The sequence below is a fragment of the Anomaloglossus baeobatrachus genome, chromosome 3 (genome assembly GCF_048569485.1).
Source record: "Anomaloglossus baeobatrachus isolate aAnoBae1 chromosome 3, aAnoBae1.hap1, whole genome shotgun sequence".
In the NCBI taxonomy this organism is placed as follows: domain Eukaryota; kingdom Metazoa; phylum Chordata; class Amphibia; order Anura; family Aromobatidae; genus Anomaloglossus; species Anomaloglossus baeobatrachus.
Genome location: NC_134355.1, coordinates 291,563,744 through 291,635,832, shown reverse-complemented (window position 1 = coordinate 291,635,832; position 72,089 = coordinate 291,563,744). Strand labels below are relative to the sequence as shown.

The 72,089-nt window shown below is 45.8% G+C and overlaps 1 protein-coding gene across 2 annotated transcripts; it reads left to right on the top strand.

Moving 5' to 3' along the window:
- The first annotated feature begins 21,624 nt into the window (after nt 1-21,624).
- On the top strand, nt 21,625-49,121 carry RNF146 (ring finger protein 146). 2 transcript variants are annotated; one of them, XM_075339933.1, is made up of 2 exons: nt 21,625-21,722; nt 45,408-49,121. In XM_075339933.1, the coding sequence occupies exons 1-2, from the start codon at nt 21,637-21,639 to the stop codon at nt 46,453-46,455; spliced, it is 1,134 nt and encodes a 377-aa protein (XP_075196048.1). In that variant the 5' UTR covers nt 21,625-21,636; the 3' UTR covers nt 46,456-49,121. The 2 variants fall into 2 exon arrangements, with proteins under 2 accessions (XP_075196048.1, XP_075196049.1); XM_075339934.1 differs by having other exon boundaries at nt 21,677-21,765.
- The last annotated feature ends 22,968 nt before the right edge of the window (nt 49,122-72,089 follow it).

The window sequence follows — 72,089 nt, the reverse complement described above, 5'->3', positions numbered from 1 at the left end:
GTTTGACAATTCCGTGGTCTACAATGAAGCTACATAATCAGTATATGTTGTACAAAGAAAATGCAAACAATATGAATTTCTTCAACTGACGAGATTATTATTCACAAGACTATATATGCAAAATGAATCCCAAGGAAGGGGAGGCAGATAGGAATAAAAAAAGAAGTATTTTTTTCCAGTTTATGAGCCATCCTAGAGCCGCTAGAGAGGAATACACCTTTTGCAGAAGTTTGTTCGCAGTGGTGGGCAGACCTGCCCGACAATCAGGAAGTCGTTCAGATATGGGATGAGACGAACTTCCTGCTACCTTAGATGAGCTGAAACCTCTGCTATTATCTTTGTGAATATTCTCGGTGCCACAGCGAGACTGAACGGGAGGGCTGCATACTGGAAATGTTCAATCTTTCCACCCACATATAGGGCTACTCTGAGGAATTTCTCAAAATTGGTGTTTATCGAGACATGGTAATACGCGTCTTTCAGATCCACCACTACCATGTGACAGTCTGAAAATAGATGTTTTACTGCGGATCTCATTGACTCCATTTTGAAGCTCTCTATCGCTAAATAGGTGCTGAGGGCTTTCAAGTTGATTATTGTGCAATATGTACGGTCTGGTTTTTTTTTCCAAAAAAGTGTTGAATAGAAACCTACTCCTTCCTTCTAAGTGGGTACTTTTAATAGCACCTTCTTCTGTACCAGACTCTGAACCTCCAACTCTAATGCAAGCTGTTCCCTTGGTGAAGAAGATCTTAGAGGTGTTATCACAAATTTTTGAGGAGGCAATTTTTGAAACGTAAGTCTGAGGGCTGGATCTTATAAGGCCTAGGATCCATTTGTTGGAGGATATCCTCTCCCAGGACGGAAGGAAACAAGAAAGCCTCCCCCTGACTTGGGGGGACGAGCCACTTAGGGGATCTTTTGCCATCCTTAGTGGAACCTTTAAACATGAATCCCTTCCCTTGTTTTCGTCTGTCAGACCAATTACTCTGATCTCTAGTGGAAGTTCTTCTGTCAAACCTACTCTTCCGTAACAATCTCTTAATGGACTGAAAGGGCTGCTTGGAATCCTTTTTTCTTATCTTTTGCTTTTTTCTAAAATCTCATCAAGGACTGGTCCGAACAGGTACTCCACCTGGCACGGGATAGTACAAAGTTTTCATCTGGTATGGTCAACACTTAAGCCAGAGTGCTTTTCTGGCAGCATTAGATAAGGCTGATGACTTAAGGCCCAGTCACACTAAACAACTTACCAGCGATCCCAACAACGATCCAACCTGATAGGGATCGCTGGTAAGTTGCTAGGAGGTTGCTGGTGAGATGTCACACTGCGACGCTCCAGTGATCCCACCAGCAACCTGACCTGGCAGGGATCGCTGGAGTGTGGCTGCACGAGTTGCTGGTGAGCAAAACATTCCCAGACGGTTACACCATTTCAAGATGGCGTAGCCCTGTATATGTTGGAACACCGCGACACCCAGACTTACCGGTTAAGCGTACGTGCCATATGGCTGCCCCAGGACTATAGTGCGGGCAGCATTCTGACCCACAGATCTAGCCTCTGTGGGTCGATGTGGTTTACTTGATCCAATACAGGATCACATTTAGGCACACAGTCACAACCCCCATGGGTCTGCTGTTGTGTATCCCTCAGATCCTTAGCTGGCCGAGACAGAGCCTGTGCAGCTGCCAGAATTGACCAAACTGGACTGGGATACTTGTAGGCTTCAGCCCCTAAGGACCCTTTGAACCTCCATTCCTGGAGGTTCCCTGTTTTCAAGGACAGGAAACCAACTTATGCGGGATGAGGTGCCGCCCCTTTTATCCTGTAGGTTTCCTGTCCTTGATGGGCAGATCCCCGCTCTTGTGGTACTGTCATGTGTGTTGGAAAAAAATTGCTCATCTGCATAAGCCCTATGTGTGGATCTCTCAATCTGAAAGAATACACACACACACACACACACACACAAACAGCCCCAGATTATAATAGTTAGGCGTTTTATCTGTGAAAAATGCAAATAGAAATAGTAAGTGAAAAACTGATGTAAAACAACAAGGTATAATTGCTGAATACAAGTCATAAAACGACCAGAAGCACTCTCATCCCTCACGTGTACACATAACGGTTTATTCTGAACAGTCATCTGAAATGACAGGTATGATTTACAGTGACTCTGTTGAAGATAAGCATTTCACCCGATATCTCCTATTTTTTTGTAATTTACCACATTTTAGATTATGGACTTATGAACATGGCATATATCACTTACACAGAAGTCTGTGAGTTATGGGGCAGGATTTCAGGTATGACTTCATTATTAGTGACGAGTGAATATGTTCAGCACTATTCGTTACTCGCACAAATATTAAGGTATTTGTCATATACGTTACTCTCAGAGTATTTTGGTATTCGCCTCATGAGATTCGAGACCCCTCCCCAGCATGTTTGGTGCCCGATGGTGCCATCTTTGGCTACTGGCATTACTGTGATTGGGAGATGTAGTGGGAAAAAAAGAAATTACTTGCTAATATTCCCAGTGACTGTTACGCTACTTCCCGGCTCACTTATGAGATCTCATACATATGGACTGCTTCCCCTGCCCACCGTCTCTGATTAGCTGCCCTTACAGAGGCTGTCTGGGTCCCCTAATTGAGTGTAAAAATAGAATTATTCTTACCGTTAAGTCAGTTTCTAAGAACCCTCCACAACAGCAGAACAGGAGGATGACTCCCCGCCCTAAAAGGGACAGGAAACGCAAAGAGGTTAAAAGGCCCCTCCTCCCCCTCATCTCCAAGTACTTTTTCAAGTACGACACCGGTATAAATGCTCAAGTGTTGTTTATTTACAAATTTTAGGACAACAAGCATAATAACGTAAAGCAAGGAGGGAAAATCTGTGTTATCATGGAGGGTTCTTAGAATTCTATTTTCTCCAATCACCCTCCACGACAGCACAACAGAAGGAATACCAACAAAATCCTCAGGGGGGACAATAGCTTGGAGTACTTTCCAACCGAATGCGAAGTCTTTGTTAGCGTTCAGATCCAGTCTATAATGTTTAAGAAACGTATAGACAGACAACTAGGTCCAGATCTGCTCAATGGATGCATTAGCCCTCCCACCTCAGGAGACCGATACTGATCGGGTTGAGTGGGCTTTTAGATTCTCAGGTGGTAGCAGATCTTGGTTGGTATTGGTGGCACAGATAGATCTAGATGGCGATGGAACTTTTTGAAGAAAGGACTTGGTAACTTGAAGGTTCTTTAGCATTAGATGGATACTGGCAAAGTGAAGGTAGAATGATATCCTGGGACATATGGAAGTCCAAGACTACCTTAGGCAGAAATGCAGGGTTTAGGCGAAGAATCATTCTGTCATCCAGGATCTTCAGGTATGGTTCCCTAATGGAGAGAGCTTGGATTTCGCCTACTCTTTTGGCAGTGGTAAAGGCCACTAGAAAGGCTGTCTTCAATGCCAGGTTCTCCAGGCTTGCAGAAGCGATGGGTTCAAATGGAAGTAAAGTGAGTCCTTTGAGGACAATATTCAAATCCCAGGGGGGAATCAAAATGGATCTCCTGGATTGAAGTCTGGTGGCTGCTGTCATGAAACATTTGATCCAACAATGACCTGCGAGATCTAGATCTAAGAATTACCCTAGTGCGGAGAACTGAACCTTAAGGGTGTTAGATTTCAGGCCCTTCTCTAGTCCACTCTGGAGGAAATCAAGAATCTGGGTCACATTTGGGTGGAAAGGATCCGGGGGTTTGGACCCACACCAAGTATTGAAGACCTTCCAAATCTTTTTGTATATGGCGTTAGTGACCGGCTTTCTGCTTTTCTGAAGCGTTGTAATTACCGAATCCGAAAGTCCTCTAGTTTTCAGGATACGGCTTCAGCAGCCAGGCAGCCAGATTCAGCCTCTGTATGTTGGAATGATGAACCGGTCCTTGATGTAGAACGTTGGTGGTCTGAGGTAACAGCAGGGGACCTTCTTGGATTAGGCTTGTTAGAGCGCCATACCAACTTCTCTTGGGCCACAGCGGAGCTATTAGAATGGTAGTGACTTTGTCCATTCTGATTTTCTGAAGAGTTCTGGCTAACAACGGAAGCGGCAGGAATGCATAGGCGAGACTGAAGGCCCGGGGTTGAGCGAAGGCGTCCACTGCCAGGCACTGGTCTTTGGGATTAAGGGAAAAGTATGAATGTACCCTTGCATTGTATCAATTTGCAAATAGATCTACCTCTGAAAGACCCCATTGTGTGACTAGGTCCTGAAAGATTCCTTCATTCAGGCTTCACTCGCCTGGCTGTATATCTGTCCGACTCAGAAAGTCTACTTGAACATTGTCCGAACCTTTCAGATGGGATGCTGACAGGGAGAGGTGTTGTTCTGCCCATGAAAATATTCTGGACGACACCATCTTTAAGGACATGTATCTTGTACCTCCTTGATGACGCAGGTAATCCAGTTGTCATATTGTCCAAATAGATCCTCACGTGTTTGCCCTGGATGAGAGAGACTGCCGCTTTTAGAGCCTCCTCTACTGCCCTCAGTTCTCTGAAATTGGAAGATCTGATGCTGGTTTGCCAAGTCCAGGTGTGGAGACACGGGGCTCAGTGGGTGCTCTTGTCCGCTGGCCCGGCCGCCTTTAGAAAGTCAGCATGGCTCAGGGCTCATCCCAACTGAACGCACGACCTCCTTAACCGTGGGCGGAACACTACTCAGACAACACAGGGTGAGGGAATCACAATATTAAGACTTTATTGGATCCCCAAACAATTAACGGCACATAACACATAACCAGCAAAACACACAAATGTAACAGGAACAGAGTCTCACCCTTCCGCTGGCTCACCAGGGATTAGAAGGTCCGTGCCTCAGAGCTTCCAGGGCTACTTACTCCAATCCAGCAGCACCCCGCTTTTGGCAGGCACCCACCGAGACTGGAATAATGCCAGATTTAGGAACCTGGCTGAGGTCCGCAAAGTCTGTAGTCAGATGACTGGGTTGTCCCAGGCTGTGTTTCCTCCTTAAGTAGTCTCTGGTATGATGATATAATCCTGGCAGCCGGAATCGAAATCCCTAGACTGTGGATATGGTCTCCAATCGGAACCGGAGTCCCTAGGTTGAAGCCATGCAGCCAAGTGATCCTCTAGTCGGAGCCAAAGTCCCTAGACTGAGTCCACAAGGTATCCTGGTTATGATCCCCTAGCCAGCTCCTAAGAGCTTAGACTGGATCAATCAGCATCCATCAACAACTGGTGACTTAAAGAAGTCCCTTTTATAGCCATAGTCTTCCCTTCGGATATACTTTGCCCTTAACGGATGGTTGTACAAGGTTGCTTCTCTTATTGGATGAATTTCAAGCTGTATGGATAATGTTCACTTAAATGATGTGGATAGAAAGACTGAGAATATCTACATGTAGTCTGGAATGCACATACTAGACAATGGCCACTGAGGTAATTTACATTAGATTAGCAATACACAACTACATTACAATGATTGCTTGGAAGGGTCTGGAGAAACAATAGTTTAGCAAACATGAGTTAACACACAGAAGAACAATACGTCTGGCTAATGTAAGAAATTTAACCCACGACACACATTGAAAAAGTCTGTGTCATCCCACCAGGTACCTTGGAAGGCCACCACTGCTCCCAAATCCCTCTTTCTGGCATCCATTGTTACCGTGACCAGAGAAGTTTGGTTCCAGAACACTCCCTTCTTCAGATGCTTCAGGATTACCCACCAGGTGAGCAAAGCCTTCCCATGGCTGGATATCGAAATTCTTCTGTTTAGTGTTCTCAGAGACCCGTTCCAGGAGGAGAGGATGTGTTTGTAGGATCCTGGTGTGGGATTGTGCCCACACTACTGATGGAATGCATGATGTCATCAGGCCGAGTACAGACATTGCTGATCTGATAGAAGTCGTTCTCAGGTCCCATAACGCTGCCACTTTGGCTCTTACTTCCAGTTGTCTGTCCTCTGGTAAGAAGGATGTTTGTCTCCCAGAGTCTAAGAGAACCCCTAAAAATGTTTTTGTTATGGAAGGAATTAGGTTCGATTTCTGGAGATTTATGATCCATCCTAAAGAGTCCAGGACTTGAAGGGTTGTCCTGACATGGTCCTCTAGGATTGGTGTGGATGGTGCAAGAATCAGGAGCTCATCCAAATATTGGACGATGCAGATGTTTAGCTTCCTCAGGTGAGCTATTGGTTCTACCATGATTTTAGTGAATACTCTGGGAGCTGAGGAGATGCCAAAAGGAAGGACATCGTACTGGAAGTGCAGGACCTGGTTGTCGTGTTGGACTGCAAACCATAGAATTTTTTTGGTATGACGGATAGATGGGCACATGATAGTATGCATCCTGAAGATCGATCGTGGCTATCATGCAGTTTTGTCCGATTAAAGGAATTGTGGATTTTATTAATTCCATTTTGAACTTCCTGTAGACCACATAGTTGTTCAGTGGCTTCATATTTAGTTTCACCCTGTTGGAACCATCGTTTTTTTTTTACCATAAATAGGTAAGAGTAATGACTCTCGCCCTGTTCCTTTGCCGGCACAGGAGATATTGCTCCCAAGGTCTGAAGTTTCTGAAGGCTGGACAGAAGATGGCCCCGTAATTTCGGAGATGGGAGAGAGGTAATTCTTAGCCGTTGAGGGGAGTAGGAGGAAAACTTTATTTTTAACCCTTCCTTGATAATGTTCAGAACCCAAGGGCTGGATGAGATCGTCTGCCATTGTGAGAGGAACTGCGAGATTTGGCCCCCCAACTGGCCTGGCGTCACTTCTTATGGTGGGGTTGGCAACAGGAGAGAAAAATATTCCTGCCCCTGCCACTTTTGGGGTAACTCTAGCGCCCTGTTTTACCTTTCCCCTTGTATTGGGGGGGTTAGGTTTTGAAAGGAGCAAAAGGGTTTCTTCCTCTGGTCTTTTTGTTCAGGCAAGGATATTTTCATGTCCGCTGCCTTCTCAACCAATTCATATAGTACTGGGGCAAACACACGTTCTTCCTGGAAGGGGATGGAGCAGAGTTTGGTTTTTGAGGCGATATCTCCATTCCACAATTTAAGCCATTGTACCTTCCTGGCCGAGTTGGATAATACCGAATTTTTTGCCGCTACTCTAACTGACTCAACTGAGGAGTCCGCCAGGAAACCAGTGTCTTTCTGGAGAAGAAGGATAGAAGCCAATATGTCCTCTCTTGGAGTGCCTCCCTCTAGGTACTCAGTGAGTTTGTCTAACCAGTGGGCCATGGATCTGGTTACATAGGTGGAGGTTATATTAGTGTTGAGCAGTAAGGACGAAGTCTCCCAAGATTTTTTGAGGAGACTTTCCATTTTATGGTCCATGGGGTCTCTGAGCTGGAATGAATCATCGAACGGTAGCGTGTTGTTTTTCGCTATCTTCGTGATCTGTACATCTAGCTTGGGGAACTCAGTCCATTGTTTGGAGGCCTTCTCTTCAAAGGGGAATCTACCTTTAAGTTCTGAAGGAACCGACAGGCATTTTTCTGGTAATTCCCACTCCTGAAGGATCAGGTTCTGAATGGTCTCATTAATGGTAAAAACCCTAGATTTTTTTAGCTCTGAGACCCCCAAACATCTAATCTTGGATAGATTTCACAGTCTCTTCCTCCTCTACCCCCATCGTGTTCCTCACTGTCTCCAGTAATTTATCCATATCCTCGGAAGAAAAATAGTGGGACTCTAGGGCTGAGACTGACTCGTCCTCTTCCACCTGCCTTTCTGATATTTAGTAAGAATGGCTGTTCCTCCATGATAATTTTATCTGTGCACGGTTGGCAAAGTTTCTTGTTATGTGAAGAAGGAAGCTTTTTTGCACATATGGAACATTTTCTGCTCATGGGCTTCTCCTTTTTTGGTGCGCGCAATTTGTCATCCTAACAGGGAGAAAATAAGGTACTCAGATACCTGCCCCAAAAGAGGAGAGTCCCCACTGCTCAGACATACGGAATGGGAGAATGAGGAGCAGACATACTGACCCTCCCCCACCCGTTACAAGACTCACTGTGCAGGAAATGATGCTGGGCTCCACAGATGCAGAGCGGGAAGACGGTTCACTCTCCATAATGCAGGGTAATTGTGTCCTATCTGCAGGTGTCTTCTGGCCGGGCACTTATACAGAAGTGACGGGCCTGAGAGGGGAGCCAGCACGATCTGAAAATGCCATGCGTAGAAGTGACGGGCCTCCAGCGTAGCACCACCTGGATGCTGGCTCCTCCCCCGGGGGTCATCATGGGTAGGCCCAAGGTGCGCACCCAGATAGCCGTGGGTGCGCACTCCAAGATGGAACGCACCCGGAGAGGCGAATACTGCCACACTAGAGCGTGCATACAGGGAATCCCTGTGCGTTCCGGCCTGGAACACACAGGGAATCCATGTGCGTTCCGACCTGGAACATATCACCGCACATGCGCACAGGCCAGGAACTGAAATCGGAAGTGACGACTGCAGTCAACTCTGGTGAGCGCCGATGCATGGAGACGCTGGCTGAGAAGGAGAACCAGGAGCTCAGAGAGGCCCCCAGTTTGTACACCACTCTTCTTTACCCAAAGGCGCAGGAAGAGTGGGGGGTCCCGAATCATGATGAGACGGGAGCAGCTACAGAGGAGGAGACAGAGCCATGACCTCAGCTGCCCGGTTCCAGCTTCAGGTAACTCCGAGCACCACAGGATAACCTCTTCATGCCCGATAGGGACAGGAAAAACACTGGAGATGAGGCCGGGGATGGGCCTTTTAACCTCTTTGTGTTTCTTGTCCCTATTAGTGCGGGGATTCATCCTCCTGTTGTGCTGTTGTGGAGGGTGATTGGAGAAAATAAATTTTAAAAAGTCACAGAGTCCCCTGTATATTTATACCCAGCCAAGATAAAGCAGACAGCTACAGGATGCAGCCCCCAGTGTGCATTATCTTGGCTGTGTATCAAAATAATAATAAAAAAAGAAAAATATGCAGTCCTCCTAACCACCAATTTTGCTACCCAGCCAAGAAAAAGCAGATAGCTGGAGGCTGTTATTCTCAGGCTGGAGAGGCCCAAGGTTTTTGGATCCCCCGACTACAAATAGCAGCCCACAGTCACAGAGAATTGTCACATTCATTATGTGCATCAATCCCGATGATTTACCCAGCTCATCACGGTTGCTCTGGTGCAGTGACAATTGGGGTAATATTACGGGTTAGTGACGACCGTGATTGGGCAAAAATCACTGCTACCACTAAACCTTAGATTAGTAATGGGGAGAGAGCTGAGACCCCCCCATTACTAACCCTGTAAGAAAAACAAAGACACACACACCATATTTTGCCTCTTTCACACGTCCGTGCCTCTGATACGTGTATGGTCAGCTTTCTCACGTACCGGAGACACGGGCACACGTGGACCTATGTATTCCTAATGTTTTGGACACACGTAAGTATTTTTGACGTTCCATACTTACGTGTGTTTCTCACGCCGACATGTCCATTTTTCTCCGGCATCACGGTGTCACACGGAACGCAAACTTGTCACACGTAACACACACGGACCACACAGAGTGTTCCGTGTGACATGCGCCGGAGAAAAGACATGTGTCTGCGAGAAAAAAAAAAAACATTACTCCCCTTCTCCAGCCCTCCTGTCTCTGCCGCTGCTGTCACTTGCTGCCGACCGCCGCTCATTATGCTCATTGAATATTCACTTCACTGTGGCTGGAAGCAGCAGCAGCGGGGAGTCGGCAGGACCGGAGACCGAAGTTCAGCACCACGGATGGTGACGCCAGGGACAGGTGAGTAGAAAGTTCCCGTTCTCTGTGTGTTATTATTATTATTTATTTATAGAGCACCATTAATTCCATGGTGCTGTACATGAGAAGGGGTTACATATAGAATACATACACAAGTTACAGTAGACAGACTAGTACAGAGGGAAGAGGGCCCTACCCTTGCGGGCTTACATTCTATAGGATTTTGGGGAGGAGACAATAGGTGGGGTGTAGATTGGTCGGCAGCTCCGCACGATGGTCAGGCGGCAGCTCCGCCCGGTGGTCGGGCGGCAGCTTCGCACGGTGGTCGGGCGGCAGCTCCGCACGGTAGTGAAGCAGTGAGGTCATTGTAGATTATAGGCATTTCTGAATAGATGGGTTTTCAGGTTCCGTTTGAAGCTTGCATGGGTAGCAGATAGTCTGACGTGTTGAGGCAGCGAGATCCAGAAGACTGGGGATGCTCGGGAGAAGTCTTGGAGGCGGTTGCGTGAGGAGCGAATGAGAGAGGAGAGAAGGAGATCTTGGGAGGACAGGAGGTGACGTGTTGGAGTGTAGTGGGAGATTAGTTCAGAGATGTACGGAGGAGACAGATTATGCACAGCTTTGTAGGTCAGTGTTAGTAGTTTGAATTGGATACGGTGGAAGATTGGGAGCCAGTGGAGGGACTTGCAGAGAGAAGCGGGGTGGTATTGAGGAGAGAGGTGGATCAGTCGGGCAGCAGAATTAAGGATGGACTGGAGAGGGGCGAGCGTGTTAGCAGGGAGGCCACAGAGGAGGATGTTACAGTAATTGAGGCGGGAGATTATGAGGGCATGCACTAGCATTTTTGTAGATTGCGAGTTGAGGAAAGGACGGATTCTGGAAATATTTTTGAGTTGAAGACGGCAGGAGGTGGTGAGGGATTGGATGTGTGGTATGAAGGACAAGGCAGAGTCAAAGGTCACTCCGAGGCAGCAAACTTTGGGTACTGGCGAGAGCCTGGTGTTATTTATTGTAATAGATAGATCAGGTGGAGAGTGTAGGTGAGATGGAGGAAACACACGGAGAACACACGTAGGTCATACACACAGCACACCGAGGGCAATCCGCACCTCTGACACGTCCGTGAAAAACGTGCATGTTTTTCAGGGACGTGTGAAAGAGGCCTTTCACAAATTATTAACCCCCAAATCACCCCCGCAGGTCCGACGTAATTCATGCGAGGCCCCACGACGATCACGGCTCTGCTACACCCAAAGTCTGGTTATTTTATCGTTCATTACAATCACTGCAGACTCCGGGGAAACACTGACATCAGTAGGGCGATCCGGCAGTGACAAGCGGTGCCGTCAGTCAGGTCAGCAGAGGTCACACTTGAGGCTTCCCGCTGCTCTCCGTGAAAGTGGAACCCTCTGCCAGATTGCCGTGTGGCCAGGTCCCACAATCTGGCAGTTTGTTTCACTTTCACTGAGAGCAACTGGGAACCCCAGTGCCAACTCCGCTGACCTTATTGTCCCGCAGTAGAAAAGTTGTGAGGCCCAGAAATCATAAAAGAAGCCTTTTAAGTTTTTTTTGGAGTTCCCAGCAGTTATGATTCATGGAGGCTGGGAAGTAAAAAACAAGGCTCCTATGAGGTTTTTGGGCCTCACAGCTAACGGACTGTCGACTGCTGTGCCCTGCAATCTGACAGGTCACCGGAGTTAACACTCGGGGGCATCCCTGCTGCTCTCAGTGAACGAAGTGCACACATTGAGTATTTGGTTGCAGGCATTTCTGCACCAAATCTGCATCTCTATGCAAAAAAACTCACAAAAACAGTTTTGATCCTGTTTCAGTGCAGTTTTCTGCCAGGAGATGCAAATTTGGTTCAGAAATCTAGTGTAGACATTTCAGCACCAAATTTGCATCTCCTAGCAAAAACTGCACCAAAATAGCATCGAAACTGTTTTTGTGCTGTTTTCTGCCAGGATAGGAAGATTTGATGCTGGAATTTCTGCCCCAAGTCTGCATCTCCTGGCAAAAAAACAATACCGCATCATGTTTTGATGCATTTAATTTGCCAGAAAAATGCAGATTTGGTCCAGGAATTTGTTGTATAAATTTCAGCCCCAAACATGCATCTTTTTGCAAAAAAACCCACAGTTTTCTGCCAGGAGTTGCAGGTCTGATTGAACTGTGTTCACATGAGGAGAGGTTACTGAGTTCAATCAATTCACCTGAGGTGAGTTTACCTGCAGTTACAGATGGGGTACCGTGGGAACCTCCTGCTGTGATGGCACATAAACTCAATGACGTCACCGATCAGAGCTGCGGCTCAGTCAGTCTCTGCCTGAGGCTGCAGCGGGCAGTCATGTTTGCTAAAGTGCCCATGCAGTGCGACTTCAATATGAAGGAGTACTAGGATGGTTGTGGTGTGGATTACGTCGTACCTGAGTGTCTTGGGGTTAATAAATTGGAGAAAAGGGTGTTTTTATGTAATACAGGATTCTCTGTGTTTTGTGTTTATTTCCTTTTATTATCATGATTTCATAGATCCCCACTGTGAAGACACGGGGCTCAGTGGGTGCTCTCGTCCACTAAAACCCACTGCCTTTAGAAAGACAGCGTGGCTCAGGGCTCATCCCAACTGAACGCCGGCCTCCTTAACCGTGGGCGTAACACTACTCAGACATCACAGGGTGAGGGAACCACAATAATTAGACTTTATTGGATCCCCAAACAATTAACGGCACATAACACATAACTAGCAAAACACAAAAATGTAACAGGCAACAGAGTCTCACCCTTCCGCTGGCTCACCAGGGATTCAGAATGTCCATGCCTCAGAGCTTCCAGGGCCGCTTACTCCAATCCAGCAGCACCCCGCTTTCGGCGGGCACCCACCGAGAATGGAATAGCGCCAGATTTAGGAAGCTGTGTGAGGTCTGTAAAGTCTGTAGCCAGGTGACCGGATTGTCCCAACCTGGGTTTCTTCCTTAAGTAGTCTCTGGTTTGATGATATAATCCTGGCAACCGGAGTCGAAATCCCTAGGCTGTGGATATGGTCTCCAACCGGAACCGGAGTCCCTAGATTGAAGCCATAAAATATCCTGATCCTCTAGTCAGCTCCGAAGAGCTTAGACTGGATCCATCAGCATCCATCAACCACCTGGTGGCTTAAAGAAATCCCTTTTATAGCCACAGCCTTCCACTTAGATACACTGCGTCTTCATCGATTGGTTGGACAAGAGCGCCTCTCACATTGGATGAATCTCAAGCTGCATGGACAATGTTCATCCAAATGATGTCTACAGAAAGACTGAGGGTATACATGTAGTCTGGGAGTCACCGACTAGACAATGGCTACTAAGGTAATCACATTAGCAATACACAACTACAATACAATGATTACTGGAAAAGTCTGGCAAAACAATACATCTGGCTTTCAGTGGCCAACACAATTACATGAGTCCAAAAGAGTCTTGTAAAAACAATGAGGGACTTATCCCCCATCTATAAACAATCTATCATCCTGTCTGGCTGAATGTTAAGAAACTTTAACCCATGAGAGTCCATGTCGTCACATTCCTCCCCCTTCTTAATATTAGCCAGACATTAGCTTCCGATCATCCTTCTCCTCTTGACGGCATTGTCCTTTTTAATGGTGAGGTCAGCAACAGAGGCTCGCATCTATACACCTCCCCCTGATTACCTCCCCCAAGTTGAGCAGCCATATTGTGGACAAGCACTAAGGTGGGGTCCATGAGTTGGGCCTGCACAAATCTCCCACTATCAATCCTCCCCCAGTCAATAGCCACAGTGTGGTTAGGCTTACTCACGGTTCTTGGCTCAGAAGTGGATGATGGAGACCGGGAATGCAAACCATCCCTCGAAAAGATGTTAGAAAGATCCACATCAGGGTCCTGCTTGGCTTGGAGGTGGGTGATGGCTGCTTCAAACTGACTGGATAGTCCTTGTCCTAGGTCATTCTCCAAAATGACTGGTGTGAGCAGGTAATTCACAAGCCCCACTTTCACTTCCCTTTGAGTGGTATCCGAAACAACAGGCTTGGTGGGGCCATCTATGAACCCCACTTCAACTTCCTCCTGGCTAGTCCCCGAAACAACAGGTGTGGAGAGGCTGTCCATAAACTCCATATGGACCTCTTCCTGGTCAGACCCCAAAGTAACTCGTGTGGGGACGGTGTCCATAAGCTCCACATCAGCCTTGCTCTGATTAGTCTCCACAATGACACGTGTGGGGAGGCTGTTCACAAGTCTCACATCAACCTCTCCCTGGTCCTTTCCCGAAATAACTGATGTGGGGACGGTGTCCATAAGCTTCACATCAGCCTTGCTCTGGTCAGTCTCAACAATGACAGGTATGGGGAGGCTGTTCACAATCCCCACATCGATCACCTCCTGGTTGGTCCCCAAAATACCAGGTGTGGGGAGGCTGTCCACAAGCTCCACCTCGACCTCTCCCTGGTCGGTCCTTAGGTCCAACTGCACACATGCCAGAGGAATGTCTAAGCGCTGACCCTCAGCCAGGGAGATGGATAATTGGGAATCTGGTACAGGGTCTTCTGGGGAAACAATAACTGGGCTTACCAGGGTAATGGAGGAACCAGTGTCTCGTAGTCCCTGGCTCTTGACCGGCTGAGCTGGTAGATGGGCTCCAAGCATGCAGCCTCGGTTTTGGAGACAATCTTTATCTATATGTCCATGGCGCCCACATGTATAACAGCGCCATAGATTGGGCGAGTCACAGGCCCTGTTTGTAGTCCTTTGTTTTGGCGCAGCTTCTGCTGGGTAGCAGGACCATCCTTCTCAACCGGCTGGTGTTAGCAGTACTGCAGCTGGAATCCCATAAACATATTCCAGAACATAAGCCCTCTCTTCTCTTGAGGATCTAGGCCCCAATGCATCCAACAACGCTGTGGCTTGGGCCATTTTGGACAAAGTTGATTCCCGATTGTCACTAGATCCATGATGTGGCACATAGCTTAAATCCTCTGGGTCAATATCGGCGGGATCCTCATCGTCCTCTGCATCATTCTGGGCATCCCAACGGACTAATTTCTGGATCAAGTCTGACCGAGTCTCAGCGTTCCAGTAGATAATCTTTCGCCTTTGGCACAGATCCTGTAGCATCCATTTACTGCAGCGGTCGTAACTCCTCTCTTGTCCTTGTCCCATGGCTGAGCTGGTGGGGTTGGACATGGCAGCATCCGAAACCTGAATGCCTCCTCTATGGCCTGCTGGGTATGCTTATTTGCCTCCCTGGTTGTTGAGCCCTGGACGGTGTCCGAAAACACCAGTCTGCTGCAGCTCCCCTGGGTAAACCAGGCTGAGTAGTATCCCACTGCTGCCACCAATTGTGGAGACACGGGGCTCAGTGGGTGCTCTCGTCCACTAAAACCCACCGCCTTTAGAAAGACAGCGTGGCTCAGGGCTCATCCCAACTGAACGCCGGCCTCCTTCACCGTGGGCGTAACACTACTCAGACAACACAGGGTGAGGGAACCACAATAATTAGACTTTATTGGATCCCCAAACAATTAACGGCACATAACACATAACCAGCAAAACACAAAAATGTAACAGGCAACAGAGTCTCACCCTTCCGCTGGCTCACCAGGGATTCAGAATGTCCATGCCTCAGAGCTTCCAGGGCCGCTTACTCCAATCCAGCAGCACCCCGCTTTCGGCGGGCACCCACCGAGAATGGAATAGCGCCAGATTTAGGAAGCTGTGTGAGGTCTGTAAAGTCTGTAGCCAGGTGACCGGATTGTCCCAACCTGGGTTTCTTCCTTAAGTAGTCTCTGATGATATAATCCTGGCAGCCGGAGTCGAAATCCCTAGGCTGTGGATATGGTCTCCAACCGGAACCGGAGTCCCTAGATTGAAGCCATAAAATATCCTGATCCTCTAGTCAGCTACGAAGAGCTTAGACTGGATCCATCAGCATCCATCAACCACCTGGTGGCTTAAAGAAATCCCTTTTATAGCCACAGCCTTCCACTTAGATACACTGCGTCCTGATCGATTGGTTGGACAAGAGCGCCTCTCCCATTGGATGAATCTCAAGCTGCATGGACAATGTTCATCCAAATGATGTCTACAGAAAGACTGAGGGTATACATGTAGTCTGGGAGTCACCGACTAGACAATGGCTACTAAGGTAATCACATTAGCAATACACAACTACATTACAATGATTACTGGAAAAGTCTGGAAAAACAATACGTCTGGCTTTCAGTGGCCAACACAATTACATGAGTCCAAAAGAGTCTTGTAAAAACAATGAGGGACTTATCCCCATCTATAAACAATCTATCATCCTGTCTGGCTGAATGTTAAGAAACTTTAACCCATGAGAGTCCATGTCGTCACACCCACCATTACTAATCTAAGGCTTAGTGGCTGCTGTGAGCTGTCATTAACCCCTTATACAGTCATATGAAAAAAGTTTGGGCACCCCTATTAATGTTAACCTTTTTTCTTTATAACAATTTGATTTTTTGCAACAGCTATTTCAGTTTCATATACCTAATAACTGATGGACTGAGTAATATTTCTGGATTGAAATGAGGTTTATTGTACTAACAGAAAATGTGCAATCCGAATTTAAACAAAATTTGACTGGTGCAAAAGTATGGGCGCCCTTATCAATTTCTTGATTTGAACACTCCTACCTTTTACTGACTTACTAATGCACTAAATTGGTTTTGTAACCTCATTGAGCTTTGAACTTCATAGGCAGGTGTATCCAATCATGAGAAAAGGTATTTAAGGTGGCCACTTGCAAGTTGTTCTCCTATTTGAATCTCCTATGAAGAGTGGCATCATGGGCTCCTCAAAACAACTCTCAAATGATCTGAAAACAAAGATTATTCAACATAGTTGTTCAGGGGAAGGATACAAAAAGTTGTCTCAGAGATTTAAACTGTCAGTTTCCACTATGAGGAACATAGTAAGGAAATGGAAGAACACAGGTACAGTTCTTGTTAAGCCCAGAAGTGGCAGGCCAAGAAAAATATCAGAAAGGCAGAGAAGAAAAATGGTGAGAACAGTCCAGGACAATCCACAGACCACCTCCAAAGACCTGCAGCATCATCTTGCTGCAGATGGTGTCAATGTGCATTGGTCAACAATACAGTGCACGTTGCACAAGGAGAAGCTGTATGGGAGAGTGATGCGAAAGAAGCCGTTTCTGCAAGCACGCCACAAACAGAGTCGCCTGAGGTATGCAAAAGTACATTTGGACAAGCCAGTTACATTTTGGAAGAAGGTCCTGTGGACTGATGAAACAAAGATTGAGTTGTTTGGTCATACAAAAAGGCGTTATGCATGGAGGCAAAAAAACACGGCACTCCAAGAAAAGCACTTGCTACCCACAGTAAAATTTGGTAGAGGTTCCATCATGCTTTGGGGTGTGTGGCCAATGCCAGCACCGGGAATCTTGTTAAAGTTGAGGGTCGCATGGATTCAACTCAGTATCAGCAGATTCTTGACAATAATGTGCAAGAATCAGCGATGAAGTTGAAGTTACTCAGGGGATGGATATTTCAGCAAGACAATGATCCAAAACACAGCTCCAAATCTACTCAGGCATTCATGCAGAGGAACAATTACAATGTTCTGGAATGGCCATCCCAGTCCCCAGACCTGAATATCATTGAACATCTGTGGGATGATTTGAAGCGTGCTGTCCATGCTCGGCGACCATCAAACGTAACTGAACTGGAATTGTTTTGTAAACAGGAATGGTCAAATATACCTTCATCCAGGATCCAGGAGCTCATTAAAAGCTACAGGAAGTGACTAGAGGCTGTTATTTTTGCAAAAGGAGGATCTACAAAATATTAATGTCACTTTTATGTTGAGGTGCCCATACTTTTGCCCTGGTCAAATTTTGTTTAAATGCGGATTGCACATTTTCTGTTAGTACAATAAACCTCATTGTAATCCAGAAATATTACTCAGTCCATCAGTTATTAGATATATGAAACTGAAATAGCTGGTGCAAAAACCCAAATTGTTATAAAGAAAAAAGGTTAACATTAATAGGGGTGCCCAAACTTTTTCATATGACTGTAATACCCCGACTGCCACCGCACCAGGAGAATCAGGATGAGCAGGGTAAAGTGCCGGGATTGTCGCATCTAATGGACATGACAATTCTGAAGACTGTGGGCTGCTTTTAGGCTTGGGAGGGCCCTATAATCATAGGCCTCCCCAGCCTGAAAACAGCAGGTCCCAGTTGTTGGCTTTATCATGGCTGAGTATCAAAATGGGGGAGTGTCAAGGGGACCACCCACTTTTTTTAATTATTTAAATAACTGAAAGAAAAAAAAACCCAGCATGATGGGGCCACTCTTATTTTCATACACAGCCATGATAACGCACATGGCTGGGGGCTGCAGCCTATAGCTGTATGCTTTATCTGTGCTGGGTTTCTATGTACAAGGGACCCTGCACCACAAAATTCTTTATTGAATTATTTTTACACTCCATTAGGGGACCCATACAGCTACTGTGAGGGCAGCCAATCAGACGCTGGCAGTCTGACTGGAGCCAATCACAGACACCGCCAGAGATGTTGGGTGGGGGAAGCAGTGCATACGTTTGAGAGCGAAGGATTGCTCCAGGAAGTACGGTAGTGTGACAGCCTTGGGGACTGTCAGTAAGTCTGTCTTGCTTTAATCCCCTGAATACTTTTACAATATTATTCCCAGTAAACAAATGTGAGTCAGAAATGCATCCAGGCACCTTTGCCCCTGCTGTTTCCATTCAGTTTCAACACTTTTCATCCATTGGAGCATGTTCACAGTCCTCTCAGACCGACTTCAAAGTTCCTCCTTAAAATTATTGGAGTTTCCCGTTGACTTGCAGTTAGCTCATAATTCGTAACAAATACATGAATAATACAAATTATTCAGCTCAAATAATTTAATATTTCACTACTCAGCCATCTCTATTCATTATCAATCTGGACAACCCCTTTATTTATGATGCTTGCTAATATATCACAATTATATTCTCCAGCGCTGTACAGACATCATTATCACTATCCCCACTGGGGCTCAAATTCCCTATCATGTCTTTGGAAAGTGGGAGAAAACCGAGAACTGGGTGGAAACCCACACACACACAGGGAGAACATACAAACCGGAGTACTCGGAGGAAATCGACGCACTCAAAGGGGTACATACGAGTACACACCTGAGAACTGGGAAGAAACCCACGCAAACGTTGAGAGAACAAACTGAAGAACTGCGTGAATACCCACGCAAAACACAGGGAGAACACACAAACCAGACTACTTGGAAGAAACCTATGTAAACACGGGGGAACATAGAAATCTGAGAATTAGGAAGAAACCCATGCTAACATAGAGAGAACATACATACCGGAGCACCAAGATGAAACCCATGCAAGCCCAGAACATATAAACCTGAGAACCAGGAGGAAACGCATGCAAACACAAGGAGAACATATAAACCAAAGAACCAAGGGGAAATCCATGCAAACACAGGGAAAACATACAAACTAAATTACATGGATGAAACATGCATATCAGAGAATCAGGAGGAAACCCACGCTAACACAGGGAGGACATACAAACTTGAGAACAGGGAGCAAACCCAAGCAAACACAGGGTGAACATAAAAACCGGAGTAGTCAGAGGAAACCCACACAAACATGGGGAGAGCATACAAACCTGAAAACCGGGAGAAAACACACGCAAACACGGAGAGAATATACAAACCAGGAGCACCCAGACGAAACCCACAATCCAAAGTACTCAGACGGGATGAACATATGAACCGGAGCACAGGGAAGAAACCCACAAACTGAGTACTTCAAGGAAAGCCACGCAAACAAGGAGAAAACATACAAACTGGAAGACTTCGAGGAAAACCACTAAAAAACAAAGAGGCCATACAAATTGGGAGAAAACCCAAGCAAACATGGTGTCAACATACAGACTAGAGTACTCAAAGGAAACCCAAGCAAACTAGGGAGCACATACAACCCGGAGGAAAAACAGAACATACAACCCAGGGAACCAGGAGGACACTCGAACACTGAAAGAACATATAAACCAAAGAACCAGGAGGAAAGATATGCCGACACAGGGAGAACATATAAACTGGAGGACCGGGAGGAAACCCACGCAAACACAGGGAGCACATACAAACCGGAGAATGGGGAGGAAACCCACAAAAAACTGGGAGAACATACAAACCAGAGAACTGAGAGGAAGCTCAAGCAAACAAAGGAAGAACATACAAACCAGAGAACTGAGAGGAAGCTTAAGCAAACAAAGGAAGAACATACAAACCAGAGAACTGAGAGGAAGCTCAAGCAAACAAAAGAAGAACATACAAACCAGAGAACTGAGAGGAAGCTTAAGCAAACAAAAGGAAGAACATACAAAGCAGAGAACTGAGAGGAAACTCAAGCAAAGGGAGAACATACAAACCAGAGAATTGAGAGGAAGCTCAAGCAAACAAAAGGAAGAACATACAAAGCAGAGAACTGAGAGGAAGCTCAAGCAAACAAAAGGAAGAACATACAAAGCAGAGAACTGAGAGGAAGCTCAAGCAAAGGGAGAACATACAAACCAGAGAATTGAGAGGAAGCTCAAGCAAACAAAGGAAGAACATACAAAGCAGAGAACTGAGAGGAAGCTCAAGCAAAGGGAGAACATACAAACCAGAGAATTGAGAGGAAGCTCAAGCAAACAAAGGAAGAACATACAAAGCAGAGAACTGAGAGGAAGCTCAAGCAAAGGAACAACATACAAACCAGAGAATTGAGAGGAAGCTCAAGCAAAGGGAGAACATACAAACCAGAGAATTGAGAGGAAGCTCAAGCAAACAAAGGAAGAACATACAAAGCAGAGAACTGAGAGGAAGCTCAAGCAAACAAAGGAACAACATACAAACCAGAGAATTGAGAGGAAGCTCAAGCAAACAAAGGAAGAACATACAAAGCAGAGAACTGAGAGGAAGCTCAAGCAAAAAAAGGAACAACATACAAACCAGAGAATTGAGAGGAAGCTCAAGCAAAGGGAGAACATACAAACCAGAGAACTGAGAGGAAGCTCAAGCAAACAAAGGAACAACATACAAACCAGAGAACTGAGAGGAAGCTCAAGCAAACAAAGGAAGAACATACAAAGCAGAGAATTGAGAAAAAGCTCAAGCAAGCACAGGAGGAACATACAAAGCAGAGAACCCGGGGTAAACCCACAAAAACCTGGAAAAAACACACAAATCAGAGAAACTGGAGGAAAGCCACACAAACAAGGGGAGAACATACAAACTCCTTGCACATGCAGTCTTTGGGGTCAGGGGTGGGGGGCCCAGGACCACAGCGCTGCCCTACATGCTGCGTTCAGGTATAAGCCGTACATTGCACTCTGAAGCAATGCCCAGACCACAACCTGTTTAATTAGATGGTATTGTTTGGTGTGAACAGTGGCAATGTGTTAGACTCATTATCCCCTCCCCACAGAAGCACGGCACTGCAGGTGGCTCACTCCTGTGGGTGCCAGCCATTAGTTGGACAGTCATTGATAGGATTATAGCTGTCTGAATAAAATGCAGTTTGACCCTGAAACGTGAGAAAAATAGAAAGTAAAAGAGGGCGGCATGAGGACTGCGTCACCGGCGAACGTCTGCCTGGTAACGGCCGCTCAGCAGCACGGGCCTCACTGAGCAGAGCCTACTTCCTCCTAGTGCAGCCGCTCAGCACGCCCTATCCCAGCCACTGTCGGATGCTGCGCATTGAAAAGTCGTGGCTCCTATTGGCTGCGCACCGCCGACGCTACTGATTGGCTGGGAGTGGCAGCAGGGCGGCGACAGGCGGGGAAGGGAAATGACGTCAATAGATGAGTTCACCAATCCACTTCCGGGGCTCTGGTCCGTCGCAACGATTCACAACGGGTAGTACCGGGTCACACGGTACACCGGGAAGGTATGTGACGTCAGTTACACCGACGTGGTGTTTCCTGCCTGTGGTATGTTGTCTTTACGTCAGCATTATATTGTTTGCGTCACTATGGCGGACAGCCAGTGCTGAGTGCCCCATGACAGCCATTCTGGCCCTCCCTGTATATAGGCCTCCGTGCTTTCCTCAGCCTTGCTGTGGCGTGTACGTGTGTATGTGCCTCCAGTGTTGTCCCCAGCGCTTAGGATTGCCTGCAGTATTGTAGTGTGTGCTGTCACGTCCTGGCAGGGAATGCTGCCTAGCCTTCACTCCTGTGCAGCCACACTCACCCTACAGGGAAAGCCAGGGAGAATGACTTATAATGGACGCTTGTGCTCGCATTGTGGTGTCCTATATAGAAGGCTGGATGAAACCCTCGCTATATGGGGGCTTTCCAGCCACCGAGGAATGGAACTACAAGAATGCTATCACATAAATTACACCTCATGCAAATTCTGCTTAGTCCAAATGTAGCAGCCAGTCAGTGGCCACTGCTGTAACCTGGGTGGCTTTGACATTCCACAGTATGTGATTGACTGCAGCGGTCATGTGCAGACACCCCACATAATTTTTAGAGCCAGTTAATCAGAGACTGGCATTGGCACAGGAGTGATGGTGTATTGGTAAGTTGAGGTGACTGTTGCATCTAGCTATAAGATTACGAAGATGTTTTGGTGCCGATTAGTGACGAGCGAGCACTACCATGCTCAGTGCTTGGATGTGCGCGACCCGAATACCCAAGTATAATGGAAGTCAATGGGGAACTTGAGCATTAATCCTGGAAAAATGCTCAGGTCCCTCAATGACTTCCATTCTACTCGGGTACTCGAGTCATGCCTAGCCGAGAGTCCAACAGCTCGTTTCGAGTACTGAGCACCCGAGCATGGTAGTGCTCACTCATCACTAGCTACAAACACTAACATACCAAAACATAAGGGTGCAGCCACCAGTCAGGAGCATGTAAAAAGGGACCGACTTAGGCCGGCATGGTGAATCCCAGGGTTGCCCAGTGGACTTTTTCTCTGCTTCACTATGTTTAATGCCACCAATACGTCTTTTTACTCTCCTGACATATAAAAGAATAGCATTCCCGACAGGTGAAAATGCAACAGCTGTCAGCATCAGTCGTGGTTGCTGTTGGCACTGAATATGGCTGTTTAACCTAGAGCATTATCAAAGCGTGGGGGTTACTTCTTTTTCCCCTCATCGACTTATTGAGATCATGATTGTGTGGTCCTGATGGTTTTCCTGCCACCGCACAGCCAAGTAATGGCCAGCTATAGTGGCCTGTTCAGACATTAGCAACGTATTAGTGGGGAAAATAAGCTTGTTCTTTCCACTTTGTGTTAATTCCTGAAAAGCGCCTAAAGGATTAATAAACTGTGTGTTTGAATGTGTTGAAAGCTACAATTTCTAAAATGGTGCCACTTTTGGGGGTCTTCCAATATATAGTTCCCTGCTCCCCCCCCCCCCCCAAAGTCATTGAAAAAAATAAATTCTTAAAAAATATATAGAAATGGACAATAAGCCAGTTCCCGTAGGCCCAGACAGGAGTGTGCCACGTAGTCCGCACAAAAATCCCAGGTCCGGGGTAAATAGAATCCAAAAGGAAAAACAAATCCAGCGGAATGCAGGCAGGGATGAATAAAAGAAGCCATTTATTTCTTACTGTAAAAATCCAGACATGCGGTAATGGCATCCACAGAATACAACAAGAAGTATGATCCAACGCGTTTCGACAGGAAAATACTGCTAAGTCTTATTCGTGGATCCATGAATAAGTCTTAGGCCCCTTTCACACGTCAGTGATTCTGGTACGTTTGTGCTTTTTTTTTAAACGTACCAGAATCACTGACATACGCAGACCCATTATAATGAATGGGTCTGCTCACACATCAGTGATTTTTCACTGCACGTGTCTCCGTGCAGCGTACCCGTGTGTGCGTGATTGCCGCACGGAGACATGTCCATTTTTTTCTGGCATCACTGATATCCCACGGACCACGCAGTGGTGTGGTCTGTGAAACACGTGCCAAAAAAAAAACGTGCTTTTAAAATAAAAAACATTTTAACTCACCCGGCGTCCAGCGATGTCCTCTGCAGCCCGTTCTCCCTGCTGCTTCTGAGCCGGCTCATTACTGTCGCGCATATTCATTATGCGCGACACAGCCGACCCGGAAGCAGCTGCTGCGGGGGTCAGCACCGGCCGGATACTGCACCGCGGGAGCGATCAGCACCATGGACAGCGGGAGCGCGCACAGGTGAGTTGTTTTCTAAGTGCAATCACGGGCCACGGAGAACGGAGCCCGGATTGCACTTAGACAACCCACGTGTGCCGTGAATCACGGCACACGCAAGGACATGTGCGTGTTTTACACGCCAGTGAAAAACGTCACTGTTTTTCACTGACGTGTGAAACTGGCCTTAGTGATATCTTCCTGTCGAAACGCGTATAAAGTGTATTCTGTGGATGCCATTACCGCATGTCTGGATTTTTAAAGTAAAAAAATACACAACTTCTTTTATTCATCCCTGCCTGCATTCCGCTGGATTTGTTTTTCCTTTTAAAAAAATATATATAGGTTTTGTAAAATTTTACATTAAAAAAAAATTAAAATTCCTTTTACTAATGGCAAATTTTTAGATTTTTTTTTTTTTTTTTTTTGCCAAATACAGTCATGGCTGAAAGTGTTGACACTTTTGAAATTGTTCCAGAAAATTAAGTATTTCCACTTAGGGTATGTGCGCACTAGGCGTTTTTTTCACGCTGCGTTTTTATGTGCGTTTTTGTCTCAAAAAACGCACCCGCGGCTAAAAGACGCGACAAACGCATGCGTTTTTGCCGCGATTTGGTGCGTTTTTAATCAATGCACAATGCCATTAAAGATTGTTGATGGAAAAAAAAGTCTGTCATTTCCTTCTTCAAAATGTTCATTGTATGCAGGAGAGCAGACAGACAGCTGCAGAACTTGTGTATGCAGGAGAGTAGACAGCAGCTGGAGAACTACAAGGCTCAGCATCCTCCATTCACTAGTGTATGCAGGAGAGCAGACAGCAGCTGCAGAACTACAAGGCTCAGCATCCTCCATCCAGGACTGTATGCAGTTTTTTGCCCAAAAAGAAAAAAAAAATGACATGGGCTTCGCCATATTTTTGTATGCTAGCCGGGTACAGCAGGCAGGTACGGGCTGCCCCCAACCCCCAGCTGCCTATTTGTACCCGGCTGGGAACCAAAAATATAGAGAAGCCCTTTTTTTTAATTATTTCATGAAATAATTAAAAAAAAAATGACGTGAGCTTCGCCTAATTTGTGAGTCCAGCCGGGTACAGCTAGGCAGCTGGGGATTGGAATCCACAGTGCAGGGTGCCCAAGCTTTCTGGGCACCCCCACTGCGAATTGCAGTCCGCAGCCACCCCAGAAAATGGCGCTTTCATAGAAGCGCCATCTTCTGGCGCTGTATCCAACTCTTCCAGCTGCCCTGATGCCGGATGGCTAGCTGGGTAATAATGGAGTTAGGGCTAGCTGTATATTATCAGCTAGCCCTAAGCCCGAAATTCATGGTGTCACGCCAATATTAGACATGGCCACCATGAATTTCTAGTAATGATAAAAAAAAAAAAAAACACAGCACACAGAAAAATATTTTTATTAGAAATAAAAACACAACACAATTAGTGACTCCATCTTTATTGAAATAAAGACCCCCCCCCCCCTCCGCAGTAATCCTGGGTTAGGGTCCCGCGCCGTCCAATCCGGATCCAATATCATCTGATCGGTTTGCTGGAAGGCAAAGCGATCAGATGATGTGTCAGGTTAAAGGATGTGAAGCACATCACACATCAGCTGATTGTATAAAAGCCGATTATACAATCAGCTGATGCATCAGTGCAAAAAAAAAAATAATACTCACTTATGTGCTGTGCTGATTACCGGCAGCTCCTGCAGCGATCGATTGGACAGGAGTCTGATCCCGTCCGATCGCTGCAGGAGCTGCCGGTAATCAGCTGATGAAGTCCCCTGACGGCAGGATCAGCTGATAGCCGGCCGGGCGCGAAAAAGCCGGCAAGACTACGATCAGCTGATGCGTCAGGTGACTGCATCAGGTGATCCACCGCCAGGTCCTGCAAGCAAGGTCCTGCCCCGGGGAGACTGCACACAGCCAGAGCGGCGGTACCGGGACAGGAGCTGGGAGCGGGCATGGCACCGGGACCCTGCAGACAGGTGAGTATATATGACATTTTTTTTCTACTGTTCACTTTTGTTTTCGCCGCTGCCTCCACCTCCCGCCCAGACATGGCGCCGCACGGAGCTGACATGCACAGGACGGGAGGTGGAAGCAGCGGTGACGGTACCGGGAGGATTCATGCTTCTGTGTTTACCAACAGAAGGAATCCTCTTCCTGTACACGTCACTGTAGTGCCCACCCCTTGCGTTTATAGCTGCGTTTTTAGTCATAGAAACGCTGCTATATGCGTTTTTCATTGCGTTGTTCAACATCTCATTGAACTCAATGGGTGAAAAACGCAGTGAAAAACGCAGAAATAATTGACATGCTGCATTTTTGTGGTCACCACAAAAACACAGCTACAAAAAAACGCTGTGTGCGGACAGCACTTATGAAAACCCCATAGACATTGCTGGGGAAGCAATGTCACTGCGTTTTCAGCACAAAAACGCGGTTAAAAACGCGGCAAAAACGCCCTAGTGCGCACAAGGCCTTAAACATATTTTGTCATACACATGTTTATTTCCTTTGTGCGTTTTGGAACAAATAAAACAAAAGAAAAGTGGATATAATTTTACACAAAATCCGCAAAATGGGCAGGACAAAATTATTGGCACCCTCAACTTAGAGGTTATCCACTACTTAGGCAATGATGACTTAATCTTAGGATAGGCCATCAATATCTGACAAGCCGAGGTCTGACACCTTCGCTAACCAGCTGTTCAGTGGCCAGAAATGCTCAATCCCGGGACAGCTCTGTTTTCTGATAGTTGCCGTGGCCAGGTACTGCACATCCTCCACTTTTTTCAGATCAATAAAAGGATGTGCAGTACCCGAACACAACCACTATTAGGGCTCATGCGCACGTAACTACTGAATATTCTGCAGCGATTTGACAGCACATGGGCGCATCAAATCGCTGCAGAAACACTGCATAATGGATGCAGTTTTTCTGTACAAAAAAGCCGATTTCATGCGCTATGGCTGCTGCCCCCACCATAGACAGAGTGGGAGCTGCATCCAGAACGCACGGAATAATTGACATGATAATTTTATGAACGCACGGATTTGGGTCAAAATTTTAGCACCCAAATCACTGCGTTCATAAAAGCATTGTGCGCACGTCTCATGCACAGTCTACATAGATTTTGCAGGGGACGCAGGACACATGCATTTACGCTGCAGTGCAATACACAGCGTAAATGCATGAAATTACGCAACGTGCGCACAAGCCCTTAGGCTCCTTTCACATTGCGTTTTGCTTTATGTTCACAGGTCCAGTCTTGGCATCCGTCCGAACCGCCCCACCCCGCAAAACGTGTTTTGGACGCATGCGCCGACAGGGCCATTCACTGTAATGGAGCAAATTGCATTAGCTTGTGCTCTGTTTTGTGCCATTTTTGCACATATACGTTTTCTGCAGACGGACACCTGAATGTAGTCGACTACGTTCGGGTGTCCGTCTGCAGAAAATGTGTATGTGCAAAAATGGCACAAAACAGCTAACGCAATGTGCACCATTACAGTGAATGGCCCTGCCGGCGTATGCGTCTGAAACTCGCTTTGCGGTGTGGGGGAGCGGCGGTCCGGACGGATGCCCCGTCGGAACCTGTGAACGTAAGGCAAAACGCAATGTGAAAGGTGCCTTAGAAGATGGGGCAGCTTCGGAACTAAGCATTTCTGGCCGCCTGCTGCCGCTGCCAACAGTTGATCGGCGGGGGATCATGGGTGTTGGACCCTGGTTGATCAGATGTTGATGACGTATCCTAAGAATAATTCCTCATTGTTTAAGTAGTGGACAACCTCTTTAACCCCTTCAGCCCCCGGGCACTTTCTGTTTTTGCGTTTTTGTTTTTTGCTCCCCTTCTTCCGAGAGCCGTAACTTTTTTATTTTTCCGTCAATCTTGCCATATGAGGGCTTGTTTTTTGCGGGACAAGTTGTACTTTTAAATAAAACCATAGGTTTTACCATATAGTGTACTGGAAAATAGCAAAAAAAATTCCAAGTGTGGAAAAACTGCAAAAAAAAGTGTGATGGCACAATAGTTTTTGGGATGTTTTATTCACACTGTTCACTATATGATAAAACTGATGTGTGTGTATGATGCCTCAGGTCGGTGCGAGTTTGTAGACACCAAACATGTATAGGTTTACTTGTATCTAAGGGGTTAAAAAAAATTCACAAGTTTGTCCAATAAAAGTGGCGTACGTTTTGCGCCATTTTCCGAAACCCGTAGCGTTTTCATTTTTCGGGATCTGAGGCTCAGTGACGGCTTATTTTTTGCATCTCGAGCTGACATTTTTAATGGTACCATTTTTGCGCAGATGCTACGTTTTGATCGCCTGTTATTGCATTTTGCGTAAAACTTGCGGCGACCAAAAAACGTAATTTTGGCGTTTGGAATTTTTTTGCCACTACGCCGTTTACCAATCAGATTAATTGATTTTATATTTTGATAGGGCATTTGTGAACGCGGCGATACCAAATCTGTGTATATTTATTTATTTTTTAACCCTTTAATTTTCAATGGGGGTGAAAAGGGGGTGATTTGAACTTTTAGGTTTTGTTGGGTTTTTTTTAAACTTTTTTTTTATTTTTTTTTTTTTTAAATTTTATTTTATTAGTCCCCCTAGGGGGCTATAGCGATCAGCAATCCGATCGCTCTGATCTATCTGCTGATCACAGCTACACAGCTGTAAACAGCAGATACGGTCACCTGTTTCATTCGGCGCCGGGTGAAAATGAAAGTGAAACGTCATAGCTGCAGGCGTCATCACATGACCCTGTGCTACCATGGCAACCACCGAAAGTCACGTGATCATGCACGTGACTTCCGGTGGGGGCGGCGGTAAGTAAAAATCATGGCTGAGCGCATATAGATCTCGCTGCCAGACTTTGGCAGCGAGATTTAAGGGGTTAAATGTTGCGAGTGGAAGCAATTCCACTCGCAACATGGAGGCACACATGTCAGCTGTTGAAAACAGCTGATATGTGTGCCGACTGTCGCCACCTGCCTGCGGCAGGGGGCGGGGCTTAACGTGATACGCTCCATGAAGGATAGATCCGTCAAAGGTCGTGAAGGGGTTAATATTTGGTTGCACACCCTTTGGAATAAATAACTGCAATCAGTCGCTTCCAATAACCATCAGCGAGTTTCTTGCATTTTTCAACTGGAATTTTGGATCATTCTTCTTTTGCAAACTGCTGCAGGTCTCTCATGCTGGAAGGGTGTCTTCTGCCATCAGCAATTATAAGATCTATCCAAAGGTGTTCAATGGGATTTCATCCAGACTCATTGCTGCCACTTCAGAAATCTGCAGTGCTTTGTTTCCATCCATTTCTAGGTGCTTCTTGAAGTATGTTTGGGGTTATTGTCCTGTTGGAAGACCCATGACCTCAGACTAGAGATGAGCGAACCGGAGTTTTGGTGTTTGGATTTTTATAAAAACAAACCAGAGATTGGGTGCCTTGCATATGAACGAACACCACATGTGCGAGCATCTCTATGGTCAGTAACAATAGATGCTCAGCATGAGCCGCTTGCAGTGTTTGAGCGACTCCCTCTGGGGGTAACAGTGTGATCGGATGTAGTGTGAACCAAAAAAAAAATTCTAATAATAATGAAAAATCCGCCCCTGGGTGTGATCTGTTTATGGCTGGCTGCGTATTGGCAGAGACCCGAACTGCTCAATTAGTGACTTCCATTGGAGTTCGAGTCCCAAACCAAACTTATTTTACAGTTCAGCTGACTCCACCAAATAGCGTTTCATTTAATTCAAATGTCGTTGGATAGTTTGCACTGACATGGATGCACCCTGATCCTGCAGGACAGCTTGACGTTTTGAGGATTTTGATTGGGGCTGCTTATACATCTTTCCGGACTATCCTGCGTTGTAACTAGAAATGAGGGAACCCAAGGTTCAGTGTTCGCGCCGAACAAAAAATTAACAAAAATAAAACAAACAAAAGAGTTTGGATTTGGAGTTTGGGTGCTTTACCTATGAAAACCACTCGCACGAGCATTGCTGTGCTCACGTATGCTCCGTCATCAACCCAGTGCGAGCCACTTGCAGTGTTTGGACGGCTCACACTGGGGATCACAACAGCGTGATCGGATGTAGTGCATCCGCAAGTGATCTATTTATGGCTGGCTGTATGTGGACGGAGACCCGAACTGCCCAATTAGTAACAGTCAGAGTCCCAAACCAAACTTTATCTTAAATCCGGCTGAACACTCCGAACCAAACTTCTCTGGATTCACTCATCTCTAGGTGCAACCTTTTAATGAATTTTTCTCTGTTGCCACATCCAGGGAGATTATCTACAGTGCCATGGGTTGTAAATTTCTTGATTTATGTTACGCACTGTAGACAAAGAAACCTCAAGATCTCTGGAGATGGACTTGTAATCTTGAGATTGTTGATATTTTTAAACAATTTTGGTTTCTAAAGGCCCTGTCACACACAGAGATAAATCTGTGGCAGATCTGTGGTTGCAGTGAAATTGTAGTAGACAATCAGTCCCAGGTTTGTGGCTGTGTACAAATGGAACAATAGTCATATGAAAAAGTTTGGGCACCCCTATTAATGTTAACCTTTTTTCTTTATAACAATTTGGGTTTTTGCAACAGCTATTTCAGTTTCATATATCTAATAACTGATGGACTGAGTAATATTTCTGGATTGAAATGAGGTTTATTGTACTAACAGAAAATGTGCAATCCGCATTTAAAGGGAACCTGTCAGCAGAAATTTCGCCCAAAACCTAAAAGATTCCCCCCTCTGCAGCTCCTGGGCTGCATTCTAGAAAGGTCTCTGTTATTATTGTGCCCCATGTGAGACCAAAATAAAGAGTTTATAAAGTGGTACCTTTTTGTATTCAGATACTGTAAATGTGACACGGGGGCGGGCTCTCTGGCGTCCGTTATTCTGCCCCCTGGTCCTGTATGCCTTCCCCCATCGCTCCACTCCATAGCTGATGCATCGCCCACTGCTCCAGCCATCCCCGCGCATGCCCAGTGCCAGTCTCACGGGACTGAGCAGTGTGACCGCTGGTGACGTGTGCGCAGGCAAGTGATTATGGGCGGGGCTGTGATTGTTATCAACAAGTACTTGCCCATAATCTCGTAGCGCGCAAACCTCACCAGCGGTCACACTGTGCTCAGGGTAGATGCTAGACTGTATGGGCTGCTTCCAGGGATGACGTCCCTTTTGTCACGTGATAGTATTTTGAACACGCCCCTATCACGTGACAAAATGGACGTCATCCCTGGAAGCAGCCCATACAGTCTAGCTGCCCTGAGCACAGTGTGACCGCTGGTGAGGTTTGCGCGCTCATGAGATTATGGGCGGGTACTTGCTGATAACAATCACAGCCCCGCCCATAATCACTTGCCTGCGCACACGTCACCAGCGGTCACGCTGCTCAGTCCCGTGAGACTGGCACTGGGCATGCGCAGGGATGGCTGGAGCAGTGGGCGGTGCATCAGCTATGGAAAGGAGCGATGGGGGAAGGCATACAGGACCAGGGGGCAGAATAACGGACGCCAGAGAGCCCGCCACCGTGTCACATTTACAGTATCTGAATACAAAAAGGTACCACTTTATAAACTCTTTATTTTGGTCTCACATGGGGCATAATAATAACGGAGACCTTTCTAGAATGCAGCCCAGGAGCTGCAGAGGGGGAATCTTTTAGGTTTTGGGCGAAATTTCTGCTGACAGGTTCCCTTTAAACAGAATTTGACCGGTGCAAAAGCATGGGCACCTCAACATAAAAGTGACAATAATATTTTGTAGATCCTCCTTTTGGAAAAATAACAGCCTCTAGTCGCTTGCTGTAGCTTTTAATGAGTTCCTGGATCCTGGATGAAGGTATATTTGACCATTCCTGTTTACAAAACAATTCCAGTTCAGTTAAGTTTGATGGTCGCCGAGCATGGACAGCACGCTTCAAATCATCCCACAGATGTTCAATGATATTCAGGTCTGGGGACTGGGATGGCCATTCCAGAACATTGTAATTGTTCCTCTGCATGAGTAGATTTGGAGGGGTGTTTTGGATCATTGTCTTGCTGAAATATCCATCCCCTGCGTAACTTCAACTTCGTCACTAATTCTTGCACATTATTGTCAAGAATCTGCTGATACTGAGTTGAATCCATGCGACCCTCAACTTTAACAAGATTCCCGGTGCCGGCATTGGCCACACAGCCCCAAAGCATGATGGAACCTCCACCAAATTTTACTGTGGGTAGCAAGTGCTTTTCTTGGAATGCTGTGTTTTTTTGCCTCCATGCATAACGCCTTTTTGTATGACCAAACAACTCAATCTTCGTTTCATCAGTCCACAGGACCTTGTTCCAAAATGTAACTGGCTTGTCAAAATGTGCTTTTGCATACGTCAGGCGACTGTTTCTGGCGTGCTTGCAGAAACTGGTTCTTTCGCATCACTCTCCCATACAGCTTCTCCTTGTGCAAAGTGCGCTGTATTGTTGACCGATGCACAATGACACCATCTGCAGCAAGATGATGCTGCAGGTCTTTGGGGGTGGTCTGTGGATTGTCCTTGACTGTTCTCACCATTCTTCTTCTTTGCCTTCTTGTTATTTTTCTTGGCCTGTCACTTCTGGGCTTAACAAGAACTGTACCTGTGTTCTTCCTTTTCCTTACTATGTTCCTCACAGTGGAAACTGACAGTTTAAATCTCTGAGACAACTTTTTGTATCCTTCCCCTGAACAACTATGTTGAATAATCTTTGTTTTCAGATGATTTGAGAGTTGTTATGAGGAGCCCATGATGCCACACTTCATAGGAGATTCAAGTAGGAGAACAACTTGCAAGTGGCCACCTTAAATACCTTTTCTCATGATTGGATACACCTGCTTATGAAGTTAAAAGCTCAATGAGGTTACAAAACCAATTTACTGCTTTAGTAAGTCAGTAAAAAGTAGTTAGGAGTGTTCAAATCATGAAATTGATAAGGGTGCCCATACTTTTGCACCGGTCAAATGTTGTTTAAATGCGGATTGCACATTTTCTGTTAGTACAATAAACCTCATTTCAATCCAGAAATATTACTCAGTCCATCAGTTATTAGATATATGAAACTGAAATAGCTGTTGCAAAAACCCAAATTGTTATAAAGAAAAAAGGTTAACAATAATAGGGGTGCCCAAACTTTTTCATATGACTGTATGTCCATGATTTAACTGTAACCACAGATCTGCCAAACATTTATCTCTGTGTGTGACAGGGCCTTTAGTCCTTAGACAGTTCTCTTCTCCTCTTTCTGTTCTCCATGCTTAGTGTGGCATACAGACACCGGAGTACAAGACGGATCCCATATTTTATATTTTTTGTGGGTCGTCTTACATGCTGGAAAATACTCATTTCACAAACACATTCCTTCTTGGACGCAGAGGAGGCATTTAACCCTGCTGTTCTGTTTGGGTTTACTATACACTTATAATGTTTTGGTTAGTTTTGAAAAAAGTGAACCAAAAAAAAAAATATTCCAACCCATAGTGCTAAGGCTGGTTTCACACATCCAGCATTTCGCCGCTTTGCCGGATCCGTCACACTCCAATACAGTGTAATACAGTACAATGCATCACGGAAAGCTCTGGTCACATGCTCCGGTTACGGAGCTTGCCTCAAATGAGGAAAAGTCAATTAACTACAAGATTCAGAACCGCATAATGAATATTTAAAAACAAAAATCAAACTTAAAATTCAGTCATTTTTGACCAAACAGAACATCAGGGTTAAAAAAACACCCTATTTGCCCTTAAGGCTATGTGCACACACATAAGTTTTGTATTTCCAGCGAAAAACGCACCCTCTGGCCGAAAAAAAAGCATCAAAAACGTTTTTTTTTTCCCTGCGTTTTTTTTTAACATTGTCAATGGCAAATTGCAGAGAAAAACGCAGGGACCTGCAGAAAAGAAGTTACATACTCCTTTTTTTTGCTGCAGAAAAACTGCAGCAAAACCTGTAAGGAAAAAAGAAGCAACATGCGCACAGCATGTCGGATTTGTCATTGGCTTTGCTGGGGAAGGACTGCATGAAGTTTATGAACACAAACTGCACCTATTCTGCACCCAAAACTGCAGCAAATCTGGAGCAAAAAACGCAGTGTGTGCACAGGGCCTTAAGAGAATTTCAGTTAAACATGATTTTTAGGTAATGGCAGTGTAAAGGAATGTTCCCACCTTGCAGATTTGTTTGCAGTTTTTCTGCACCTAAAATTGCATGTCATGGGAGGAAATAACATGCGGTTGATGCATTTTTTTTTATGCCCTTTTTTTTTTTTCTTCTTTTTTTTTCTTTTTTTTGCATTCTGATAGGAAAACTCCTGGAAAAAAACACAAACAATTGTCAATTGTTTAATGCAGATTTTTTTCTGCACAAAATCTGCAACTTGTGCACAGCACTTCAGGATTCTCATAGACTTAACTCTGGTGCATTTTCCCTTGCAGATTGATTAAAATCTGCAAGATAAAACAGGGAAAAAAATGCAGCATGTACACACAGCCTAATACGGTTGGCTGGTTTTGGTTTAAGGCCCCGTCACACTAAGCAACATCGCTAGCAACATCGCTGGTAACGAACAACTTTTGTGACGTTGCTAGCGATGTTGCTGTGTGTGACATCCAGCAACAACCTGGCCCCTGCTGTGAGGTCGTTGGTTGTTGCTGAATGTCCTGGGCCATTATTTAGTTGTTGCTGTCCTGCTGTGAAGCACAGATCGCTGTGTGTGACAGCGAGACAGCAACAACTAATGTGCAGTGAGCAGGGAGCCAGCTTCTGCTGAGGCTGGTAACTAATGTAAACATCGGGTAACCAAGAAGCCCTGTCCTTGGTTACCCGATATTTACCTTTGATACCAGCCTCCTCCGCTCTCACTGCCTGTGCTGCCGGCTCCTGCTCTGTGCACAGATAGCTGCAGCACACATCAGGCAATTAACCCGATGTGTGCTGTAACTAGGAGAGCAAGGAGCCAGCACTAAGCAGTGTGCGCTGCTCCCTGCTCTGTGCACATTTAGCTGCAGCACACATCAGGCAATTAACCCGATGTGTGCTGTAACTAGGAGAGCAAGGAGCCAGCGCTCAGTGTGCGCTGCTCCCTGCTCTGTGCACATTTAGCTGCAGCACACATCGGGTTAATTAACCTGATGTGTGCTGTAACTAGGAGACTGGGGGCTGGTCACTGGTTGCTGGTGGGATCGCTGGAGCGTCGCAGTGTGACAGCTCACCAGCAACCTCCTAGCAACTTACCAGCGATCCCTATCGTTGTTGGGATCGCTGGTAAGTTGCTTAGTGTGACTGGACCTTTAGGCTACACTTTCACATGCGTTGGGACATTGTACAGTGGTACCTCGCTTAATGAGTAACCCTCTTAACGAGAATTTCGCTTAACAAGCAAAGCTTTCTGGAAATTTGTAACCCGCTTTACGAGAAAGCTTTGCTGTACGAGCGAAATTCTCACCGCACACATTTCCGGTTTCGTCCATCCACCACACTCTGACCCGCACTTGCAGTCCACACAAACACACACGTACGCACAAACACACACGCATGCACACACATACATACAGTATTATGCTCACCTTACCTTCCGTTCCACCGCCGGCCTCATGGTTCTTGTAGTTCCCAGGTACATCGTGACGTCCTCGCAGCGAACTACAAGACCCATGAGGCCTGCGATGGAACGGAAGGTAAGGTGAGCATATAATATAACATAATATGTTTACCTTTCGTTTCATCGCCGACCTCCTGGGTGGTGTAGTGCGCCGCTGCGCTCCAGTCCACGCTGTTTATCTGCATCCATAGCGACGAGGGACGAACTTCCTGTCACCGCTAATGAAAGGCAGAGCGCTGACCAATCAGAGGCAAGCGGCTCTGCCTTTGACGTCAGCGCTCTGGCCGGGAAGTTCCTGCCTCGTCGTTATGGTAACGCGTTACACAGCCCGGCCCCGTAACAGAGAACAGCAAGTCCCAGCAGACCGGCAATGGAACGGAAGGTAAGGTGAGCATATAGTGTGTGTGTGTGTGTGTGTGTGTGTGTGTGTTTGTGTGTTTGTGCATGTGTGGAATGATAGAATAGGGGACCAGGATGGGACATTTTAGAAGTTGTGGAACGGATCGTCAGCATTGCAATGATTTCCTATGGGAAATCTTGCTTTGCTGAACGAGTACCTTGATTAACAAGCACAGTCCCAGAACGGATTGTTCTCGTTAAGCAAGGTTCCACTGTATTTGTCTGCTGTCTTTTAGCAACAGATAAACAGAATTCATTTAAAGAATTCATTTAAATAACCTATCTGATGCATACCTTATCCAAATTGAAGCAGTGGGACCCCATTGATTTTTATGGGGTCTGTCTGGGTTTCTCTGTGTCAAGTTTTTAGAAAAATTGAAAAAGTTTCACATGCTGAATGTTTTCTTCTGTCCTAAAAACGTAACCTGAATAGACCATGTAGTAATCAACTTATTTGCAGATTTTCTTCAATCGTTAATACTACACACATTCGTATCACAAGAAGCCAATAGTCCACAAACACACACAACACATTCAAGATGTGTCTGCTCGTAAGTGAAAGTGAAAACAGTCAGTCAGCTATTTAGGGAAGTTCCTTTAAAGTTGGTGAAAAAAACATTAGCTGAAGGAATGTCCTGCTTTGTGCATTTTGCATTGTGTGAAAGAAGACAGTAGCCAAAAGAATAAAAACTAGGGAACAAATGGTTAACCAGGTTTTGTCCTATGTAAAGATAGGTGTCATAATTGAAATGGATACTCCCATCAGATACATTGTTGGCTTGCCACAGAAGGTCCCAACCATCTGCCTGAATAGGAGGTCTCACAGGTGCCTCAAGTGGAAACCTTATTCTGGAGAAAGATAGGGGTTTTTTTGATGATCGTCAGAAAAACGCAAAGCGCAGATGACTGGGTCCTGTTGATTCAGTGTTAAACACATGCAAACGCAAGTGTTATTTTACAGGATCCTTTCACTTGCAGTTTATGGGCGAGCATTGGAGTATTTTGATCGGTAGTCAGTGGAACTCGACCTCACAGCCGAGGGGAGGGGGGGGTGGAGGGAGCGTGCTCATCGGGAGTCAGCTGAACTCCTGATCTCACAGCCAGCGCTCGCTGCAATGGATACTGGTTAACAGCAGTTACTGGCTGCTGCCATTCACATGTGACTGTGTGTGGTCTGGAGTTAAGCTGAGTTCAGATCAGCTGACTCCAGTGTTGGCCGATTACTTGTTCTGTGTCCCGCTGCATCCATCGCAGCGTGTGAGGTCAGCTGACTTCGGCCGGCACTGGAATCAGCTGATCTGAACTCAGCTGAACTCAGCCAGCAGAACAAGTAATCAGATCAGCTGACTCCAGTGTCGGCCAATTACTTGTTCTGTGTCCTGCTGCATCCATCGCAGCGTGTGTGGGCTGTGAGGTCAGCTAAGTTCAGATCAGCTGACTCCAGTGCCGGCCGAACTCAGCTGACCTCACAGCCCGCACATGCTGCGATGGATGCAGGGGGACACAGAAAAAGTAATCAGCTCATCTGATTACTTGTTCTCCTGGCTGTGTGGTAAGGAGTAGGGATGAGTGAGCAGTATAATGCTCGATTGGCGAAGCCCATGTCTATATTTCTTTTTTCTTTCATTAAAAAATAAAAAAATATAAAAAAAAAGAAAAACCCAAACAGGGTTAGGGGTAAAAAAAAAGTGTGGGCTCCCGCTGTATTTTCTATTGTTAAGGGGCAAGCAACTGCTTGAACCCTCATTCCTTATTCCTTGGTGTTACCTTCACTGGCAATGAAAGATCCAGGGAAGCCATTTTTTATTTATTCTATATAATTTTTTTGCCCAAAAACTTAAAAAAAAAAACCAAAAAAATAACAATATTGCGTGGGCCTCACTATATTTTTTGTATGCTAGCCAGGTACAGCAGGCAGATACGGGCTGCCCCCAGCTGCCTATTTGTACCTGGCTAGGAACCTAAAATATAGGGAAACCCTTTTTTTAATTATTCCGTAAATTTCGTGAAAAAATTAAAAAAAAAAAGACGTGGGCTTCGCCCAATTTTTGTGTCCAGCCAGGTACAACTAGGTAGCTGGGGATTAGAATCAGCAGCACCGGGTAGCCCGGGCTTTCTGACCTCCAAACCCCCCCCCCCCCCTCGCTCTCGGACTGCAGTCCGCAGCCACCCCAGAAAATGGCGCTTACATAGAGGGGCCATCTTCTGGCGCTGTATCCAACTCTTCCAGCGGACCTGGTGCCGGGTGGCATGCTGGGTAATAAGGGGTTAGTACCAGCTTTGTTTTACCAGCTGCTATAAAGCCCAAGATTCTTAATGTCAGGCCGAGTTTCACTCAGCCATTAAGAATCTCCAATAAAGGGTTAAAAAGACATCACACAGAGAAAATATATTTTATTAGAAATAAATACACAGACACACTTAGAGAATCCACCTTTATTACTCCCTCTCACCCCTCCATGATCCTGCTCTTATGTCTTCTTTCTTCAACTGATGCTGCTGCACTAGAAAACACGGGGGAGGAACTGCTTTCTGGGCACGCTCCATACTGAAAACCTGATCCTGCCTACCAGAATGTGGGGACTTCCGGCAGAGCAGGATCCAGCTCTTTGAAAAGCATAGCAGGTACAGCCACAATATGAAGGATCCGGTGACATGCAGTATTTTATCGGAGGTCAAAAACGCTACAAGTAGCATTTTTGAAAAAAGATAAAATACTGCATCTTACCAGATCCAGTGTGTGCCGCACGCAACCGCAAGTGAACGCATATTGCCCCGACTTTATTGCAAATGCATTGAAATTACAACGTATTTGTAAGGGATGCGGTCATATGCATTTTGTGGGTTTTTTTTTGTTTTTTTTTTGTGCCATCTGGCAATAAAACGCTGATGTGAAAGCAGCCTAACACCGGTATGACATGCACTTATGGCATATCTTGTAACTCTGACCTAAATATCGATGATGGAAATATCTCTTTACGTCTGACAAACCTTTTTACCTATTCTCTGGTTCTTATGCCGGCGTCACACGGATTCGATCTATCGTGCGATTACACGACTGATCACACTCGCCCCCGTCGTTTGTGCGTCACGGGCAATTAGTTGCCTGTGGCGCACAGTCGTTTACCCCCCATCACACGCACTTACCTGCTGAGCAATGTCGCTGTGGGCGGCGAAAATCCTCTTCCTGAAGGGGGAGGGACGTTCGGCGTCACAGCGATGTCACACAGCGGCTGGCCAATAGAAGCGGAGATGGGCGGGACGTAAACATCCCGCCCACCTCATTCCTTCCGCATTGCCGGCGGGACGCAGGTAAGCTGTGTTCATCGTTCCCGGGGTGTCATACGGAGTGATGTGTGCTGCCCCGGGTACGATGAACAACTGGCGAAGAGAAGGAATGACTTTTTGAAAATAAGCGACGTGTCAACGATGAACGAGAAGGTGAGTATTTCTGCTCGTTCACCGTCGCTCGTAGCGGTCACACGCTACATTATATCAAACAATGCCGGATGTGCGTCACTAACGACGTGACCCCCGCCGACATATCGCCCGATATATCGTCCCGTGTGACGCCTGCATTAGACCAGACATTTCCAGGTCACCCTGTCAGACATGAATTGGCTCCTTGGTTTGGTAGTGCCGCTTCCCCGCACAAAAGCTATCACACTTACTATCTTAGGCCTCATTCAGACGTCAGTTTTTCATGTACGTCTTCAATCAGTATTTTTTGTAGACACGTACCCATTTAGTCCATGAAGCTATCCACGTTATTTCCAGCTTCTGTGTCGATAAAAAGTCTTAGAGACCTGTCCATTTCTGATTTGGGTCACAGATCAAAATCACTTCTGTCAGTGAGCTCGTTCTAACAGCAGGGTCAATCATTTATATTTTCCCCTGAGCACCTTTTTAAGCTGATTTATGACAATATCAAAGTTGCACTCAACTTTGATGAGCTGTCATCTTAAGAGCAGAGAAGATGACTGTCTCATAGCACATACACCCCAATACATGAATTAGTTACTTTTTTTCGTTTCTCTCGTTTATACAACACACGATTCTGTAAGTATATACAGTGCCTTGCTAAAGTATTCAGCCCCCTTGAATTTTTCAACCTATTCCCACATTTCAGGCTTCAAGCATAAATTTTCTGGTGAAGAAGTGGGACACAATTGTGAAGTTGAACAACATATATTGCTTATTTTAAACTTTTATAAAAAATAAACTGAAAATTGGGGCGTGCAATATTATTTTTTAAGTTCATATTTTGTAGCGCCACCTTTTGCTGCGATTACAGCTGTAAGTCGCTTGGGGTATGTCTATCAGTTTTGCACATCGAGAGACTGAAATTCTTGCCCATTCTTCCTTTGCAAACCGCTCGAGCTGAGTGAGGTTGGATGGAGAGCGTTTGTGAACAGCAGTTTTCAGCTCTTTCCACAGATTCTTGATTGGATTCAGGTCTGGACTTTGACTTGGTCATTCTAACACCTGGATAAGTTTATTTGTGAACCATTCCATTGTAGATTTTGTTTTATGTTTTGGATCATTGTCTTGTTGAAATACAAATCTCCGTCCCAGTCTCAGGTCTTTTGCAGACTCCAACAGGTTTTCTTCAAGAATGGTCCTGTATTTGTCTCCATCCATCTTCCCTGTCCCTGCTGAAGAAAAGAAGGCCCAAACCATGATGCTGCCACCACCATGTTTGACAGTGGGAGTGGTGTATTCAGGGTGATTAGCTGTGTTGCTTTTACGCCAAACATATCGTTTGACATTGTGCCCAAAAAGTTCGATTTTTGGTTTAATCTGACCAAATCAGCTTCGTCAACATGTTTGGTGTGTCTCCCAGATGGCTTGTGGCAAAGTTTAAACAACACTTTTTATGGATATCTTTGAGAAATGGCTTTCTTCTTGCCACTCTTCCATAAAGGCCAGATTTGTGCAGTGTACGACTGATTGTTGTCCTATAGACAGACTCTCCCACCTCAGCTGTAGATCTCTGGATGAGCTGCAGAGTGATCATGGGCCTCTTGGCTGCATCTCTGATCAGTCTTCTTGTTGAGTTGAAATGTTTGAGGTACGGCTGGGTCTTGGTAGATTTGCAGTGGTATGATACTCCTTCCATTTCAATATGATTGCTTGCACAGTGCTCCTTGGGAGTTTTAAAGTTGTGGAAATCTTTTTGTAACCAAATCCGGCTTTAAACTTCTCCACAACAGTATCACGGACCTGCCTGTTGTGTTCCTTGGTCTTCATGATGCTATCTGCGCTTTAAACAGAACACTGAGACTATCACAGAGCAGGTGCATTTATACGGAGACTTGATTACACACAGGTGGCTTATACTTATCATCATCAGTCATTGAAGACAACATTGGATTATTCAGAGATCCTCAATGGAGTGAGTTTGCTGCACTGAAAGTAAAGGAGCTGAATAATATTGCACATCCCAATTTTCAGTTTTTTCCTTTTCACAAAAGTGTAAAATAAGCAATAAATTTCGTTCAACTTCACAATTGTGTCCCACTTGTTGTTGATTCTTCACCACAACATTAACATTTTTATCTTTGTTTCAAGAAATGTGGGAAGGTTGAAAAATTCAAGGGGGCTGAATACTTTCGCAAGGCACTGTAGGTATTGTGTTCAAAAACTTTTAGCCATTGATTTGGCTGCAAGTAGTAGCTGAAATGGTACGGCCCAACTTACTAAACTGTTGTTAGACATTAGCTAAAAGGGTTGTCCACGTTCAGTAAACGTTATACTATATGCTATAGTAGTTTAAAAAAAACAACAAAAAAACAGTATTATTTATCCTCCCTGGTTGTTTGCCATGTCTACTATGTTGCCCCGTTCTCTGTTTGGCCGCAACGCTGTCGATGTGTCAGTAGCTTGTGCCCTCTTCATAGTTGTTAGACAAGAGAAGAAAAAAGAGTATACCAAAACACGGGATCACCACATTATTAACCAATATATTAAATTTTTTATTAGGTTATTAAAGAACCAGAACATGAGACACATGTCTCCACACTGAAAAATTATTATGTGACACACAATGACACAAGTTAAAAACATTTAAAAAGCCAAAGGCATAACAAACATGTCCGCCAGGAACCAAAAATACAATCATGTACAATTTCTTATATATAATTATAATAGGGGCACTCCAATCAATAGTATACAAGGCCCGTATCCGGTATAGAGAAATAATAGATGTGAACAAGTGCACTAAAGTCCACAACGATATATAATTAGCAGCATATGGTAAGTATTAACATGGAAACACTTGTGCAGATAAACACATCTCCAGTTATAGATGAGCGGTATAGGCTTTTATAAAAATTACTAGAGTCTATATAGGCACAAGAACATTCCAATGCTGTATGAGTGGTGACATATAGCGAATCATAGGATAGAGACACTTAGATTGTACTGATATACAAAAACTATGCTATATACATAAATGATATAGATCTATAGCACAGAGTACATCCAGGTCCCCATCGATACACAATAATGATACAACCACAATACCTTCTTACAGGTGTATCCTGAAAAGAACGCCTATTTAGTGCAAGATGACATTAAATCAAAAAGCAATTCTATCTGCTCAGTAAATATGCCCATATTATGCTGCCACACATAGCCAGAGTCCTGGATGCTTCAAGCTGCCACAGATATATACGGTGCAATTGAAGACAGCAACCAGGCTACAGGCAATACAGACCCGGACCTATATCCATCATCCCATATAGTACATAGCAACCATGCTGGTGGGGTGGGTGAGAGGAGCGACCAAAGGGGTTCCTGGCATGGACACCCCACGCGTATCGCCACGTATTCAGTGGCTTCCTCAGGGGAAAAGAAGGCGATGTGACATGGCCATGTGTGTCCTTTTTAAGGAAGTGTAATCAGTGCTTACCCGCAGCTGCACGATTTTTCGTATTGGAGGTGAACCTCCGATGGCGGCCGCCATCTTGTTTGATCACATGATGTGGAGAGCGTCCTCCCCCATCTTTTACTGCGCATGCGCGAGTCAAATGTCGCTTAGATAGACACAAAATGTATTCAAGGAGCGGCGCTTCTCCTTGCTATCTATTAGCGAAATTTATAGCTGATAGATGGTTATTATATTTCCAAGCGCATCGCAATATGCTAATACCTTTAGAAACACAGTCCATACTATGCGCATGCGCTGTTTAGACAAAAGGGGAAAAGAAAGATGGAGTATTAACCCCTTTGCTGCTGGAACACTTTAAATGTCAGCAGATTCGCTGTTTACTTTGAAGAAAATTTCTCAGAAGAGTACAAGCTAAAATAAGCAGAATGACATATCCATTAGGAGAATTCTATCATGTATTACATCAATACTACATGCTAGAGAAGGCAAACAGCATGTCCATAAGCACCAGCGAGTCCTCCACTGGTTAATACAAAATGCCAACATCCATGACCCATAGAATAAAGCTAGATAATTCCAGCTAACAGAATTATGTAATTCTTAACAAAGAGCAAATTACCAGATGATGAATAATATCAACCATAGGTCAAGGGGAAAACGGTAAAAATCACACAATATAAAGCTAGATAATACCAGCCAGTAGAGTTATGTGGTTCCTACAGAGAACAGAAAATTAGATATCGAGAAATGGATCTAACGGACCCAACTTGGGGAAGATCATTAGAAGTTAAATGATAACGTATACACCAAGCATTGTTATTTATGTAATTCTTCCATAAAGAAGAACACTGGGTGTCAAGTAGATGTAATAGACCCAGCATAGAGAGAATTATAGTTGTTGAGATCAGTGACTGGCTACAGCGCCATTGACATCTTGTTTATGCTGTAGATGGATAAGAGACTAAGGTAGAGATGGAGAGCCAGCACTGGACCAGGTGAGGGAGAGTAAAACTCTGTTCACAATTTGTCTTTTTTTCTGCAATCTGTGAATAGGTTCACTGGGAAACATGTAAACAAGCGTTTTTTGTGGGTTTTTTTGGAGGGTTTTTTTGGTGCAGTTTGTGACCCGAATCTGTATCTATCCTTGCGTCGCAAAATTGATCTGCATTCTGAAGTGCTGTGCGCACGTTACTTGCAGTTTTGGGTGCAGAAAAAAGAAGCAGCATGTCAATTGTTGGTGCTTTTTTTTGCTGTGTTTTGTAGCTTGTCCAGCCTATGATTTCACTAAAAAAAAAAACTCATGGCACAAAAACGCACACATTTTGTGCGTGAATAACTGAATAACTAGAGCCTTTTAAACTGAAGGAACTTTTCACTTAAAGCACCACTTAAGCATTTATTTATTTATTTTCTATTTCACCATTGGTGTAGTATAACTAAAGTAAGTTGCCCGCCCCAAATAATACACTTACCATCCACCATCCTCTATTATCAGTGCCACTACGGTCGTCTTCTGCTTTTTGTGACATGCCGGATAGCTCTATCGTTTGCTGGGGGTTCACTTCGTAATGTAAGTCTATGAGAGCTAGTGAAATAAAAAAACACGATTGAGTGGTGCTTTATGGTATTGTATACTGAAATTGATTTCAAGCCCTTAGTGACCAGGCCGAATTGTTCATATCTGACAAGTCCCTTTATGTGCCAATAACTGGAACATTTCTCCATATCTCAGTGAACTTGAGATTTCTCTGACACATTATATTTTATGTTAACAGTAAATGTAATGTGATTCTCTTATATCTCAGGTCAGTAAACAGATGTATTGGTGGTCACTAATACTTTCATGAATTTTCAAATCTAATTTTAATGGCCAATATCGTGCTCTCAGGTTTCATTTTTTGATCGTGGTTGATTAGTAGGACTGAACTGCGCTGCTTATAGTAAATCACAATATAATGCAGATGAATGGGGTCACATTGCAACCCATAGGGGACTGCAATGAGTGAGGGTCACTTTACAGAGACCGACTGGCTGCGCTAAACAGCCTCCAAGCGGTATACCTTTACCGATCAGTAGTCATTTAATAACTTGTTTACACAGACAGACCACAGTTAGCGATACACATTGAGTAATTTGCTGAATTCTCTTAATGCACATAGGCTGCCATGATTCTCAGTACTGCGACAGGATGCTTAACCGCCGATAATGATTTTTTGTGCTTCGCAAAAGATCATTTCACCCAATGAATGAATGTTTTGCTTACTCATCGGGTGATATGAAATGTTCTTTCCCTGTAAAATCCCAACTAGTTGGAATTTGTATGACCTCCTTCACCTGCATTAGCATGTGCTATAGCAGCAGCATAGAGCTGTGTAACCACTGTCCCTGTCAAAATGACCATCACACATCTGCCAATTTATAGTTGTCTTTATGTTGAGGTTACATGTGATGTACTTTGATTTTTAATTGGACAACCATTTACAGTGTTTTGTTTTTTTCCCCCCCATAATAGGATGGCTGGTTGTGGTGAAATTACCCACTCTACAAATATGTTGCCCTCAAATAAGAAGCTTGGAGAAGCTTGCTCTAATGGAGCTCCAAACCTTGCAGTTCCTGAATGTGCTATATGTCTACAAACCTGTGTACATCCAGTCAGCCTTCCTTGCAAGCACATCTTCTGTTACCTCTGTGTAAAAGGAGCTTCATGGCTGGGAAGACGATGTGCTCTTTGTAGACAAGAGATCCCCGAGGATTTCCTAGACAAACCTACTTTACTTTCTCCTGAAGAATTGAAGTCTGCTAGCAGAGGGAATGGGGAGTATGCCTGGTACTATGAAGGAAGAAATGGTTGGTGGCAGTATGACGAGCGGACAAGCCGAGAGCTTGAAGATGCCTTCACAAAAGGCAAAAAGAGCACAGAGATGCTTATTGCTGGCTTTCTATATGTAGCTGACTTGGAGAACATGGTGCAGTACAGACGAAATGAGCATGGACGACGCAGGAAGATGAAAAGGGATATTGTAGACATACCAAAAAAAGGTGTGGCTGGTTTAAGACTAGACTGTGAGGCAGCTAACGTAAGTCCTGCAAGGGAAAGCTCAGCAGATGGTGCAGACAACATTGCAGCTCTTGGAGCTTCTTCAGCCCAAACTACTGCTGTTTTACCTGTCAGACCTCACATAGCTCTTGGTAGCCAGACTGCAAATCCTACCATTGCAAATACTGATGACAGCACTGCACTTGATAATGCATTTTCCCAACTTCAGGTCGGAGATCGTGCAGCAGATAGGAATAACATTGGAGAAGGTGAGGAAGGACTTCCTCAGCCTGCAAGTAGAGTGCCACCCACTGACGCCACTGTAGATGACCCTGAATCAGATGACAACACCAGCAATGGGATTGTTTCAGCGCAACAGAATGTATTTCTTCAGCAAAGACACACAGTAATAGGGGCTGCCCAGCCACTGCCAGATCGCCCAGCTGCTGCAGCTAATGGTGGGCAGAATGCCATTGTAAGGTCTAGAAGACCTGATGGACAGTGCACTGTGACCGAGGTCTAAGGGAATGAGAGATCTGTGTTTCTAATGAGCCATGTGAGATGTCACTGCTTTAGAACGGAGCGTAGAGCAGAGGCAAAAAAAAATACTGACCCCCTAACTTGACATGTATCTTGTTTTAACTCAGTTTTAAGCTGGAAGGGCAATTTATACGTAGGTAACTGAAGAGACTGAGTTGGCATAATGTAAGTGCTGAATCGGCCTGCTACTTTCTCCATTGTATTTTGATAGTGCAGCTAAACCAGTAGGTATGGATCATTTTTAATAAGTGAGTTGAAGTATCTCTTCTTGTTTATTGCTGTCTCAGAAATGCAACACAAGCTATTGGATGGGGGAGGGAAGGGGAGAAAACATGGGAATAATGTGGAGGTGTTCAAGTATATTACTTTTCTTCATAAATGAAATGTGTAAAATTGTGTGTCCTTTTTTCAAAATCTGTGTTCAAGTCTCTCATTGTGCATGCCCCATAAAAGTGGGCTTCCTTGAGCTAAAATATAACATGTAAATGTCCATGGTTGGTTTCTGAATATTTAACAAACTTCTCTTCAATTCGAGCCTAATGTTTTCCATAAAAGGGATAAGATCTTCTTTTTTCCATAAACTGCTCCACTCATGGCCCTTGGCTGTGTCTGATTGTACTGATCATTCGCACTATAGTGAGTATGGCCGAGCTGCAGTACCAGGTACATCCCAGGGTCATGTAGTGTTGAATGTTTCTGGAAAAATAGCATTTTTTTTCTTCTGGTCGTGGAGAATCACTTTAATTTTTCCATGAAAGCCCATTTCACAGTCATAAAAATAGTCCACCATCGGTGGGTTTTATTTTGTATTTAATTGTCTTTAACACTAGAAGTCCCAGAAATTTCGAGCTCCCCCCTGAAGTCCCAAAAGAGGGTCAAATGATCCTTAGTCCAAACTGACAACTCTGATACAATAAACTGAATAGAACTAACTAGAAATGAAATGGCTAAACTCAATGGAAAACAACAACCTCCTGTGGTGCGACAGTAATGGCCTTAATTATAGAACAAAAGACGGTGATTATAGGATGTTAGCTAAAATCCTTCAGGTCAGTCGACCTGTCTCTGGGTTCCAAAGGTAGAAATGTTAACCCTCTGGTGGGAACAATATCTTTAATAACGAGTTTGGGAATAATGTGACTGTCAGTTGCAGGCTAGAAAAATACCTATATGATCTAATTTTTGCAATTTTAGTGATCTAAAAGTGATCAGAGACCTTCATAGGGATGCAATAAAAGAGACTACAAATTATCAGGTGCAAAAAAAACCCATTTACTCAACATAAAAGTAATAACTCTGAAATACACACATTTCAAAACTCCCACCAAATAGTCCCCAGTTATACACATAACAGTTATTAAAAAGAGAAAAATTTGGCAAAAAAACATAATTTCAAGGCACCAAAAATAATATTACACACATAATTATTCAGAATTAGATCCTGAAGTTTCGCCAGATAAAACATATTTGCCGAACAAAGAGCAAGAGCAATCTTATAAAGTGTGATGTGTTCGGAAACAATGAGCCTGAGAAGCCAGCACAGGTATATCTGCCCTCTTGAAGCTCTGCAGACCAACTGTGGTATCAGGTTTCACACAGCAGCTAGAGCCAGGAGACTACCTGGAGAGAGGGGATTTCCTGAAAATCTGGTGAGGAGGGAGAAATTAAAGTAAAAGAGAAGCGCCTGTCAGGCACATTAATCCCATCTGAGGGTTCAATGACCCTTCTCTGGGACTTCTAGTGTTAAGAAGCAGAGGAAAATAAAGCTTCTCCCATCTGTGAGTTATAAGTCTTCCCTCTGAAGGTACCCAGTATCATATCACTGGGAATGACTGCTTTAATTTTGGCCATGTAAGCTAACCAGTCGTCCTCTTTTTTTTATTCCAGTTTTTGACAAAATACTGTCAGGAGCCTGTTAAATTATTTCTACACCTTACTGAGGCGCCATTTTTGGTAGACGCTTTGGCTTCATGGCTTCTGAGATTTGTCCTGCTCTGGTTTACACCCACCTTATTCCCTGTGTCGAGTTGATGACAATGTACAGACTTTGGTCAGCAGTGATGATATACTTCAGGCCTTTTCAGCAGACGCCGTTCTGTCTTTACATGTATTTCATGTGTGTGTTTGGTTTGTAATTGCTTCTTGCTCTTTAACAAGCTACAATTGCCCTGACTCTAATAAGCCATCCTAAACACGATTGGCCATAACAAGCTGCCATTCCATTAAGTTTACTACAAGTATTCTTCGTGTAAACCCATTTTCTTACAACATTCTAGCTGCTCACCTTGTCTCGTAGCTTGGCATGATTCCTGACTTCTCATTTCCCAGCGAAGCCTCTCTCCATTTCAGTTAACTCTGAAAGAATGTGAGGATCCAAATCAAAAAGCCCAGGAGCTGAGTAAAAGTGTATTTAATGATGATGTAGTTGTAAGTTTGAAGTATCGTGGTTTAATAAGCAAATGGCTTTCATTTTAGAACAACCTTCCAGCCGCATATGTATAAAGAGCTAATATTGTTCTGTTGACAATTTTTACACCTTTCTCTTTAGACTTTACTGTCAAGTCTGTATTTAGGATTTTACCCCTCTCAATTGTCTTGTTTTTGTTACAAGATTTGTAATTTAATAAAGATTACATTTTATCAGCTACAAAATAGGACCTCTGTATTCTACTCATTATAGTAGTAGGCCTGTAATATTAGCAATAATGCAGTATACCTGTGGTGATGAAGACAGAATGCACACTACTGCTCCGTACAGCTCTATGGGAGTTATCAAGCAAGCTAGTAAGATCGCACAGCTGTATGGAGCAGCAAAATGCAAGCTCCTTTGCTCTGACGCCAGACTGCAGTAAAATGTGTAAGTAAAGTCTCTGTTCTAATAATCGTTGGGTTCGTGAAAGATAAAAAAAAAATATGCATAATATATTTTGATGCCATTTGACAAACCTCCACCAGACTATTATCTGAATGTTGCTGTATGTAGAGTATATAATCCCACCCAGACCCATTATTGGAAGCATTCTATGTACACTACATGGGCAGAAAGTTGTGGTGGGGGTGGGGTTATACAAAGTTCATGAACATGTTTGACTACCTGGCAGCAAGTACTTTAGTCCTCTAAAGATACAATCACTGTTTTTTCAGCAGGAGATTATCAAAAGTACACTAAGCAGCCTGGTGACTGACTACCTTGAAATATTTGTTTATGAAGAAAAGTTAGACCTAAAGCTGGTGTCACACATAACGACGACGACAACGACGTCGCTGCTACGTCACCATTTTCTGTGACGTTGCAGCGACGTCCCGTCGCTGTCGCTGTGTGTGACATCCAGCAACGACCTGGCCCCTGCTGTGAGGTCGCCGGTCGTTGCTGAATGTCCAGCTTCATTTTTTGGTCGTCACTCTCCCGCTGTGACACACACATCGCTGTGTGTGACAGCGAGAGAGCGACGAAATGAAGCGATCAGGAGCCGGCACTGGCAGCTGCGGTAAGCTGTAACCAGCGTAAACATCGGGTAAACAAGGGAAGACCTTTCCCTGGTTACCCGATGTTTACGCTGGTTACCAGCCTCCGCTCTTGCTGCCAGTGCCGGCTCCTGCACTGTGACATGTGGCTGCAGTACGCATCGGGTAATTAACCCGATGTATACTGTAGCAAGGAGAGCAAGGAGCCAGCACTAAGCAGTGCGCGCGGCTCCCTGCTCTCTGCACTGTGACATGTAGCTGCAGCACACATCGGGTTAATTAACCCGATGTGTGCTGCAGGAGAGCAAGGAGCCAGCGCTAAGCGCGGCTCCCTGCTCTCTGAACTGTGACATGTAGCTGCAGCACACATCGGGTTAATTAACCCGATGTGTGCTGCAGGAGAGCAAGGAGCCAGCGCTAAGCGCGGCTCCCTGCTCTCTGAACATGTAGCACAGCGACCTTATGATCGCTGCTTCTGCTGTGTTTGACAGCTAAGCAGCGATCATAACAGCGACTTACAAGGTCGCTGTTACGTCACCGAAAATGGTGACGTAACAGCGACGTCGCTGTCGTTTAGTGTGACACCAGCTTAATGCACAACATGCTTTAAAAATAATGAATGTGCTGAGTTTATACATCTCATCATGCATGCAGGTTAAAAAAAAAAAATATATATATATATATATATATATGTGTGTGTGTCCGCTAAAGGAATCCGCACCAACGTATTTATAATCATGAAATGTTGCACCTCATGTGACTCAGGGAACGTCAGACTATATTTTGACCAGAAAAGAACCCCGCGCTTTACAGTTACTCTCCAAAAATCCTGCCACCATTACAGTCAATGGAGCTGGAAGCCACAGGTTATTTTTAGCAGCTGTGATTCATTGCCATAGGAACGAAAGACATTCATAGTATAAGAAGCTTATGTGTGAGGTAATAAGATATCGGTGGAGAAGGATAGAGACAGACCTGGAAAGAGACCGAGATAGAGACAGGCAGACAGGGAAAGTGACAGGCAGCAAAAGAGACCTACAAAGACAGACCTGCGAAAGAGAGAGACCTATGAAAGAGACAGGTAGGGAAAGAGACAGACAGGCAGCAAAAGAGATAGACAAAAAGACAGACCTGGGAAACGGACAGACCTGGGAAAGGGACACACACATACAGAGACTGATGCAGAGATAGACAGAGAGACATAGGCACAGACAGACACACAGACAGACTGGGAGGGAGACAGTTACTATCCTGGGCAACGCCCGGGTACTACAGCTATTGTATGTATGTATGTGTGTGTGTGTGTGTAATATATATATATATATATATATATATATATATATATATATATATATATATATATATATATTAGTGGCGCCCCTGAGTATATCAGGGTGCCACAGGGTACTGCAATCCTTACTCAGGGTGCAGGACCTATCCCCCATGGTTCCAGGTTCTTAACAAACCGATCTCACCAACATCAGCACAAATCTCAATCACACCCCACATCCTGTCCTGTCAGACACACCAGTGGGTTGGATAAGCGGAATAAGGCCACCAACCTAAAGGTCAGGCAGACTGGTGGGAGGGAAGGAAGTCAGTTTCAGTTAGAGTTGAGTTGAGTGAGAGCCCTCAAAGAGTGAGGAGTTGGGGAGTAGTAGCTCCCGGGGAGCTAGACCGAGGTTGGGTCGCAGAGGGTAGTCCGGGACCAGAGGAGTCGGGGACTGGTGGCAGCGACATAGTCTTGGAGGACTGTCTGCATCAGACATCCAAAAGAACTGACCGGTACCGAGCACGATGGGGTACAGGATCCTCGATCAGGAGCCAGTTCATCATCCTGATAATTAACCTGGGAGGGAGAGTCTCTTTATGAACTTCCCTAAAAGCTCAAAGATTGAACGTGATAGCACACCATGGGGGATAGGGCTTTCCAGTAACGCGGCCCACTAAAATCCCAAGTGCCAGCCACCAAGAGCACAGCTACGCTAACATAGTGAGCAGGGTCCCAACAGCTTCAAGCCGAGGGGCCACACAGAGAACTAACTTGTGCACGAAGGCGGCTCCAGATTACCCAGTGACACCGGTGGGAGCGGACACCTGAACGGGCTCTTCTGTAGAGACTGTGATGCACAGAGCCTTTGGTTTATCTTCAGTGTGAGTGTCTGCTTTATAATTCTCATCCTGCACCACGACAAACCGCAGTGAGTACCCTGGCTCCCCTGCACCCTGCGCTCACCAACACCCCCAGAGGCCGGGGCTTTCCCTACCTGCGGAGGGACTGACACCTTGCTGCTCCCCACCAACTGCCCCGGTACTCCTTCCAGCAGCGGCGGCACTCCCATTACTGCAACCCACAGGTGGCGTCTTGAACTTCTCCCCTATAAATAATCCCCTTTTCATGGATCTGAGTGTCTGCCGAGCCAGTGTCCGAACCCCTCGAGCCACGACCACCCCGGATCCGAGCACCACGGTCTGTGGCGGGGCGGCATATATACATATATGTATATATAATCTCCAAAAATAAGGTAATAAAACATGGGCAGAATGTAAAATGATGTGGGATACTACTCGCTCCAATCCACGGGGATTCTCCACTTGCTGAAGACTGATTTTAGGCTATGTGCTGCAACCACACAAGTTAAAAATATGCCAGATGATTAAACCTACATCACGTTAGCTCACCTGGCAGGAGATGTAATAAAGTAATGAAAACTGCAATGTTAACAAAATATATGATAAAGGACTGCAAGCGTTTGGCAAAAGCTATCACGCATATCATATTGAACATATACTGTAATGTCCTACACATAGGATAAAACGAGCAAAGGACTGGTGAGTAATTAAACCTCTATAGCCTTAGATAAATTGATTAATGACTATAAGGTTACGTGCCCACGATCAGGACCTGCTGCATCCTGGACACGTCAGGTCTTGACCTGCGGGGCCGCGAGTTTCCTCTGCAGGAGACTGCAGCTGCTGATGCCTTTGATCCAGGCTCGTGGAGCTGCGGTCTCGCTGTGTTTTCCCTGCAGAGGACGCTATGCGACTCCACAGCAAACAATTGACATGCTGCGGCTCGGAAAGTCACACTACCGGTCAGTGTTTGCTGCCGGGAAAAACAAGCACAGTGGGTACGGGATTTCCATCCCATACACTAAATCCCATCCACTATGCTTGTCCTGTACAACGCAGCGTTTTGAACGCACCTGAAGAATGCTGCTTCCAAAACGTTGTGAAGGCTGATCATGGGCATGCAATCTAAATGAGCGCAACTAAGAACAAACCAGAGTGTGTGAATACTAATAAGTACATTACGGTCTGTACACATATCGTGTTTAATAGACATCTGAATATGGCATTATATATAGATGTTAGATAATAAACCGCAAGGGTAATGCATAGTTAAATCATTACTATACCCTGTTACAAGGCTTCTTCGATAAAGTGATTCTAAAAAAATATTACATCGTAACACTAATGCCGAAGTCACACGGTACGATATATCGGGCAATATGTCGTCGGGGTCACGTCATTAGTGACGCACATCCGGCGGCGTTAGAGATATCGTACCGTGTGACACCTCCGAACGAGCAAAAATACCTTATCGTTGCTCATTGACACGTCGTTCATTTTCAAAATGTCGGTCCTCCTTCTTTGCTCCGATTGTTCATCATTCCCATGGCAGCACACGCCGCTCCGTGTGACACCCCGGGAACGACGAACACAGCTTACCTGCGTTCCGCCGGCAATGCGGAAGGAAGGAGGTGGGTGGAATGTTACGTCCCGCTCATCTCCGCCCCTCCGCTTCTATTGGCCGTCTGCCGTCTGATGACGCTGTGACGCCGAACGTCCCTCCCCCGTCAGGAAGAGGATGTTCGCCACCCACAGCGAAGTCGCGATGTCGCCCAGAAGGTAAGTGCGTGTGACAGGGGGTTAACGACTTTGTGCGCCACGGGCAACGAATAGCCCGTGACGCACAAACGACGGGGGTGGGTTCGATCGCTCGTGCGATCGCACGATAGATCGTCCCGTGTGACGCCGGCATAAGGGTACTCTCACACTGGTGTATAAAATGGACAAGTTCAATGTGAGAAAAAAAAATCACGTTGAACTCAGACCAATGTTAGTCAATGAGGCTGAATAGATCTGTGAGTTTTTCCTCCACTCAAATTGAACTGATGAAAAAATTGCAGCGTGCTGCAATTGCACTTGTCTATCAGGAACAAAACAAAAAAACACACTCTCATGACGAAAGGTTACCCATATGCATTTCACTTGTCAATCTTTTCAGGAGCAGAATCGTAGAGATTTTTACACTCCAGTGTGAGAGTACTCTAAGGCTGGAAACACACGTATGCGTGTAAAATCGGTTCGAGTTGCATGATAAAAAGTCGGCCGATTTTAGTTCACTAGTCATCAGTATGCTGTCAGTGTGCAATCAGTTTTTACCCTTTGCAGCTGCTACTCATGTAATGTTATATACAGGAGCATTTAAATTGTTCTCTACTACATGCGTGAAATGTATTGAGAAAAACAGATGTGTGAATGTGCCGTCCGTGTGACATCCTTTTTTTTTTCACGCGCCCATAGACTTATATTGAAGAGACTTGTGCGAGAAACTCACCAAAACGCAGCATGCTGCGATTTTTTTCTCAGTCCGGCTTGGACTGAGAAAAAAATAGCAGATGGGAGCTGCCTCATTGAATAACATGTGTCCGAGTGCAATGCGAGAATTTCTCGCATTGCACTCGTGCGAGATAATCGCAAGTGAGAAGCCGGCTTTAAAGGTAGGATCCCATGGCCTTGGTTGTAAGAGCAGACGTTCCTGATGATCACTCTCCTATGAAGTGATGATCACTGCTGTATACAGTCTAATACAGGGATTCAGAAGCTATACTTTTCGTTACATCGCAAAATGGGGTAAAGTATGATTACAATATGCCAACATGCTCTAGTTGGTAGGGATTGGCTGTGATAATTTCCTTACTAGAGAGGAGTGGAAAAATGGATATTTGGGTTCGCCGAATCTTCACGAACAGAAAACAATTTAGTTATAGGCCCGGGGTAAATACATATCTTTAGCTCCAGGCAGGACGGGCCCCTTCTCTTCACCAGGCCCCAGTCACAGAAGCAGCAGAGGGGCCTGCAGTGACGCTTCACTACCAGATATGACTAATTTGCATGCGAAGGGGCGGAGCATGCAAATTAGCCATGTGCTGTAGTGGAGGCAGGGTCATTGGAGCAGGGCGCCGACACGTCATCACTGGGCCGTGCAGCAGGGTGGTGAGGTCACCACTCTGAGACCTCATTCCACTCCTGCAATAGCGGCTGAGGTGGCGAGGATGCGGCAGCCAGCGGGACAGGTAAGTGCTGCAAGCTGAAGACGGGGGGGAGGGGCACTGATCTCTACCCGGGGCCGACCACCCACTGAGCTCTGCCCAGGGCCCGCTGATCTCTGCCCGGGGGGGGCGCTGATCTCTGCCCGCGGCCCGCTGATCTCTGCTGGGGGTGGCATTGATCTTTGCCCGGGGCTGCCCACCGACCCCAGCCCCTGTCTTGCTTCAGCTAGATCAGGGGTGGGGAACCTCCAGCCTGTGGTCTCCTGCCTCCCTGCTGTGAGCCTCCTGCCTCTCTGCTGTGAGCCTCCTGCCTCCCTGCTGTGCACCTCCTGCCTCCCTGCTGTGAGCCTCCTGCCTCTCTGCTGTGAGCCTCCTGCCTCTGCTGTGAGCCTCCTGCCTCTCTGCTGTGAGCCTCCTGCCTCTCTGCTGTGAACCTCCTGCCTCCTTGCTGTGAGCCTCCTGCCTCCCTGCTGTGAGCCTCTTGCGTCACGCTGCTGTGTGGCTGCCTCCCAGTGCTGTATGCCACCCTCCCAGTGCTGTGTGCCATCCTCCCAGTGCTGTGTGCCATCCTCCCAGTGCTGTCTGTACTCCTTCAGTCCTGTTCATGTCTCCAGTCCTGTTTGTGCCTCTCTAGTGTTGTCCGTGCCACCGCCAGTGCTATCCATGCCCAGCAGTACTGTCCGAGCCCGAACCCCTCTTGTCATGTGTATATGCACCCAGTCCCTCCCGCTGGGATGTGTGTATATGTCCCAAGCCCCTCCTATGATGTATATACAGTGCCTTGCGAAAGTATTCGGCCCCCTTGAATTTTTCAACCTTTTCCCTCATTTCAGGCTTCAAACATAAAGATAAAAAAATTACATTTTATGGTGAAGAATCAACAACAAGTGAGACACAATTGTGAAGTTGAATGATATTTATTGCTTATTATACATTTTTGTAAAAAATAAATAACTGAAAAGTGGGGTGCAATATTATTCGCCCTCGATAATATAGTAGAGGGGAGACTTAGGGACCTCGAGGCAGTATATATATCGGCCCCAACCGATGGAAATAGGGCGGCCTATACAGTTAGGTCCAGAAATATTTGGACAGTGACACAAGTTTTGTTATTTTAGCTGTTTACAAAAACATGTTCAGAAATACAATTATATATATAATATGGGCTGAAAGTGCACACTCCCAGCTGCAATATGAGAGTTTTCACATCCAAATCGGAGAAAGGGTTTAGGAATCATAGCTCTGTAATGCATAGCCTCCTCTTTTTCAAGGGACCAAAAGTAATTGGACAAGGGACTCTAAGGGCTGCAATTAACTCTGAAGGCGTCTCCCTCGTTAACCTGTAATCAATGAAGTAGTTAAAAGGTCTGGGGTTGATTACAGGTGTGTGGTTTTGCATTTGGAAGCTGTTGCTGTGACCAGACAACATGCGGTCTAAGGAACTCTCAATTGAGGTGAAGCAGAACATCCTGAGGCTGAAAAAAAAGAAAAAATCCATCTGAGAGATAGCAGACATGCTTGGAGTAGCAAAATCAACAGTCGGGTACATTCTGAGAAAAAAGGAATTGACTGGTGAGCTTGGGAACTCAAAAAGGCCTGGGCGTCCACGGATGACAACAGTGGTGGATGATCGCCGCATACTTTCCTTGGTGAAGAAGAACCCGTTCACAACATCAACTGAAGTCCAGAACACTCTCAGTGAAGTAGGTGTATCTGTCTCTAAGTCAACAGTAAAGAGAAGACTCCATAAAAGTAAATACAAAGGGTTCACATCTAGATGCAAACCATTCATCAATTCCAAAAATAAACAGGCCAGAGTTAAATTTGCTGAAAAACATCTCATGAAGCCAGCTCAGTTCTGGAAAAGTATTCTATGGACAGATGAGACCAAGATCAACCTGTACCAGAATGATGGGAAGAAAAAAGTTTGGAGAAGAAAGGGAATGGCACATGATCCAAGGCACACCACATCCTCTGTAAAACATGGTGGAGGCAACGTGATGGCATGGGCATGCATGGCTTTCAATGGCACTGGGTCACTTGTGTTTATTGATGACATAACAGCAGACAAGAGTAGCCGGATGAATTCTGAAGTGTACCGGGATATACTTTCAGCCCAGATTCAGCCAAATGCCGCAAAGTTGATCGGACGGCGCTTCATAGTACAGATGGACAATGACCCCAAGCTTACAGCCAAAGCTACCCAGGAGTTCATGAGTGCAAAAAAGTGGAACATTCTGCAATGGCCAAGTCAATCACCAGATCTTAACCCAATTGAGCATGCATTTCACTTGCTCAAATCCAGACTTAAGACGGAAAGACCCACAAACAACCAAGACCTGAAGGCTGCGGCTGTAAAGGCCTGGCAAAGCATTAAGAAGGAGGAAACCCAGCGTTTGGTGATGTCCATGGGTTCCAGACTTAAGGCAGTGATTGCCTCCAAAGGATTCGCAACAAAATATTGAAAATAAAAATATTTTTTTTGGGTTTGATTTATTTGTCCAATTACTTTTGACCTCCTAAAATGTGGAGTGTTTGTAAAGAAATGTGTACAATTCCTACAATTTCTATCAGATATTTTTGTTCAAACCTTCAAATTAAACGTTACAATCTGCACTTGAATTCTGTTGTAGAGGTTTCATTTCAAATCCAATGTGGTGGCATGCAGAGCCCAACTCGCGAAAATTGTGTCACTGTCCAAATATTTCTGGACCTAACTGTAGGTTATATATGCAGCACTCTGAGATCAAGTCGAAATGCAAATTGTTCTTTACCCAATAATCGTATTTTGAGCTTAGAAATCAATCCAGTAAATTATTGGCATATATGGTTAGGCAACACAACACTTCAAATACAATATTGGGTATACGGAGGATGGATGGCTTAATAGCTACATCCCCTGAAGATATTTTAGAGTGCTTTTGTGAATACTATAAAACCCTATACACTTCTAGAAATCCTCATGGAGTTGAAAGTTGCTTAACATATTTGTCGGATTTGGAGTTTCCCACGTTGAGTAGATCTTAACGGGAGTCTCTGGAGGAGGACATCACACTGGATGAAATGATTACTGCCATCTCGGATATGGCTAGGGGGAAATCTCCAGGTCCAGATGGCCTTCCCATAGAATTCTATAGTAAATATTGTGACGTATTGGCCCCGATTCTTTTAGAGGTCTCACATTTTTCAGCCAGCGACTCTCTACCTGCCTCCTTATATGAAGCACATATAGTCGTGCTGAGGAAGGAGGGTAAAGACCCACTAGACTGCGGTTCATACCGTCCTATATCCCTAGTTAACGTGGATTACAAGATTTTTACCAAAATACTGGCGTCCAGGCTTAATTCAGTCATATTGAGTATAGTTCACCCAGATCAAACCGGATTTATTCCTGCGAAAAACACCTATAAATATAAGACGGGTCCAGTCCATAGTGCAATATAGCACACTGGTCCAGGAGAACGAGTGGGCCTTGGCTTCGCTGGATGCGGCCAAGGCATTTGACTCCGTAGAATGGCCATTTTTATTTGCCTGCCTCCAGAGATTCGCCTTTGGGCCTAAATTCAGTAATTGGATTCATATGTTGTATAGGTCCCCGACAGCCAGGATACTAGTCAATAGTGCTATGTCTACACCCTTCTCATTGAATCGGGGCACAAGACAGGGATGCCCTCTGTCTCCAGCATTGTTTGCACTAGTTATTGAAGCTTTGGAAATTAGAATCCGCTCTCATCCACAGATCACTGGAATCACTATAGCCGACCGCACAGATCAAATAGGATTGTATGCGGATGACATGGTTATCTTCTTAGATTGAGTGCAAGAGACTCTACCGGTGGTTATAGACACTATAGATAAATTTGGGGAGTTTTCGGGACTACGCATCAACTGGGATATGTCGGCTTTGATGCCAGTAATGCATGGGTCTGGAATTTCAATGGAGGGTCGGTCACCTTTGCAAGTGGTAACTAGCTTTAAATACCTGGGAATACACATACAGAAAGATCATACACTAGACCTGCAGACGAGTATAACATCACTTTTGGAGCATGTTAAACTTAAATATAACTTGTGGCGCAAGCTACCCCTGTCAGTGGTTGGCAGAATAAATTTAACCAAAATGATATTACTTCCAAAGCTTAGCTATACACTACAACATAGTGCAGTATCAGTACCCAAATCATTCTTCTCAATGTTGAACTCGCTTACTACCTCTTTCATATGGGGGAAATCCAGACCCAAACTTCGGTTATCCATGTTACAGAGATCCAAAAGACTGGGAGGGATGGCTTTACCGGAGTTCTTCCTCTACTACCTCGCGGGACAGCTTGGGGCACTAGAGACTTGGATGCCTGGATGTCAGCTGCCAAACTCTGAGAGTCACTTGGCACACGCAGCTGGGACTGATTGTTTAGTGGGTTTTCTGGAATCAGATGGACTGAGAACACCACAGCAATTACCCCTCCTCAGGTTGGCAAGATTAGTCTGGCGACAAGCCAAGAGGGTGGTACACTTCGAAGGGGTGGTGGCGGAACTCCCATTATGGGGGAATAGCCACTTCCACACTCTGAGAGATCACCCCTCGGCGCAATTCTGGGCCACTTACAGCGTCAATGCATTAGGTGATCTTTTTGTCCCGGGAACCACAACCTTCAAGTCCTTTGAACAAGTCCAGATTGAATATAATGTTCCAAGATCACCGTTTTTTAGATACCTGTAGATTTGCACAGCGATTCAATCCCACATACAGAAAATTGGAGTGAGGAAATTGATATCATCACTTCCTATGATAGGTATTCTAAAATCACAAGGACCTCGAGGCCTCATCTCAGCTATATATACTTACCTGTTGTCGGTAGGGGTGGAGTTGGACCCCTTGCCAGCCCAGGATAGATGGAAATCTCTAATTCCCTCTCTACAGGGAGAGGAATGGGAAGAGATATTGGAATCTCCGACTGCGGTATCCCCGTCGGTTAATAATAAGTTGATTCAATGCTACATTGTCCACCAGGCATACCTTACTCCAACTAGATTATTTAGTATGGGCCATTCTCGTACCTCGGAGTGCCCGAGGTGTCATCTCTCAGGGGCAAATTTCATACATATGATTTGGAGCTGTCCCAATATATCTTCGTACTGGCCGGGAGTGACATCTCTGCTGACATCAATTGTGTCAATTCCTGTTTTGTGTGACCCTTTGATATGCCTGTTTGGGGTGGTGGAGGAAGAGTCCTGGGATCATTACATGACAATATTCCTCATAGAGGCATTGTTTCTGGCTAGGAAATTAATAGCTCTGAGGTGGATGGGAGATTCGAATCCAACTGTGCGGTCCTGGGTTAAACTAGTCAATGCAAGCATAGTCTATGAGTGTGTGGTATATTATAATAGGGGGTGCCGGTGAAATTTAACAAAATCTGGGGTTTGTGGAGTTCTTCTCCAGACACACTTGCGGAGATTTGAGGGAGATTATGCGGATAATGGTGGTTCCCGTTAGATGTTGGGATATGAAACACTGTCCAACGGTATATTGAGGTATAATAATGCAATGTGGTTGTTGTTGTTGTTCTTTCTTTCTTCCTTTTTCTCTTCCTCTTTCTATCTTGTTTTCAAAATATGGTCATGCTGATAGTTAGAGCTGTTCTTATGCTCAATATAAAATTAGATTTAATGCAAATGATAAGAAGTATGGATAATAACATTGTTCTATCTTAAGTGCTAAAGATATTATGGACTTTATATGACCGTTCATTGTTATATTCAAATATTACTATCTATGTACTGAGCTATTTTAATATGGCAAATGTCAGTTGTACCATGTTTGAAATTGTTAATAAAACAAAGTTAAAAAAAAATATATATTATTCGTCCCCTTTACTTTCAGTGCAGCAAACTCACTCTAGTTCATTGAGGATCTCTGAATGATCCAATGTTGTCCTACATGACTGATGATGATAAATATAAGCCTCCTGTGTGTAATTAAGTCTCCCTATAAATGCACCTGCTCTGTGATAGTCTCAGTGTTCTGTCTAAGGCCTGAAACACACATCCGTGAAAACCACGTCCGTGTAAAACGGGCCGTTTTTTGGGTCCGTTTTCCGTTTTTTAGGTCCGTTTTTATGGTATGTGTGGCCTGCGTGTGTATCCCGTATGCTAGCCGTATGTGCGTGTGGAATGTCCGTGTGTGCGTGAGTGAAATAACTGACATGTGTGTGTGTTGTCCGTGTGAAATGTACGTGTGTGATGCAAAATGTCTTTACTACATGTCGGAAGACAGAGTAGCGGGATGAGAATGAACTCGGGTGAACTTCACCCGACTTCATTGTCATGCCGCGGCTCTGTCTTTGTGCCGTGTACTGATTAGCGGTCACCTGTGAAGGATTCACCGGTGACCGCTAATCCCCCGAGTGACTGAAGTGTCCCCCCCTCTCTCATACTCACCGATCCCCGATCACCGGCGCTGCACGGCATTCACACTGCTCCGGCGGCTTTTTCTAATTTGAAAAAGCCGGCCGCTCATTAAACAATCTTGTATTCCCTGCTTTACCCGCCCACCGGCACCTGTGATTGGTTGCAGTGAGACACAGTGACAGTGACAGTGAGTGACAGCTGTCTCACTGCACCCAATCACAGCAGCCGGTGGGCGTGTCTATACTGTGCAGTGAAATAAATAAATAATTAAAAAAAACGGCGTGCGGTCCCCCCCCATTTTAATACCAGCCAGATAAAGCCATACGGCTGAAGGCTGGTATTCTCAGGATGGGGAGCTCCACGTTATGGGGAGCCCCCCACCCTAACAATATCAGTCAGCAGCCGCCCAGAATTGCCGCATACATTAGATGCGACAGTTCTGGGACTGTACCCGGCTCTTCCCGATTTGCCCTGGTGCGTTGGCAAATCGGGGTAATAAGGAGTTATTGGCAGCCCATAGCTGCCAATAAGTCCTAGATTAATCATGTCAGGCGTCTCCCCGAGATTCCTTCCATGATTAATCTGTAAGTGACAGTTAAAAAACACACACACACCTGAAAAAATCATTTATTAGAAATAAAAAACACAAATTCCCTCATTACCAATTTATTAACCCCGACAAAGCCCTCCATGTCCGGCGTACTCCACGGACCTCCAGCGTCGCTTCCAGCTCTGCTGCATGGAGGTGACAGGAGCAGCAGAAGACACCACCGCTCCGGTCACCTCCACGCTGTTACGGGGGAACCGGCAGATTAGGACCAGGGGGTATATATCCTAATCGCCAGTCGGGGCCCACCGTGCTCCAGATGACAAAGGAGCTGCTGGCACCTGAGGGTTAGGCGGAGACTATAGAGCTGGATGGCTCTGAGATAACCCAGGAACTCTGGGAACCGGTCACGTGTGTTGGGACACGTCAGACCGGACGACAACCCGATTAGCGTTTTGGTGCACCTAGCGCTACACCAACCACGTGTGCAGGAAACACGTCAGGCCGGGTGGTAACCAGGTAGATTTGACCGGAAGACCGCCACGAAAGCGCCCTGTTGGCCACGTGTGTAGGACACGTCAGGCCGAGCGGTCCTCTGATTAGCATTTCTGGCCACCTCTCGACTGGCCACGTGTGTGTAGGACGCGTCAGGCCAGATGGGTACACCAGTAGCGTTGACCGGGAAGCCGAGGAGGATAAGGAACACCCTGTTAACTCCACAGGGGTCCTGGGGTACGCTGTCCGTGCCCGTAGGGGGCACAACCGGACAGGTGGCGCAGCAGGTGCATTGTCCGTGTGCGTAGGGGGCACAATCGGACAGGTGGCGCAGCAGTTGCGTTGTCCGTGTGCGTAGGAGGCACAATCAGACAGGTGGCGCAGCAGGTGCGTTGTCCGTGTGCGTAGGGGGCACAATCGGACAGGAAGCACAGCAGCCGCAGCCCAGTTAACGCCACTGGGCTGCTAGAGCAAGACTGGAACAGCAGGAGGGAAGCACGGCGCCTGACCCTGATGTGCTGAGCCACGAATCTTGGCGTGACAGGCACCGTTCGCCTAACCCTACCTACTGCTTCCCAACATAGGCTTATGCCGCAATGAGGCTCTAACATGGAGGTGTGCTCTGACTGAGCAAAAGTGAAGACTGCGCACCTCCATGTTGTCTCCAGCCCCTTTTATAACCTGGGTCCGCCCCAAACCCAGGGTGGAACCACCAAGGTCCAATAGCAGAGTGCCAAGTCATCAGTGACGTCACATGCGACCTATCCGGAACAGCCACGTCATTGATGACCTCATGGCAGCCACGCCCCAAACACTTCACCAGTCATCATCTGATGACCAATACTGAGGTGCCAGATCATAGGGGCGGGCCTCTGCGAGCCAGTCCGGAGTTGCCACGTCATCAGGACACCTGACACCCTCTGCCCTATCAGGGCCTGCCACCTCACGGACATGCTCAGTGAGGTCCTTACCGGACCCAGCCTCTGGTGCACTAAGTGCCTGAGCATGCCCAGTAGCCTGAGCAACAGGCTCAGAAAGCAGACTATCAGTTTGAGCATGCTCAGTAGGCACATCCCAGCACTTAGACACAGCACGAAGTCCAAGTACCTGTGCAAAGAGGCTGTTAGGGTTAATTGTGGGAGCATGCTCAGTAGCCTGAACTGAGGACTTAGTCTCAGACATAACACAAACAGGCTGAGCATGCTCACTAGGCAGAACACCGAGCTTAGACTCTGGCTGGGGTAAATCGGTGCACGCATGCGCACTAGCCGCCTCTCCACACTTAGACGTGGTGGAAGGAACAGCCAACTGGACGACCCGAGGCACGGCCAAGAATGGCAGCCGGCGCCTGGGCGCAACAGGAACCGCAGCAGGCTGCTTGCGGCTATGGCGGCGCCGGTTCGTAACACACGCAGCTAATGAGATGAGTAGCGCGATCAGCTGCTGTCACTGAGGTTACCCGCGGCCACCGCTGGATCCAGCGGTGGCCGCGAGCTACCTGACTGACAGCAGCTGATCGCGCTACTCATCTCATTAGCTGCGTGGAGGTGACCGGAGCGGTGGTGTCTTCTGCTGCTCCTGTCACCTCCATGCAGCAGAGCTGGAAGCGACGCTGGAGGTCCGTGGATTACACCGGACATGGAGTGCTTTGTCGGGGTTAATAAATTGGTAATGAGGGAATTTGTTTGTGTTTTTTATTTCTAATAAAGGATTTTTTCAGGTGTGTGTGTGTTTTTTAACTGTCACTTACAGATTAATCATGGAAGGTATCTCGGGGAGATGCCTGACATGATTAATCTAGGACTTATTGGCAGCTATGGGCTGCCAATAACTCCTTATTACCCCGATTTGCCAACGCACCAGGGCAAATCGGGAAGAGCCGGGTACAGTCCCAGAACTGTCGCATCTAATGTATGCGGCAATTCTGGGCGGCTGCTGACTGATATTGTTAGGGTGGGGGGCTCCCCATAACGTGGAGATCCCCATCCTGAGAATACCAGCCTTCAGCCGTATGGCTTTATCTGGCTGGTATTAAAATTGGGGGGGACCGCACGCCGTTTTTTTTAATTATTTATTTATTTATTTCACTGCACAGTATAGACACGCCCACCGGCTGCTGTGATTGGGTGCAGTGAGACACCTGTCACTCAGCGTGGTGGGCGTGTGTGACTGCAACCAATCACAGGCGCCGGTGGGCGGGTAAAACAGGGAATACGAGATTGATTAATGGGCGGCCGGCTTTTTCAAATTAGTAAAAGCCACCGAAGTTTTTATAACAGCCGTGCAGCGCCGCGCCGGAGATCGGGGAACGGTAAGTATGAGAGAGGGGGGGAACTGACCGACAGACAGCTAGAGGGACAGATAAGACAGAGAGACCGACCGACAGACATAGAGACCGACTGACGGACTGAGGGAGAGAACGAAACAGAAAAAGAAAAAAGACCGACATCACATGAAAAAAGCACAAAACGTACAGGGAGCAAACAGAGATGCATCCGTGTCACTCGGACGTGCGCACAGACCCATTGACTTTCATTGGGTCCGTGCTGCATGTTGCGTGCAGAAAACGGACATGCTGCCATGCAAAACGCACACAGGTACGGATCACGGACACGGACAAACGGACATGCATCAAAAACGCACGTGGAGCTTTTATCATACAATAACATTGGTGCACGTTTGGCCGTGTCTCCAGTATACACGGAAACGGACCAAACACGCACGTGTTTCACGGATGTGTGTTTCAGGCCTAAAGCACAGAGAGCATCATGATGACCAAGGAACACAACAGGCAGGTCCGTGATACTGTTGTGGAGAAATCTAAAGCCGGTTTTGGTTACAAAAAGATTTCCACAACTTTAAACATCCTAAGGAGCACTGTGCAAGCGATCATATTGAAATGGAAGGAGTATCATACCACTGCCATCCTTCAAAAATGTAATCTCAAACAAGGAGAAGACTGATCAGAGATGCAGCCAAGAGGCCCATGATCACTCTGGATGAACTGTAGAGATCTACAGCTGAGGTGGGAGAGTCTGTCCATAGGACAACAATCAGTCGTACACTGCACAAATCTGGCTTTTATGGAAGAGTGGCAAGAAGAAAGCCATTTCTCAAAGATATCCATAAAAAGTGTGGTTTAAAATCTCAGCACCCAGCTTTCCCATGCTCTGCTATACATCTTCTCTCAGCAACCAGCTTTCCTATGCTCTGATACAGGAAATCTAGGTGCTGAGGGAAAGATATTTAACAGCATGGGGAAGCTGGGTGCCAAGGACAAGATGGATATCAGAACATAGGAAAGCTGGGTGCTGATAGAGGGATTTCAGACCTGGATGCTGTGTGTAAAAGCTAAGTGTCAGCATCATTATCCCGTAGCCCGAGTGTCAGTGTCATTATCCCGTACCCCAAGTGTCAGTGTATGTAGTGGGGGGGGCAGGTCTGAACTTTGCATCGGGACCCATCAAGCTCTAGTTACGCCACTGTGTGGTGGCATATGTAAGTTGTGTAGAGTATATCAGGTTGGCATATGTGAATTGGATTGATTACATAAGGTTTACAAATGTGAGTTGTGTAGAAATAAGTTCAGTAGGACATGGATGTGTGGTACAGTTTAAAGCAGTCTTTTATGCAGAGGCCAGGTTTGTCGTGGCATGTGTCACATTGACAAAAGGTGTCCTTCCGTATCCCTCTTTTGTAACACACCCGGCACCTCTTTTGTTACCTTCCCTTTCTTGCTATTTGAGGGACCTCACCTGGGAAATGTTGCCCTGGTACAATACAAGCACCTTCAGTTCCAGAGGTACTGGGGCCCGCTCCTTCCTCACTTCCAAATATCAAGGCCTTGATCACCACCTCTTGGAACTGACGGAAAGCACCGGTCTAGCCTGCACATCGTGCTAGCACGAAAGTGTTGTATAGTGCCATCTGTAGGATGTGCACAACCAGCTTCTTGTACCATACCTTATTCTTTCTCAAGGTACTGTAGGGCTGGAGGACTTGATCAGAGAGATCAACTCCCCCATGTTTTTATTGTGCCACAGGACACAGTCTGGTTTCATGACATGTGCAGTGGTGCCTAGCACAGTGGTGGAGGTGCTGCCATCACCATGGATTGTGGTCAAGAAAAGGACGTCCTTGCACTTAACCACAAGCAGGTTGTTGCTACATATTGCTCACTCACCCTTTCTGAGCAGCTGCCGAATTAGCATCTTACGGAGGCCCTTCTGGTATTTCCGCACAGTACCGCAAGCTGTGGTAGCTCTGGCAGAGAGGGATGCAAACAGTGGGATGCTCGTGTAGTAATTATCTATGTAGAGGTGATGACCCTTATCCAGACGTGGGTGCATCAAATCCCACACAATTTTCCCATTCACTCCCAAGACAGGGCGGCATTCAGGGTGTTGAATCTGTGAGTCCTTCCCTTCATAAACTCTAAACCCGAGGGTGTACCCTGAGGTACTCTAGCACAGCTTATAGAGTTTGATTCAATACCTGGCCCTTTTGTTGGGCAGGTACTGACGGAATCCCAGCCTCCCCTTGAAGTGGACGAAGGACTCATGCACGCAGATCTCTCTTTGGGGAACATAAAATTCAGCAAACTTGTTGCCGAACTGATTTATGACCAGCCTAACTTTGAAACGTTTGTCAAAGTTAGGGTCATCTTGGGGTCGACATTGTGCATTATCATTATAATGCAAAAATTTGGTTATAGTCTCAAAACATGTCCGGGGGCAGAGGCATGCGGAATACTGGAGTGTTATACAAAACATCAACACTCCAATATGGGCGAACCTCTGTCTTCTCCACTAACATCATATGAAGAACCAGGCCCCAAAATGTCATCATTTCCACTACATCTACAGGAGTCCACTTAGCAATTGATGAAGCGGGGTTTTGGGCAAGAAATTGTTGGGCGTATAAATTTGTCTGGACCACCATAAGATTTACAAAATCCTCAGAAATTTTTTTTTTTTTTAAAAAAAAGTCAATTTATGTGAGACCAGCCATATCAAATTGGATTCCTGATTGCACCACAAAATCAGGAAACTGTGGCTCATAATTTTTAGGGGGGGGTGAAGTCCAAAGGGGGTCCCTAGTGCTGGATTGGACGTCCGCAGTGCTGGGTTGGGCGTCCGCAGTGCTGGGTTGGGTGTCCCCAGTGCTGGGTTGGGAGTCCCCAGTGCTGGGTTGGGGGTCCCTAATGGAGCGCTGTGTCCTGCGGCATCTGCTTGGGGGTTCAGAATCACTGGAGGAGTGGGAGGAATACAGGAAGGTGGGATCCTCTCACTCACTATCGTTGTTGGAGGCAGCAATGTCATATGCCTCCTCCGCTGAATACCGTCTTTGGGATGAGCGAGACATTTTATTTTTTCTGTGTAAAATATAAACATTTTATTCAGGTGTGTTTGGTGTAAACTTTTAATTATTAGAATAGAAGAGAGGAAAAAATAGAAACATGAAGATAAAAATAGAAGAGAAAAAAATTAGAAAAATGAAAAAAAAATTGGTAAAATAAAAAAAAACTAAACAGATGTTAGTAAAAAATAAATTACTAAGCTCCTGCAACTAAACTATACACTAACTGTAATTCTGTACCGTAAAAAAAACCCTATAGTATATGCACTACAAGATTTTTCCACTATAATTACTAAATGGGCATCAGTAAAAATAAATTACTGAAACTATCTGACGCTAACCCTGACTTGATTCAGTAAAAAATACGGAAGTAAACGGAGAATACTACGGTATATTTTTACTGTCCCTAATCTAGCCTACCTACACTAAATTATTTTTATTTGAGTCTTAGTTTACTTTTACTTTTTATAACCGGATACCGATCAGTGATGACGGGAGTTACCAATCAGTTTCAACGGTTGAAGGAAGCAGGCACGGTTGAGGTTGTAAATGGGGGGAGTCATGCATAGAAAAAAAACAAAATAAATGAACAAAGCCCTGGCCAAAAGTGAGCTGCTGCAGGAAGCACGCACTGATGTGATGCAAAAGGGGGGATAATGCAAAAAAAAAGGAAAAAAGTCCTGGCTAAAAGCGGCACAGACACCGATCAGCGATGTGCGTCACTGATCAGCGCTCGGCGACTGCAGGACGCTCGCATGGAGGTGGTGAAAAAAAAAACCTGACAAAATCGAGCGCTCAAATACTGATCAGCGATCGTTGTCAGAAGGGGGGAAGTGGGAAAAGGGGGTATAGAGAGAAAAAGAAAGGAAAAGAACAGGAACAGTTCAGGGATAGAATGGAAGATCTTCTTTCTTCAGTCAGGAGCAGGCAGGAGCAGCAGTGATAGTGTAGGCTTCAAAAAGTGTGTGGCACCACAAGGCCCAGCAGATCAGCAGCAGGCCGTCAGTGACCATTCTGCAAGCGTCTCAAAACTGGAGTGAGGCGGTGCAGAATAGTCACTGAGAGGTCAAACCTCAGTGCTGCTCTGTGATTGGAGCGATCGCACGTCACAGGACGATCGCTCCAATCTCTGCTGGGGAGCGGGATGCTGCTCTCTCCTAGCTCCAGCCTATTATCGATGCTGTTATAGCACTGATCATAGCTGGACATCAGGGTTTCAGGAAATTTCATTGCCTGAAACCCTGAAACTGATGTAATTGGCACTGCGGGGGGCTGACTAAATCCACTCCATGGCGACGAGGGCTGGGGCAGTCACAGAGGACAGGGGCGGTCACTGAGGACAGGGGCGGTCACTAAGAGGTCAAACCTCAGTGCTGATCAGTGATTGGAGTGATCGCACGTCACAGGACGAGATCTCCAATCTCTGCTGGGGGGTGGGAAGCTGCATTCTCACAGCTCCAGCCTATGATTGGCGCTGTTATAGCACCGATCATAGCTGGACATCAGGGTCTCAGGAAATGTCATTGCCTAAAACCCTGAAACTGCTGCAATTGGCACTGCGGGGGGCTCATTAAACCCCCTCCATGGTGACGAGGGCAGGGGCGGTCACAGAGGACAGGGGCGATCACTGAAGACAGAGGCGGTCACTAAGAGGTCAAACCTCAGTGCTAATCATTGATTGGAGCGATCGCACGTCACAGGACGATCGCTCCAATCTCTGCTGGGGGGCGGGAAGCTGCGTTCTCACAGCTCCAGCCTATGATTGGCGCTGTTTTAGCACCGATCATAGCTGGACATCAGGGTTTCAGGGAATTTCAGCCAATCATGAAATGATGAAATCCCCCATGGCAACGAGGACATGTGCCGGTCTAACACAATCAGCTGGCACTTTCATGCGATGACTGTCACCGCAGCTGCAGTGAAAGCATGACGTACTTGGCACGTCCTTGGTCACAATGGCACAGACTTTCATGACGTACCCAGTACGTCAAATGTCGTGTAGAGGCTAATAATAACATCATTTCTATTTCATATGTATACTGGAAAGAATAAGAGATTTGCAGTGGATCCATATACAATACGGATGGTGTCCTTGTCCATTGGATCCATTTTTTTTGTGCACCCTTTGAAAAGTGTAGGTCAATCTTATAAAAAAATGAAGAGTAAAGGCTACTTTACACACTGCGATATCAGTCCCGATATCGCTAGTGTGGGTACCCGCCCCCATCTGTTGCGCGACACGGGCAAATCGCTGCCCGTGTCGCACAACAGCCGTCACACATACATACCTGTCCGGCGACGTTGCTGTGACGGGCGAACCGCCTCCTTTCTAAGGGGGCGGTCCGTGCGGCGTCACAACGACGTCACTGAACCGCCGCCCAATAGCAGCGGAGGGGCGGAGCTGAGCGGGACGTAACATCCCGCCCACCTCCTTCCTTCCTCATAGCGGCCGGGAGGCAGGTAAGGGGAGCTTCCTCGTTACTGCGGCGTCACACGCAGCGATGTGTGCTGCCGCAGGAACGAGGAACAACCTCGTTACTGCTGCAGTAACGAGATTTGAGAATGGACCCCCATGTCGCCGATTAGCGATTTTGCACATTTTTGCAACGATGCAAAATCGCTTATCGGTGTCACACGCAACGGCATCGCTAATGCGGCCGGATGTGCGTCACGAATTCCGTGACCCCAACGACTCCGCATTAGCGATGTCGCAGCGTGTAAAGCCCGCTTAAAGCTATGTGCGCACAGTGCATTTTTCGCGGCGTTTTTTTCGGGTGCGTTTTTGTACGTTTTTAGACTCAAAACTGCATGACTTTGCTTCCCCAGCAAAGTCTGAGTTTTCATTTTTGCTGTCCGCACACGAGTTTTTTTTAAGCTGCGTTTTTGAGCTTAAAAAAAATGGACATGTCAATTCTTTCCTGCGTTTTTCTGCGTTTTCCCCACATACAATACATTGGGAAAACACAGAGACCAAAAACGCACCAAAATGCTGTAAAAACACATGTTTGTATGTGTTTCTGTGCGTTTTTAGCGGCCAAAAACGCAGCATCAAGAAAACGCTCAGTGCGCACATAGCCTTAGATGCAAATATAGCATCTTGCTTTTAGTTGGGTGTAGGGGTTCTCAACTCTGATAGGGTTAATGTTTGTAAAAGCTTTTATTTAGTACAAATATACAAACTTGAAACTTGGTGTAGATTGGATGCAGGAACATGATACAAAGACTAAGGGGTACTTTGCATGCTGCGACATCGCTAGCCGATGATAGCGATGCCGAGCGCGATAGTACGCGCCCCCGTCGCACATGCGATATCTTTTAATAGCTGCCGTTGCGAACATTATCGCTACGGCAGCTTCTCACGCACTTACCTGCCCTGCGATGTCGCTCTGGCTGGTGACCCGCCTCCTTCCTAAGGGGGCAAGTCGTGCGGCGTCACAGCGACGTCACATGGCAGGCGGCCAATAGAAGCGGAGGGGCGGAGATGAGCGGGATGTAAACATCCCGCCCACCTTCTTCCTTCCGCATAGCCGGTGGATGCAGGTAGGAGATGTTCCTCGCTCTTGTGGCTTCACACACAGCGATGTGTGCTCCTGCGGGAACGAGGAACAACATCGTATCTCCTATTGGTGTGACATTATGGAAATGTCCAACACTACATAGATCACCGATTTACGACTCTTTTGCGATCGTTTATCAGTGCATCTAGGCTTTACAGGTTACGACGTCGTTACTGGCACCGGATGTGCGTCACTTTCGATTTGACCCTGACGATATCAGAGTAGCGATGTCGCAACGTGCAAAGTACCCCTAATACCTAATTACAATAAGGCAGGAATTAATATGAAAAGTTTATCACAGTTATTACAGAGTCTGGAGCATATTTGCTGTTGTATCTTGTATACACATGATTCTATTTAAACAAGTACATATTGCGTTATGACCATAAAATTTATTAAAATGGTCCATTTATGCGCAATTAATCAATGTCCCTTATACTCTATA

Bases quoted from the DNA above. Each gene is read 5' to 3' on its own strand.
- RNF146 (XM_075339933.1), top strand. From the start codon at position 21,637: ATGAGTTCACCAATCCACTTCCGGGGCTCTGGTCCGTCGCAACGATTC. The intron at 21,723-45,407 runs GTATGTGACGTC...CCCCCATAATAG, and splicing joins TCACACGGTACACCGGGAAG to GATGGCTGGTTGTGGTGAAA.